Source organism: Anopheles nili, chromosome 2, assembly GCF_943737925.1.
Source record: "Anopheles nili chromosome 2, idAnoNiliSN_F5_01, whole genome shotgun sequence".
NCBI lineage: Eukaryota > Metazoa > Arthropoda > Insecta > Diptera > Culicidae > Anopheles > Anopheles nili.
In genome coordinates, this window is record NC_071291.1 from 18,524,796 (window position 1) to 18,593,323 (window position 68,528).

Below are 68,528 nucleotides of genomic sequence, written 5' to 3' on the forward strand. Positions count from 1 at the left end.
GCTGTTTTTCCTCCTACCATTACTTTAATTGGGTAATCCCCGATCAACTGCTTTTAAAGTTTCCCCGAAAGCTTATGAATCACTCATCGAGTAGTGAAAAGGGCTGACGACAAAACGCTGCTTTGCGATTTTCAAGCAACCCTCCTTGGACCGCACACATTTATGGGTTCCCTTCTGCGGAAGAGAACCACTACTCGCGCACCACCGTTTAGCTGGCAATTTTCGGTTTATTTAAATTAATCCCACGCGTACCGAGGGAAATTTATAAACCGAACCGTCCCGCCTAGCCCACGGCCACCCGTTTTATTGCCCCAACCAGCCGAAAAGAAAGGCACGGCAAGCCATCGTTGCATCGCTGCCCCAACCAAACCCGAACGAGCAGTCGCAGTTTGTTGTACTTTATTGCCGCGTTTTTTTGTTCTTTTTCTCATTCTTTCTTCCCGCTCATCATGGCCCCCGAAAGACACCATTCCTGCCTGCAGCCTTAACCCAGGTTTGTGTGTAAACAAAAGCCCGCCAGTTCCCAATCCGCCATGTTCACGCCGTGCAGCTCGCGAAAACTGTAACTTTATTTGTCATAAACACCCCGCCGATCCTTCGACGGCCCACGCGAACGTTGCAACCGCATCGATTCGAGTACCGAGGGTAGCCGGCGGGTTAGGGTGGTTGGTGGCCTTTACAGCCCCCCTCCCCCTCCCCCGCTGCCATCCACTTTCCTAGGTCATCGTGAATGAGCTCGGAGTAAATTAAAGTCGGATTACGCTGATAATGAGCGCTTGGGCGAGGTGACCGTGCAGCTTCACGAAAGGCTATCCGTCCGGCGTCTGGTGTGGTGGTTGTGTCGAGCAGTCACTTTGCCGTGCAACGGTGCAAACCACGCTGGAACCGTGCTTTAGGATGCAGCGAGAACTGCACCTGAGCAACTTTTCAGTCCAGCTTTCGGTGCTGTACATCATTTCGCTCTTTATTACCCTACCCGGCGCGCTCGGTGGTTGGTCTTGCGTGGCCTTTTAGGGACGATCGGTGCTGCAGCGTGGCTTGCGCAGCCAACAGAGGAGGAGAAAAATAAATAACAAGCGAAATAAAACTCAAATATAATCTTGGGGCGTTTTACAAACGTAATAAAACTGCTCCACCACTCGGACGGTGAATATTGATCCTGGAATTCGCGGCTTTCGTGGCCCGTTTAAGCTGTTGCTGTATGGCACCGGAAATGACTGTTTTAGTGTGCGGGAATTGGTATTTGGTAACCCCGACCGACGAACCGTTTTGGGCAGTTGTGATTTGAGCTTTGAATGCACTCCTTTAGCACCTAATATTAAATGCAGCAAAACGAGCAGTTGTTGAGCATTGCAATCGTCATTGCATACATTTGGGCGCATATTGTTTCGTGCCGGTCAGTGGTGTCAAACTGCTCACTTTAGCCTTGGTGATTATATTCCTTTTCTATTTCTTTCTGCATCTTCCAACGAAAAAGCAAAAAAACACCATTCAAATGATTTGTAAGCCATCTATTGTTAAAGCAAGGAAAACAGTACTACTCACTGATAATTCAGCGTGCTTAATTTTAACGCCATTATAAGCGCATTATCCATCAAATCGCGCCCAAAACTAAATGTAAGCCGCTTGATATTTCTGCACAATCCCACTTCACCGTCAGCTAGTTGGAGCGATGAAGCGTACCGGTGAATACATTTATTACTGTGGATTGGTGCTCGGCTGCCTGCTGCCTCTCGCAATCGTCCGTACAGTGCAAATCCTTAGCCTAGTTCGGGTGGTTTGAAGCGAAAACATTCCTCCTTCCGTTCATTGCAGGCTCAGTATGACGAGGAGCTTGTCTCGACAGACCCTACCACGGTTGGGCAGGAGCCCGAACCGGAGCTTGACAATAATATCCTTCCACCAGAAGATACCACCACGGAGATCGATGGGCTGCTGTTGGAAAACAGCACCGTCGTGCTGAATACAACCGATCTAAATTGGACCAATGAAACGAACGAAACTGTCACCACCGAAAGTAGCACCACCGAGCAGATCAACGTCGAAAACAGCACGGTTACGTCCAACAGTGAAGAAAGCACAACCACGGGAGCGTTCGAATATCCAGCGTATGATTTCGACTACCGCTTACCACCATCGTACGATTATTCCCACATCAATGACTCGTACGGCTCTGTTTCTTCAAGCCTGTCGTGTAAGTTGGAACTCACTCAATAACTGTTCGTGCACGATTCTACTGAATGGTGTGTTTCAGCTACCGGTGAAGGACCAACAAGCACGGTTTCCTCCATGAATAACAGCACCAATCAGTTTGATGAAACTTTTCGACTGCCGCACATCGTTCCCTACTCCCTAGGTCACGGCCTACCACCACGGTCGGAATACGCGTATCGTGCTCCCGGCGTAGAGTCCTCAAACAACACCAACTCCAGCCATCCAGTCCAGGCTACCTTGCTAGGTGGCTTGGCTTACGCGCCGATACCCCTGTCTGATCGTTCCAGCCAAGGCTTCGTTCCCTACTCGATGATGCGCAGTGGCCCGCCAGGATTTCCCGTGGCTATGCCGCTGTCGTTTTCCATTTCGAATCCTGCACCCAGCGCTGCCAGTAGCCAATCATCACCCTCTGAACCCGTCATGTCCCGGACCAAGCATCGCAGTGATGTCAACGAACCCGAGCGCATCGTAACATCGACGAAAAGATCCACCACCGCTGCTAAAACGCGCAAAAACTCGTCCTCCGTCCAGCAGAGGATGACAACAGCACGTGGCAAAGAGAAGAAACCAACGACTCCCTCAACAACAACAACCGAAGGCAAACGGTTCCGATCGATGGCAACTGCCGAAAGCAAACGGACCGAAACAACGCGCAATCGATTAGGAGCGCTAAGGACGACGAACAGGAAACTGCGCGCGATCATTACACCCTCTGGCCGCGGCAGACAGTTCCGTTTGTTGCACCGCACGCGCACATCCCGCACGCGAACAAGGACTTCCAGGCGGTACCGAAACCTGCGCCGGACACGAGCCACCAGAAAGCGAAGCCCACTCAGCAAGCCCCGGTTCCGCGTGATCGCGCAACGTCCTCGCGTCATCGACTACGACTTTCTCTACTTTTGAGCGAATAAACTAACCGTTGCTGACTCCCCCCACACACTAAGATGACGCGTTCCGTCCTAGCGACGAGAAGCCCACCCTTCTAGACACGTTGAGCGGGTAATCTCACAAACAGGTACCATCGCCGACCGGTGCTACTGTTTGCACGGTGCAAGGCCACACTCACCGGAACCGCACCTGTGTTGGGCTTGGGATCACCTCCGGAGGCTGGCTAAGTTGACGACAGCCCCCGTAGAAGGCGGCCCCGGGAAATTGATAAAAGCCTGATAAAGCTCGCTCGCGGCTTCACACGGTGTCACACGGTGCGATCGAGTGCAGGAGCGCAGGAAAACCGAACAACCCCCGAATGGCCACCGGAAGTGTAGTGCGTGTCCCACCCGAGGGTGGGTGGGGTTTGCTGGTGGGCGTCGGTATGGCCATGATGTTCGTCGTGACGCTTGGTTCGCTGCCCTCGTTTGGGTTGATGTTTGGTGATTTTCTGACCGAACTGGGTGAAGAAACCGGTGCCATTGCGCTCATCACGAGTTGCTTCTTTAGTGCGCTCAGCTTTGCCGGGCTGTTCACCAACACGCTCATGAAGAAGACATCCTGCCGGACGGTTGGGTTGATTGGGGCGGCTTTTTACATCGCCGGGAGTATGTTGACCGTGTTTGTGCGTTCTACCAACGAGCTGCTCATCTCGTTCGCACTCTTCCAAGGTACGTCCGTGCGGTAGTCCTGGCTAGTTGCTCGAGCAACACCGAGTTTGCAGTGCTTTAACGTAGATCGGTTTTGACTCACGCAGGTGCCGGCTTTGGGCTGATGATTCCCGTGTCCTACACGACGTTTAACGCGTACTTTGTGGAAAAACGCGTCGTGATGATGAGCGTTGCACAGACGCTGATCGGGCTCGGTACCATGTTCTATCCGATCTTCATCCAGCGGTCGATGGATGCGTTTGGATTTCGCGGATGTATGGCCGTGCTGGCGGCCGTTAACAGCCACACGCTTTTGGCAATGCTCGTGATGCATCCGGTCGAATGGCATATGCGGCTCGTTCCATCTAGCCCCCTGCCAGAGCTTGCCCCGATGGTGGATGGAAAAGTGGCGGAAAAAACGAGCTCCGAGGATGGAGATGGTTTCGAGGAGTTGCCGGCCAGAGCGCGAGCCCTCAGCCAGCGATCGGCGAAGCTGCGTGGCTCGAGACGAGCGTCATCGATACCGGGACTGGGTAATTGGTCCGGTCCGGTCGTCGTGAGTGACAGCACGGAACGTGACAGCAAACCCGCCACCAAGTGGCAGATTCTGGTGGATTTTCTCGACCTCACGCTGCTCAAGGATCCCGTCTACGTGAACATCGTGCTCGGCATCTCGTTCGCTCTCTACTCCGATCTGGCGTTTTTCACGCTGCAACCGATGTACCTTTTCATGCTGGCGTTCAGCAAGGTACGGATGGAAAGCCGCCCGGTTCCGGTGACCTGGGAATGCAATTTAAATTTCAAACCCCACGGCGCAGCTGGTGGTTGACGCATGGTCGTGAATACTAACGAGCAGGGCCACTGATTGTCCGCCTGTTTTTTTGTCTATCCCCTTCACATGGCCAGGCGGACGTTTCGCTAATCATCGCCATCGGTGCCGGAGCGGATCTAATATCGCGCATCTTTCTGGCCATCTCGAGCACATGCCTCAACATTAGAGCCCGTTACGTCTATCTGGCTGGGGCACTTTTTACCATTGTGGCACGTTTCGGTAATTATTTAAAACCACCGCCATCCTTATTTTCATCCAGGGGCGATCGCAAAACGCTGCACATTCATCACGCTGATGCGCTGATGTTCGATGAATCCTTTTTTTCTCTCTCTCTCCCCATTATCTTTCGCTCGCGGTTGCCAGGATTTTTGTGCGTGTTCGATTTCTACGGCATGGCCATCGTTACCGCCATCATGGGCTTCCTGCGTACCTGGATCCACGTGCCGCTCCCGTTGGTTTTCTCCGAGTACCTGCCACAGGATAGGTAGGTCTCCCCATTGCCTCCCACCACCACTTCCAGTCGCTGTTATCAGCACCCACTGGCGCTTCCGCCCGTCTATCCATTGCAGGTTTCCTTCCGGCTACGGATTGTTTATGTTCCTGCAGGGGAACATCACATTCGCGATCGGCCCGATAGTCGGGTACATCCGTGACGTCACCGGAAGCTACACAGTCTCGTTCCACTGTCTCACGCTCGTGATGGCGCTTTGTGTGGTGCCGTGGTTCTTCGAAATTTGCTACTACCGGCTGAAGCGGAAAGCCCGCGATGTGGAAGCCGCACACGGGCCAATACCGGTGATTTGCGAGACGAAGGAGTAGAGCTGCGTGCAAGCAGCCAGGTATGCGCAGGTAACGCTAGAAATAAACATTCGTGGGGGCGACCATCATGGGATCGCCTCGAAAAAACAGATTGTTACGAGGGCCTCTGATATTAGAATTCAATCCGAAATAAAAGTGTTATGCCGCATTCGATTCGGTAAATAATCAAATGTAAATGTTTGAAAAAAAAATATGTAAATTTCCTATATGCATATTCTTTCTTGTGGACCACAAGCTACAGTGGCGCCGAAATAAATGCAACTTGTGAAATATTTCAAACAAGAAAGTCCTTGCTCTAGCGATTTAAATGAAATATTTCCATTACATATTACGAGTGAAATATTTCATATAAATGCATTCACAACGGCTTGCACGCAAAGTTGAATGCATCAACTGCATTTCTACATCCCGAAGCTGTTCAATGCGATGGAAATTGCAGTAAAACACACATAATTAATGATAATTTGGTAGGTAATGATAGCTTAGTAAGGTATTAAAACGAAATAAATACCCAGCTGTGCATGAGTGACGGAATACTGTAGCACGTGTTCGTTCGAATTCATTAACCAACATCCAAAAATAACTCTCAATAAGTTATAAGGAATGCAGGGAAGGAAGAAAGGTACACGAAATAGGTCGCACGTCGGCCAGCATGCGGTTTCCATTGAAATTCTTCCAGAACCGTCGACGTTGTGGTTTATCTGATCGACAGGTTGCGACCGGGCTGCTCATGGTTCAAATTATAAACGGCCTTTTTCTTTTCTAAATGCATTATTTATGCCTTCATCATGACCGTTGTCAAATGTTTCAAAGCGAAAATTATCCTTCCGGATGTCCCTTTTTGTGGTGTTCAAATTTTTACCAGCCAACCTATCCCAGCCTCCGACAGGCTTCGGTAGCCGGCATATGCGTGCCCTAGAGTTGTGTGCGTGTTGCAGCTTCCAGGACAAGCTTGGAGTGGATTTTTCTTTCTCTTTAAAACTTAAGGACACATGCAAGCCCAAGTGGGAGAGAGAAAGAGAGGGAGAGAGAAAGTAAAAAGCCGGTTACGTTCCGATCGTTGGCATGATGCACCCACGCACGCACAAAACAACAAACAATGTAACACTCGAAAAGCTGCCGCTCTCGCACGCTGCCTCTCAGATGCATCGTTTCTCTGCAACTCTCGTAAATGGAGCCGTTGCTGCAGGGCTGTCTAATCATCGACCGTTGGAATATTTCACATTTTGCACAAAACCGATTACAATTTCACGTGAAGCGAATGCCCCCGCTCGCAATAACCAAGCCACAGAAATGCATCTCAAACGCCACATTCCTTGGGTTTTATTTTAAACACAACCAGTCACGTCAACCCGGTTGGCCAACCCTACGCTAGGGAGCACTTTCGCTTATGCTCGATCTCACTGGCGTTCTCTGCGCGCTCTCCGACTCTCGGCAACGCTCATGCGCCCTCTGGCACCGAGAGATGGCGACCAAACGCCGCGCTTTCTTCTGCCACCCCCAGGCACCACGGGGCATTTCACTCTACCCCCCATCCCTGGGGTTGAGGCAGATAGCCACCGGCAGGAACGGTGACACGCGAGAAGAAAACACAGTCCTTCGGAGCAGATCGAACGAAGCGGACGTAAGCGATCTCGCGGTCGCGCCACGGATTAAACCCCGTATCTGTTCCATTGTCCGTGCCGTGGTACTGCTGCCCTACCTAGGGGTGCGTGTCCCTGCGCACCCTTCCTGTGCCTGTGTGTGCGCGCGCGTGTGTGTGTGTGCATTTGATCGGTGGATTGATTACCGCCTCCTCTCGCCTGGGGGAGGACATCACGCGCGTGTGTGTGTGTGAGTTTGTGTACGTGTGTATAAAGATTTCTGCGTACCGTGACCGTGTAAGTAACTGGACACCCGTGGCAAGGTCCAAGAAGATGTGGCCGGGAAATTGGACACTCTTCGGTCGATTTCCCGGGTGGCCATATGCGTGTGTATGTGTGTGTGTGTGCGTGTGTGTATGTGGGTTTGTGTACGGGAATAACAAGGGCATCGAAGGGAAGGTGTCCCAATGCCAAACCATCGCGACGATGGCATTGCTAGCCATTGACCTTTATTTGACATTTAAACACGAGCAGCTCTCGTCGATGGTTCTTCAGCGGCCAAAATTCGACGTGTGTTCCGTCCTCGATCTCGGAGCCGTCAAGCACTCTCTCTCTCTCTCTGTCTCGCTCTCTCTCTCTCTTGTTATCTCTCATCAACTCACTTTCTAGCTCTCTCTCTCTCTCTCTCTCTCTCCCTCTCTTGTTCAGTGAGTCCGTTCTTTAAACCAGCTGTTCTTGCGTCTTTGATGTCTCTTTTCCACCCCCAATGCGAATCCGTCTGGCAATACAATGTTACGAATCGACGCCAAAGGACTCGCTGGGCGTCCTTCCAATCGTCCTCCTTCTCTCTACCTCTGTTGTTCTCTTTCTCACGCAACCCCAACCACGACAAGTTGATGACGTCGACCGATCCGAAACGGGAGTGCTGCCCCAGCCGGTAGGCGAAATCAACACCGCCGATAAGATACGTGCGAGTGTCTTATCATGGCTCTACAACTTTTTTTTGTTTGGTGAATTGCATTCATTCGCGTGGTTTTTCATAGTGCGCCATTCACATCCCATAACGGCATTCCCGAGGCAAGACGGAATGTCCGGCACGTGTCGGAAGTGAGAGTAACTGGTCCTTTTGGATGGCGCCAGCAACTCAACCGACTGTCGGAGCCTTGGCATGGCCACCATGGGAGAGTGGTACCTCCGGGGATGACCCAACAAACAAACCCTTAATGCGCCCTTGCTCCCGGCAATGATTGTTTTCCAACCCTTGCATTGTTGATGGGCTTAATGAGCCAAACAGGGGCGCGCAACAGGTCCTACGCGTGGTGCATTGATAGCGCACCCCCGGCAGCGTGTTTACATAACTAAATCGAGCGCTCCGATCGTCACCGGCGATGGCTGGCGCCGGATGTCGCACGAGGAAGCGCGAAATCCCTTGCCCTGTGCGATACCGCGATGCCGGTTCCAGTGTGACATTGGCCGGGTGTCAAGCGGCAGTGTCAAGGTCGTTTGATAACCTTGAGCCACGGGTGTGCCTTGCGAGCCGCTCAGTCGCGATTTGCACGCATTACCGACGCATCGCTTGGCTGGTTGCGCTGTTTTGTGCTGTCTCTCGCACTAAAGGAGACCACCGGGTGCTACACGTATCGAAAGGAAACGCTTTCCGGACGAAGATGTTCAGGTGAATTTTGTGACTGCTAGAGAACCGCGCGTGCCGTGTATAAATAGACGCCATTCCGCCATCATTTGTGTCATGTGGGAGGATCGAACGCTGCCTCGGTTGTTGATTTGGCTCAGTTGTTGACGTTGTTGTGGTGCTGATCGCGAACATTGTGTTTATTTAATTTTCCTTTTGCAGAGCTGACGCGATGAGCCGCCGATATTCGCGTGTCGAGTCCAGCTCGGACTTGATGCAGTTCCTGGATCGGGGCCACTCGGCCAACACCGAGAACCGGTGGACTTTCGAGATCGCCTGGGAGGTGGCGAATAAAGGTAAGGACCACATGTGTGACCACATACACCTCTAAGAGGGCTCGATCTCACTCTTTCGATATACCTGTTCCAGTGGGTGGCATCTACACAGTGATCCGATCGAAGGCATTCGTGTCGACGGAGGAGCTAGGTGATCAGTACTGCCTTATCGGACCGTACAAGGAGGCGTCCGCCCGAACTGAAGTGGAGGCGTGCGAGTTCCCGAGCAATGGACCATTCTACCGGGCAGTGACGGCAATGCGCAACCAAGGCTTCAAGGTGCACTGTGGTCGGTGGCTAGTCGATGGCAACCCGCAGATTATCCTGTTCGACATCGGCTCGGCGGCTTGGAAGATGGACGGCTACAAACAGGAGCTTTGGGATTCGACTAACATCGGCATTCCGCACCTGGACATCGAGTGCAACGACTCGATCATCCTTGGGTACTCGATCGCGACCTTTATCGATGAGGTATGGAAAGAAATCCTGTCCGGCATCTGCCTTTATTGGCTGGTTGTAATTCGTTTCTATCCTCTTGTTTTAAGTTCAAACGCTGCGCCGAGACATACTCGCACGAGAACGAGTACGGCCCACCGAAGATCGTGGCCCATTTCCACGAATGGCAAGCCGGCGTAGGATTGATCGCGCTGCGTACACGCTCAGTCGACGTGGCAACCGTTTTCACGACTCACGCCACCCTGCTGGGTCGGTACCTGTGCGCGGGCAACACCGATTTCTACAACAACCTCGACAAGTTCCCGGTGGACGAGGAAGCCGGCAAGCGCCAGATCTACCACCGGTACTGTCTCGAGCGGGCCGCAACGCACCTGTCGCATGTGTTCACGACCGTGTCCGAAATCACCGGGTATGAGGCGGAACACCTGCTGAAGCGCAAACCCGACATCATCACACCGAACGGCCTGAACGTGAAGAAGTTCGCCGCGATCCACGAGTTCCAGAACATGCACGCGATGGCGAAGGAGAAGATCCACGAGTTCACGCGTGGTCACTTCTACGGGCACTTTAACTTTAACATCGAGAAAACGCTGTACATGTTCATCGCGGGTCGGTACGAGTTCTCGAACAAGGGCGCTGACATCTTCATCGAAGCGCTTGCGCGCCTGAACCACCAGCTTAAGTCGAACAATTCGGACGTGACGGTGGTCGCATTTCTCATCTTTCCGGCCAAGACGAACAACTTTAATGTGGAGTCGTTGCGGGGTCACGCCGTCACGAAGCAACTGCGGGATACGATCAACAGCATCCAGCAGGACATCGGAAAGCGGATGTACGAGACGTGCCTCCAGGGACAGCTGCCTGAGGGTGCTGAGATCCTCACCAAGGAGGACATTGTCAAGATCAAGCGATGCCTGTACGCGCTGCAGCGCGATGGCAATCCACCCGTCACGACGCACAACGTCGTGGATGACTGGAATGATCCGGTGTTGGACTCGATCAGACGCTGTCACCTGTTCAACACCAAGTACGATCGTGTCAAGGTGGTGTTTCATCCGGAGTTCCTGAACTCGACCAACCCACTGTTTGGGCTCGATTATGAGGAATTTGTGCGTGGCTGCCACCTGGGTGTGTTCCCGTCGTACTATGAACCGTGGGGTTATACACCGGCCGAGTGCACCGTCATGGGGATTCCGAGCATCACGACCAACCTGTCTGGGTTCGGGTGCTTCATGCATGAACACGTGGCTGATCCCAAGTCGTACGGTATATACATCGTCGATCGACGCCACGTTGGGCTTGAGGAGAGCGTTCAGCAGCTGTCGAAGTTCATGTACGAGTTCTCGAAGCTTAATCGCCGCCAGCGCATCATTCAGCGCAATCGCACGGAACGGTTGAGCGATCTGCTCGACTGGCGGAATCTTGGCATCGTAAGTACATCCTTGGGCATTGGGTGATTGTTTTTTTTTTGTTTCTCACATTTTTCCAACCGTTTGTTTCCTCCTTCAGTACTATCGTCAGGCGCGCGTGAAAGCCTTGCAGCGTGTCTATCCGGACTACGTGGACGAATCGACGGAGTACTTGAAGCGCACGACTGACTTCACGTATCCGCGACCGATCAGTGCACCACCCAGCCCGAGCTCGTCCCGTAAGTGTCTTCGCACGCGCGATCGCCAATGCTATTTTCCACTAACTTTCTTTCTCACATACACACACACACACACACACACACACACACACACACACACCAACAGGACACACAACGCCGGCACCATCGCTGCACGGCTCGGATGACGAGCAGGACTCCGTCGATTCGGAGGAGGAACTGCAGGAGCTGAAATTGAACTCGCACCAATAAGCGGCTGGTGCGGCCAGCCACGTAACCAGCCACATAATGCCAGTGCCCCGTGCACGTGTATGGGGGGTGGTCCGAGAAACGCGACAGGATCAAAACGCGCCGGCTCCCAATGATATTTTAGCCCGATGCTGTTCGTCCTTTGCCAGTCGTCCTTGTTTTAACGCAAACGTGACCACGGTCGCGACACTGTTGTGTTCACAGTTACATACGTCCTATCGCTAGCTAGCTGTACTTGAGGAGACACCGTGGGAATGTGTGTTTCAAATTGTTACTCTTTTAGAAATAAACCAATCCTTCCCCACCAACTGAGGAAAGCTTTTCACTTACGCGCTGAAACGAAACGTTGCGCTGAAGCAGCGAGAACCGAGCCGTCTTTACAGTGTTTTGTTTTTATTAGTAAAGATCCAATTAAGAGACAACCAAGGGCATTTTAGTGTTTGGGTAGTGTTTTATTATGCATTACAGGGCGATACTTCCTTAAAACATGGCTAACGATTAATGCAACTCGAGGGCCCACAAACACCGATCTAAGATGTTTTTCGTTCCCTCAGTGTCGGGCATCGATCCTAGAATCTAATCGGCAAAACTTACCGGTTCGATTTTAGAGTATTATAGCCATATGCGTTGTTAGTAGATCTAGGCAATATAGGATTGTGGGATAAGTTTAAATTTTTATTTTGCTTGCTCCACTTGAGCACCCAATACGGGTCCTTAACGTGTCCTTCACAAGAAAACATTTAGTGCTCGTACGGCGAAGCTATCTTCAAGTAAGCACACAACTGCGGCAATTCGTTGAAGGTATCACAGAAACGGCTCAACGTCTCATACGAGCAGCTGCTGCACTCGCTGTACGTGTAGCACGCCCTCATGCAGGAGTCACCATGGATCGCACACTCGCTACAGTCCAGACCCGCTTCGTCGTCCTCATCATCGTCGTACTCATCGTTCGCCATTTCAGTCGATCGCGCCATCACGATCGTCGTTTCGTTGACGGAAATGTGCCGATCAAGCGTCAGCTGGATCACGGTGCTCTCGCTGGTACAGAAGCTCGACGCCACGTTGCTGTACGATTGCTGCGTGCACGTCCATTCCGAAAAGTCACCATCCATGGTGCACGTGCGTGGTCCAATGATGGTGCAGCGCTTTTCCCGTGACGCGCTGTCGGATGCTGAGGTGGTCTTGCTTGCGCTGCCATACGACCCACTTGTGTACGAGTAGTCAGCACTTGCGGATGGGTAGTCGCTACCGTACGAGCCGGCGGTGTACCGGTAATCGGTACTGCCGGAAGAGGAGCTTCCGGAGTAGTAGTCGGAGCTGCTGGAGGTTGAGTAGTCATCGCTGGTGGCAGTGTGTTCGACGCTCGCGTGTGAGTAGTCAGTGCTAGAGGTGTCTAGCTCGCTGAAGAACGTGCTGAAGTCAGGCTCGGTCTTTGAAGTGACGAGCGTAGACGCGTACTGCGTGTCGACCGTCGAGATGACGGGAGCTTCAGCTCCGGTCACGTACCGATTCTCGGTGTACACCGACGGAACCGGTTGGATCGTTTGGATCGCTTGAATCGGTTGAATCGGTTGAATCGGTTGAACCGCTTGGCTCATCGACACACCAGTCGAAACGGTCGACGCTGAGGATGTGGTCGTGCAGTGGGCCAGTGAGTAGACGGTACGCACGCACTGTGAGTTCTCCAGCGTGTATCCTTGCTGACAGTAGAGCCGGGAGGATGTGACACGCGTGACACACATGCCGTTTTGGAGCCGAGCCGACCCGGCACAGGTGGCCGCCTGTTTGCGGATCATCGTACAGTAACCGCCCGAGTATTGGTACGAATCCCGGCAGACAGGCTGCCCGATCACGCACATGTTATCCTGCAACGTGGCACCATTCGTGCACGACAGCTCGCTAGTTTCACGGCGCACGCACGTACCCCGGCGTAACTCGAAATCGGGCGGACAGTTGGGTCCCGGGGCGACACAAACGCCATCCTGCATGGTACCGCGTTCGCACGATAGCTTCACGATGCGTTGCTTCACGCACACGCCACCCAGCAGCATGTACTCGGGCGGACAGATGGCGTTGCGTACGCACCGACCATCCCTCAGTATCGTACCGGGTGGGCAATCGAGCGAGTGATAATCGACCTTCACGCACTCACCCCGCACAAGCTGGTAATCGTACTCGCAGGATGGACTATCGACGATGCAGAGGTTGCCAATCATGCGGCTGCCTGGAGGACACGTGAGCACGTGGCGCACCTCACGCACGCACTCACCACCGGCGTGCTCGAAACCGGGCGGACAGTTGAGCCGGCGCGATACGCATCGATCACCACTGACGGTGAATCCGTGTGGGCACTGAAGCGGTCGCTTCTCGATCCGTACACACTGGCCGGCCATGTACTGGAAGCCAGGCTCACACTGGGGCGGCCGAATCGACACGCAGATGGAACCGCTGATGCGCGACCCAGGCGGACAGATTGGTCGCCGGCGTTCGGTTTTCACGCAGCGATCCCCGACGTTGTTAAAGCCATGCTCACAAACCGGCTCTCCCACGACGCACAGGTCGCGCACCAGCCGGCTCGGTGGTGGACACGTGACGGATCGTTGCTCCTGGCGCACGCACAGCTCACCATCGAGACGGAAACCACGTGGGCAGGTCGGTGACGCGACACACTCACCGTCCATGTGCAGGTACCCGGGCGGACAGTGGATGGTGCTTTTGACCTCGCGATGGCAAACACCCCGCGCCAGATAGTACCCGGTTGGGCAGGTGAGCTTGGCCGAACAGTAACCGTTCACCTTCGCGATGCCGGGCGGGCACGTGGCCGGTTGTTCGCTGACGGCCACACACGCCCGACCCCTGCTGCGGAATCCGGGCGGACATTTGAAGCGCGTGTGTTCGCACCGATCCCCGACAAGCTGGAAACCCTCGCGGCAGGCAGCCACCCGGGCACGGAACTGTACGCACCGGTCACCCTCGAGGACGCCACCGTTCGCGCACACCATCGTGTGGTACATCACGCACTGGCCCGAGTCCTGCATGTACCCGTACGGACACTCGGCCGCGATGGTGGCACGGCGTACGCACGCACCCTGCTGTAAGGAGAAACCCTCCGGGCAGGCGGCAGCCTGCGTGGAGGCGATCGTTTGCACCTGCGTTTGTGTGACGGCGGCCGCGCAAGGCGTCGCACAGGACGTCTGGCAGAGGCCATTCACGCACGGGTTGTTCGCAATGCACGGGTTGGTGGCTGCGTACTGGCACGGTTGCTGGACGGATGTGCGGGGTACCGCGATCGCACCGTGACACTGCCCACCGGAGTACGTGTACCCGGCCGGGCAGCTGGGAATGGCCGTTTCGTGCACCTCGCACGATCCACCCATAGCGATGCTGCCGGCACGACACTGTGCAGCCGTGCGCGATTGACAGCGACCGTCGATGAGCGTGGAACCGGGCGGGCAGCTTGGTGCGGACACGATCCGTGACACGCACTGACCACCCTGTGCCGTGGTGCCCTCGAGACAGATCATTTCCCGTGTGACGCACCGATCACCTTCGAGTGCGGTGCCAGTCGGGCAGATCATGGCCGTGGTCATGCTGCGCCGGCAAACGGACGCCGCAGCGTTGTACGTGAACCCGTAATCACAGCGTGGCTCGGCGAGACAATAGTCACGCACCAGCCGGAACCCATCCGGGCACGAAGGCACCATCTTGTCCTCCATGATGCACTGCTCGTCACGTCGCACCGCTCCCGGTGGGCATTCGCTCAAGCGAAGCGTACATCTGCCCGCCCGGAACAGCGCACCAGGTGGGCACTGTGGTGGTTCGCGAGACACCTGCACGCAAATGCCATCGCGCAGCTCGAATCCATTGGTGCAACGTGGCGCACCCATGACGCAGAGCTCGTTGCGAAGCTCACTTCCGGGTGGGCACGTGCGAGGAGCTTCCCGGTCGCGCACACACTCGCCATCCCGCAGCTCGAAGCCCACCTCGCAGGACACGTCGGACGAGATGCATTCACCATCGACCAGCTCTTGGCCGGGTGGGCACCGAGCCGGGCCCTGGCTGTACCGGACGCACTCGGTTAGCACGTACTTGAAGTCGTTCGGGCACACCGGCTCGTCGGCCACACACTTGTCACCCTCGTGCGTGGTGCCAGGTGGGCAGAACACCGGTTGGCGCTCGGTGCGCACACACGAACCGGAATCGCGCTGGGTGAACTCGGGCGGACACTGCACTTCCTGTACGATGCAGCGGCCATCGCGCTCCTGCGAACCGGGTGGACACTGTGGTACCGTGCGACGTTCCCGCAGGCACTGCGTACCGGACAGCCGGTATTCGGGTGGACAGCGGGGCTCCAACACCACACAAAACCCACCGACAAGCTCACCCTCGGTGCACTCGAGCGGCTGGTCGGAGCGCTGCACGCACACGCTACCTTCCGGTCGGAAGCCAGGCTCACAGCGGGGTGTTGCGTACACGCACGAGCCGGATGGACTCATGCGCGAATCCCGCGGACAGGTTGCTCGCGCGCTTGTGTTGCGTACACACTGGCCAAGCTCATCGAGCGCGTACGGATGGTGACAGATCGCTTGCGTTACGCAAACGTCGTCCTGGCGCGTGCCACGCACGCAGTGTGCTTCCTCGCGCCGGTGTTGCAAACATTCCTCGTAGTTCATCTCGTACCCAGCCGGGCAGGTGGGTGCCTCCAGTTGGCCCGTTTCGTGCGTACGCGTCTCGGCTTGGCGTGATTCACGCTTCATGCACTGGTTGCCGACCAGCGTTGCACCGGTTTCGCACGTGCACGTCGTGACCGGGGGTGGGGGTGGGGGTGCTAGTGGTGCTACCGGTTGCATTACAACCGTCGGGGCCTGCGTTTGGACTCCGGCACCGCACGTTTGGGTAGCACAGGGTGCCTGAAGCATGCAGTTGCCTCCAACTAGGTTGTATCCTTGCTGACAAACCGCTTGTCCGACGCACGTGTCTCCGACCAGGTTGTAGCCTGCACCGCAAGCATACGCACGCTGGACGCACTGACCGTTCTGGAGCATGGCTCCGGCTGGGCAGGTGATTGCTCCACCGGTGATACCCGCGTTGTAGGTGATTCCTGCAGACTGACCAGCGAAACCGGTAGTCACCGTGGTGGGCAGGATGCTTGTACCGACTGTAGAACCCATTGGCAGGATGCTTGTACCGACTGTAGAACCCATTGGCAGGATGTTCGTAGTCGTCTGCCTGTAGATCGAACTCGTCGGGCTGTATGATGTAGCCCAGACCACATTGCGCGCTTGCCGTGTCCTGTTGGTGCTAGTGACGTTCTCCTCGACGAAGTTTGCATTGCCGCTAGCCTCGACGACGGTAGCATTTCCGTTGGTCCCAAGCGGAGTCAGCTCTACGGTGGTACCATTGACGCGAGGATGCAAGGATGCAATCGTGACATTTTGTGCCGTACCAGCGACGATCGCGGCACCCACCAGCCACGTCAGCTGAGTGCCAATCAGTAATGCCTGCGAAAGAAACTACGCAACAGGTCTATGTTATCTACCGTAATGGTTTCGACAATAGCCTCCAAGTGAGACAGTGCCCGCTTAATTTCACTAGTCAGGATCATTTTTTACTGCGTGAGATAACGGTAGCCCTGACTTACGCTTATGTCGACCGATTATCAAAAAAAACCCATGAACCAAATGGGCTTTTTACTGCTGTCATATCAACCAAACCATTCGCCACAAGCTCGATCACGGCATAACCTTAGAAAATGGTGATGATGAAAAGCTTATCGACAAATATCGTGTGAGAGGTAACAGTAACACGATTGCACGCTCTAGTTAGCACAAACTGCGGGATAAACTTTGTCTTCACTTCTTCGTTGACCGCTATGTTGCTAGTGCAATTCTATCCCTCGTTATTCCACCACAGCATCATTGACGGATCCATAACTGCAATTACCATCCGGCACCATTTTGTGAACCATTAAACCCGCAAATGAAACTATAGGATAGGTTCGTTACACACACGCGATGCACATATCACTGACGTTCCTTGGACAAGCTCCCAACTCATCTACCCAATCAAGCACGTTCTTTACCTTTGTTCTTTCAGCAACTACCATTGTGCATCTCGATTTGCACTTCCGCACTCTCGTGGAATATTGTGTCGATGCTAAGATGAATATTAATCTTCAACGTGGACGTGAATCGCATTTAAATACTTCCCAAATCTCTCGAATATGGCTTATCAACCGTGTAAAAAATGAAAAAAAATCGGCGGTAACCAATGGCAAGCGAGAATTAGGTGATGTTTCCTTCGTTTATGCAATCGAGTATTCTTCACGATTGGCTTCTGGGAATTTCCTAAAATTGTTAGTATAAACTGAAGATTAAAAAATAGCACGAGTTAGAAAATGAACGTATTCTTATCGCAAAGATGGTACTACAAAAAACTCAAAACTGTCAAAAAAAACAAAACTCTTCTACGCAGATCAAGTTCATCCTGATAGCGGTCTTCCGAGTGGACTAGCTGAGCAGCTCCCAATGCTGGCAGTTACTAGCGAGCACAGAAGAAGATCTGACGTCCGAAGATGTACCGCAAAGATCACCAGCTTGTGCGTCGGCTCACGATCTACTTGGTGGGCATGGTCTTGAGTTTTCAACTGTGTAATGCAACGAAGATAACTAGTAAAAGTGTACCAGCGGTGTGCTTGAACGGCAAGTACGATAGAACCGGCAAGTGTGTCTGCAATCCCGGGTACAGTGAGTACCAGGGGAACTGCTTTCTAACATCGCCTATCTCGAGCTGCCCCCCGGGGTCGATTATGTTCGGCGGGATCTGCCGGGAGGCTGTACCGGCCACGGAAACTTTCATTGTAGTGCCTCCATTGCGTGTCACACTGATAACCCCGGAATTGCCGGATCCGCTCGATCCCATCTACGCCGATAACGACGATCGCGACGAGGACGATGATAATGATGAGATCAATTCCTCACCCATTAAAAATAAGCACTTGAATATAAGCTACGAAAAAATCGTCCAAAATGACAATGTAATCAACAACGAGACTACGCACAACACGGAAAACATTAACAATATTGTTGTACACATTACGCGCAAGATGGTCAATGGAGCCGTGAAGAGCATCGTGATTAAAAACAACGAAACGACCGTACACGAGGAGAAGATCGAAAGCGATCAAGACGCTCTCGACAGCAATTGCACGCTGGAAGCCGTCACAACAGAAGCACCTGCTAAGGATCTGCCCTGTTGCACGATCGTGTCCCCGAGACTGTGTCGCAGGCAGCAGGAGAAAGAGAACGACCCGCGGTGGGTATGTTTCCACCGGAAGCAGTACGTCTGCGACAAGGTTTGCACAGCTAAAGTGATGTATCTACGACCCCGACATCCAAGCTTCCGCCATCCCTGGCTGGTGATGCCACCGATGGTCAACTCGCAGTTTTATCGGCGGAAACAGTACCTGAGAACAGGTAAGATAGATACCAGCCAGAAGGCGCATCTTCCCACACTCAAAACGGCTGTGATTGCAGATTGCTCCGGATGTCTGCGTGGCCAGAACCGATGCCATCCGAATTGTTACACGTACGACTGTATGCATAATAACAGCTGCAGCTTCGTACAGCAGGAGACGTTCTGCAAGGACAAGCACGACTACGTGTGCATCCTGATGGAGGAGAAGCCATCCAATACTACGCGCGTTTGAAGGGTTTGCCTAGTTTCCAGTAGGGCGAATGAGTATCTTTACGCTAACGTTTCTAACAAAGCTGTACGGATGTCTTCAAAGTTCAACATTACTAACTCATCAGCAATATACAACTTTATTGCGCTTTAATAAAAGGTCTTCTCTAAACCAACGGCGTCTGAGTAGGCGATCAAGACCCCCCATCGTTAGCTGCTAAAAGCTTAGTCCTCGTCGTCACTGTACTCCTCGAAAGCGACCGTGTCATTGTTCAACAAATCATCACCGGAAAAGTATTCCGTTTCCTCGGCATCTTCCCCTTTTGTGTTTTGTGTTGCAGACTGCTGCATCGTATACGGCACGGGCACCGACACCGCCATGTACGGATTGCCGATGCTATCGGTGCAGTTCCTCAAGGTGACGGTTTTTCCGTCCTTAACTTCGGCACACTTGACCACCGGGACGCCCCAGTCAGATGTCTCGTTAGTCGGCGCCCTCACATCATCCGGGTTGTAGAAGATCGTGTTGGACGCATCGAGCACGGGATCGAACGGATCACTGTCCGGCATGCCCCAGACGGGATCGATCTGATCGTGCCCGTAGCATCCGTACCCGCAGTCCTCGTATCTCTCGGGACAGCTTCGCGTCAGGAAGCACGGTGGTTGATGATAGTAAAACGGTCGCAGAACGGGACCACGCCGGTACAGCGGACCGACATCGAACGCGTCGTCGTAGCAACCGCGGCAATGGTCCGCGATCTGACCATGCCCATGGAACGCCTCATATCCTTCACCGTAGTGGTCGTAGCAACCCGCGCAAATAACGCTCATGTTGGCGACCTTCCCGCATGCGACATATGGCCAGTCGTCGATGTACACGCAGGTCTGCATGCTCGGTTGTGGCACATAAGCGTTCTTCTCTTGGCAGCCGCCTGTCTCGCGGTTGCATCGCTTACGCTGCTGCACGTGCACGACCGGAGCGGTACACTGCGGTCCACAGGTGTGGTACTTCTGGTGCGAACAGCGAACACCGTCCGTCGATGGGCTACAGTTTTTGGCCCGAACTGCCGTACAACACGTCTCGGAGCCGCTTTCATTTGCGGCGGTTTCGGTGAGGTTGGCGTACACGTGGATGTTGTTAACGTTGGTGTTGTTGAGTGTGGTTGGCATGTGGATGAGGTTGGTGTTGTTGACAACGTTCGTCAGGCGGATCACGGTCGTCACGTTGAGTGGTACTCGGTACTGCACGCTGTTCTCGCTACTGTCGGCACCGTCAGCTCCCGGTTGCACGATCACGGTGCGATCCAAGCTCTTCAGCAAGGGGTGGTTGGGTAATGGCTCGGGCTTTACGGCCACTGATAGGGGCTCCACTGGGATTAGGATCTCGTAAGGCGCTACCGTATGTATTACCGGCTCGACGATCATCGACGGACATAGGACGGCTTGCCGTTTCGCTCGGGATGTCCTGTGCTCTTCGATGCAGGTGCGGTATTCTTCGTATTCGGTGGTTTCGCAATCACTGATGTCGTCAATTTGTAGATCTTTGCAATTTGCCGGAAACGCGCTGCACACACTGACCAAACACAGCCCCACGAGCGATAATCCTATCAGGTTCATCTGCAATTCGGCGGTACCGTACACGAAAAAGAAAATGAAATTAACGCTCGCTTTACCGGCCGCTTGCGTTTACACCTCACACACGGGTCACTTTTTCCCCCATGAATCATTTAGCCGGACGTTTCATTCTTGACAAATCACCCTCTTTTGGCGCTCATTCAAAACCGTTAACTCAGGCGTCTATATGCCGGTAACAAATGTCCACGCTATTGATACGACGATAAAAAAATTATTAGTAATTACCTCAATCAGCGAACATTTAGAAACCAGATATTCATCACTTTGTAAGCTAAGCCTAGTATAGCAATTAGTATTAGTACTATTAGATAAATATTAGCGGTAGTGATAAAAGATTAGTGTATGAATAGGAATTGGTATTAGTGATAAGAGATTAGTATAAATAAAGAGCGCGGCGTACCGACGGGCTCTTTTCTATCCAGCCGACGCCGAAACGGAGCAGGGAACTCCAGAACCATAAATACACCACGAGGTACATTGATCCATAAAAGAAATATACTAGAACTTGTACACCACCTTTTGCTTCGTATCTCCCGGCAAGTCAAGCTATCGATGCCCTTTCAAGCGGGTAGTCTACAACCAAAATGTTAATGCCATGCAACTGCTTTTGCCTCAACGGTGTGGATGCCTTGTTCCCCAGCAAACCGACGTATAATTCAGACATTGCCAAACGAAATACTACACATGATACATGAAACTTACTGTGACTATATAGGAACCGAAGATTATTCTATACAATTGAAGTCACAATACAATTGAACTACACCTACTATACTACTATACTATACAACTGAGCCTTTGAAGACACTTTAGGAAGATAATTTCAAAACATCAAAGCTGCATGTGAGATCACATTCTTCCCTCATATATACCCTTTATCGAGCTCTTTCTGCTAAAGATCTAGTGTCTTAGTCATAGATAGTTATATATAGCCAACCATTACAAATGGCCGACGACTAACTACATCAAGCCGCACTTAATGTTGTGTTGTCAAACGTTTCAAATACATGAAATATAAATTATGAAACTCGCGACATACATCAATAAGCTGTTTATTTCAAGACGATGACTAATATAGTGGAATCCAATAAATTAACCCTCAACAACACTCCTCCCTGACTACTAAAATCTCCTACGGACCGACGCTTCAATCGCAACATTCGTCAGTCCGCCGTATCGTCGACGAGTAGTCATGTTGATTTTCACTTTTCTTTTTTTTTTAGCACTTTTCTGGCGGAACTAACCTTTGGCACTTTTTTTTCACCACCTTGCCGCTAGCACGCACGCTATTCTGGCGCTAAGAGATGTTTAACTTCTGAGCATAGACTGAAATGTTTCCTCAGACACGGCCGGACTGCTTTTCGATGGGCAGCCTTTATCGAGCGTTGGAAAGTTGATAATGTTATCATTTTTTTATCTTGTAAGCCCAGGAGCACGCAAAAAGGGTAAAAATTTTCTGTCACCTTTCTGAAAACCGAGGTCAATCAAAATCTAAAAAGCACACAGTTGAGTATGTGCTTTCCTCGAATGTGTAGCTGCAGCTTAGTGCTAAATTTATTTATGTCCAATGTGTACTCTGCTCACCATTATTTGGGCGTGTGTTTATATGTATAATGATCGTGGAGGATCAGGGAACGTAACTTTTAATTCTCTTCCAAACTAGACTAGTTGTGAGCAGATGATGAACATGAAAAAAATAATGCTGAGGCTTTAGACTATGCTTCTTTTAGCCGCTGGGTATCTGATATCGATACAGGGTGATAACAAGTGAACATGATGTTACGAGGAAACAAGACTTATTGATTTTATCAATTGTTTGTCATGCGTATCATGAGCAGGAATTAATCATGTCTATGTATGCAACATGCACATAACTAGTCGCTTTAACGTGAATGCGTACAGCAAACTTTTGAAGTTTTCGTGAATCGCTTTTTGTCTGTCGAAAAAACTGCTCTAATGTCGGCATATGAACTAGCCGACAGCTTACAGAGAACTTTCAAACATACTAGAAGTAGGCCTCGTTAGGACTTGTAAGTATTCTTATTTTAAGGCTATACTCCACATTGAAAAAGAAAAATAAAAAAAAGAAAACAATTGCATCAATTTTTGAATAGTAAATTTATGTTTTTTTTTTTCGTTTGCTGTCGTTTCCAATGTACCCAAACGTCCATTTAAGACGAATTAGCAGTTGTAGCACACCTCCGGGAATGGCATTTCGTCGATAACCGCCTTAAGCAAGTTCTGAAAGTTCCAATTTCTAAATGATGCAATCATGTTATCGCGAAAATCGAAATTAGTCATTATCTGAAAAGCACGGAAATGTTACTCCACGATGTCATTCAGATAAGGTTTATACGGGACGTTCTTACGGCTCGAGAAATCATTTGCACGTGCTTGTCATTAGGATGTCCCACCGTTACGATTTTGTTCGAATTATCGATGGACATGAACATCAGCGATCCGGTCGGTTCCGTTGCGTTAAAGTATTTGGTAATCTCTAAGGGCAAATCGAATTGATTGTATGTTACGTATAGTGTTCCCGTTCCTTTATAGTCCTCCAGCTCGGCCTCAAAATCCAAGACCACTCCGATTCCATGCCATTTCAAGGCTCCTTTTACGCTGATGTATGCGTCCTGTAAAGTTTCTGAATAGCGCTGAGAATCAAATTCGATCGAATCAATTTTTGTCACAAAAGCAGAATGAAACGACACGTTTCCTTTAATTGAAATACCACGTTCGGTGAGTCTGAAAAGATATTAAATTGATGTCATCGATTAATTTTTATTTAAACTTAAACAAAACTACCACCATTATCTTATCAATGAATAAAAAGCCATTTTAAACCAGATAAATTTTAAACCAGATAAACAATTCCGAGAACTTATCCAACTCGTAGTTCTCGTATTTCAATATTAATAAACAGTACATGATCAAAAACGAAATTTACTAAACCAACATTAACATCTCGTAGTTCAACTGATCACAAATAGCTATCATGCTGGTACTTACTGTATGGGAGCAATATAATCTGCAATTGGAAGCGAATTGCCAGAAATATATCTAGTTTCTAATATGGCCACTACCCGTTTTGCAACTCCCTCCAGATACGAACGCGCACCAATTACTGTTACAAAAAATGAGTTCACGCCAAAATAATTATCTTTACAACAATTCGATAGTATGCCGCTTGCTTTACTTACCAGTAACAGCACCCTGAACGTCGGTGGGCCAAACTGCAGTCCCTACCAGCATGAGACATGCTGTATATCCCACAAATGTCTCGTATAATATGGCCATCGATACCGTCTTGTAAAAGTGCAATAGATCGTTGCCTTAAGCGAATTTCGGACTTAAGCTAAAACGCACATATTCCAATGATAGCTTAAGTGCAAGATTCGGTTATCTTATCGAAAGGCGATTTTGTCGAAGCCTATCGTTAATACAAATACATGAGCAACACGGTCATTGCTATTGAGGTTAAAAAAAATTGGCAAATCGCATATGTTTGGAAGATTACAACCGATATTTACTCGGTGACGTCGTGGACGCACTACGAAAAGAACTCGCAAATCGGCAGCACGAGCTTGCTGAGCTTTATGATTGTTAGAAATAGGGCAAGTAATTCAACTGGGAATATTAAACGAAAAAAATAGGATACTTAACGAATGAATTGGATACTTAACAAATGAATTAACCTATGAATAATAATGAACTAAAATGAATTAGTGAATTTTAAATGTACCAAATACGATCAGGAATAAACAGTAGCATCTGAACATTCGTATTGAACGTATTATTAAAAATGGGGACAATCCGACCATCAGTTTTACAAATCCACAACTTAATTAATGATGGATTCCCTTGACAAGATCGTATTCCACTGCGATCGGCACGAGCACAAGGAACACAGATCGGAGATCGCATGTTTACGTCGATGGAAAGCTGCAGCTAGGAACCAAGTAACCTGGCCTTGCTACCAAACCGTATTTAGTCAACAAGAGAGAGAGAGAGAAGGAAAGAGAGAAAGAAAGAGAAAGCAACTTGAAAAACGCACATTGCTCGCAAAAGGTCAACGTAATATGTTTGTCAAATTCTACAACGAACATAGTAGACAGTGTTAGATTGAAATAGTTTCTTGTGCAAAATGGAAGGTAAAAACTCACTTTTCCCAAATCGGGAACATCACGTAAGTTGTCGTTTAAAGAATTACCGTGCAGCTCCATCGAAACTTGGCATTGAACCGAAGAGCGATGGCTTTTCGTTTTCTAGTAGCCTTGAGCAACCGTTGCAAGAACATAACAGCTGGAAACTATACTTTCCGCTCAAAGGTAATTGCCGTACTTCACTGAATTGCACCGTTCTGCTTGATTACGACCTTTTTTCGTAGATTATTGTTCATCTCGTGATACGCTGATACACGTTCGCGCCATCGAAAGACACTACACGGATTATTGGCAAGAATATTCACCCGCAGAAGCCGAACGAAAAAGAAGCTTCGAGTTTAAGCTTCACCTCGCCAAGCAGGACATAAATATACGAGACGGCTGGTCGACATTTGAGGCCGATCTACGAGCATTTCCGGAGTATGCGATATCCTGCCTAGGGTTTGCGATGCACCGCACAATAATGGCGCATCGTAACACTAATGGAATGCCGTTCAGGCGAGTTGAATCCATGATCCATCCCTTATTGAAACCCATCGGCCCGAAGCTACCAATACAGGCAATCGGAAAAGCTCACCTAGGAAAACTAGTGACGTTAAGGGGATTGATAATTAGCATCTCTGAGCCGTTTGTGTCCAATGCCTGGAGTGCATACAGATGCAAACTGTGCAACAATCGCACAATCGTACCTCACCCGAACGAAAACGAGAAAGAATGTTTCGTGACAGGACCATGCACATGCTGTGGCAGTTGTTATCAGATGGAACATTACCGAGAATCCGTCTTTCGTGGGGCTGAGAATCTTCAAAAATTTACGATTCAAAGCTCTATGCAACCAACTCGCTTACCAAAGATCGCAGCTTATGCACCTGAGCCTATTTCCAATTCGTTGCTTCCAGGAGATGACGTCTCTTTGGCGTGTATTGCAGAAGTCTGGATGGATGAAGGTATAGGTGTTTCGGTGCCTACAATCATTTTGCGAGTACTCTCTGCACAAAGTTGTAAAAATGAGTCCCGTGCAAGGCAGTTGGAGCAATTTAGTGCCGCCGACATAGAAACCTTAAGAGAAATTCGATCCGATCCGAGCCTTTTTAAGATTCTGGTGCATTCCCTGTGTCCACAGGTGGTAGGATTGGAATCCATCAAAGCCGGTCTGCTGTTGGCGTTATTCAGTAATAGCTGGGATACGCACGTAATTATAGCTGGAGGTGAAAAAACTACTGCTCAACAACTACTGCGCAGCTGCGCCAATCTCTCACCAAGAGGCATTCTAGTGACAGAGCAATGTTCCAAGCTTGGTTTATCGTTTGAGCGGATGAGCGATGGGATGAAATATTTAGAAGCGGGCTCCGTTGTCCTTGCGGATATGGGAGTTTTCTGTATAGACGCCATTGACAAACACATCGATATAGAAGCTTTGGCAAAAATATTATCCGATGAAAAGGCCAACGTAATGGAAAGCAAAACTCAAGTGTCTTCTGGAACGGCTTGTGTTCCAGTCCGTACCACTTTGCTGGCATCAGTCCAACCGATAGGAGGTGCATTTGACGAAAGCAAACCGTTTTTCGAAAATTTTTCAGTGCCCCGAGAATTTTTCGAGAGTCTAGCGCTGGTCTTTTTACTGGCTGATACCGTCGATGCGAACGACGAACTTGTGTGTCCAAGAGGTGTACGGTTGAATCCAGAAAACGTATCAAGCAATAAATGCAGCGTGGAAATTCCGTTGGTACGACAGTTAAAGCTACACGCAGAGGACAATTTAGACTTGCTACCCACTGAATTGTTCCGCAAATACATCGGTAAGATTTTTTTGGTATCTGAAGATATATGAAAATACAATTATTCTCACATTTCTGGCTTGTAGAATACGCTCGACTACAGTGCCAACCAGAGTTCACAGAGGCATCATCTACACTTCTGGAAAATTTCTTCTCTCAAATGTATTCCATGCCGCAATGCTTGCACATGGTGCATAGTTCAAAAATTTCACAAATCCAAAACATGGTACGCTCAAGAGCAAGGATAGGTCTCTGTTCTGAAATCTCTTGCGAACACGTTATGGACACTATCAGAATTATAAGCCGTAGCTGGTACGATAAATACGACACGGACGATCGTCCTGCTACGGTAAAAGTATCGGTTAAAAAAGGAGCAGCTAAGGCGTCTGACATTCGGAAATATTTAGACGCGCTACGCAGCAAATCTCTCACGCTGAATACGAAAGAATTTTCAACTACTGATTTAAACAGCATAGTGAATGAGTTGGGTCTACCCGGCGTTGCAGACGAAGTCATTGAAAAATTGAACATGCAAGGATATTTGCTTAAAAAAAATGCCAGATGTTATAAATTGCTCGCCTAATAAAACAGTAATGTATCATGCTGCCAAACTTTTCAGTTTAACTAAATTACGATCTAAGCATTTTGTACTATAATAAATACGAGAAAAATTTACTATCTATATCTATACGATCTGATCGAATTGTATTTTGTTTCGGCGAGTATTTTTAAATATAACTTCAATTAAGGTACACAACTGTCGCTCTACTCAGCTATTTGACAACTGAGCAGTACTGTCAAATCGATTGGCAAATGTTTGGGTAAATGCTCGCGCCAAGTTTAAAACGGATAATAAAACATTTGCACGCTGTATGACTCGCAATAATCAAATATCTTGAGTTAAACAGCAATTGAAAACAGACATCTGCATTAAAACTATTTGAGGAAATATTTGAAGTATTATAATCGTTTAAACCTTACCATTTGCTTCATCAAGGTATGCAAGGGTGCTGTTTGGGTTGGTATGTTTATAGACGTTTGTTTATAGTGTTATTAACCAATTTATTTCCATTTACAGATGTTCTGAAAAACAAGATTCTAGTTATTTTTCCTGCTCAAACGCATAAAGATAAAAGAAACGTGTATTGTATGATCGAAACCGTTTGATATACTAGTTCGTATGGCTGAGAATCCAAATGCGAGCAATACTCCATTACAAAACAAAACTAATGGTGGTGTTGGATCATCCAGCCGGCGCGGGAACCCTTCTCGTGGCCGTGCTGGCTATTGGCGAGGGAATTTTAGAGGTTTTCGACATCAAGCCAGTTTGCCACGTGAAAAACCGGTTGGATTCGCACTGCTCCCGGGATTAACAAAAGATACACTTGGATCAACGAGCGGTTCACAAATTACTAGCTATTCAACTAATTTACGAAGTGCCTCGTGTGAGTACGCCGGATGGAAGTTGTATTTCCCAAAGGAAGGTAAGTGTTGTTACTTGGCGAGATATGGTTGAAATTAATGTTTCTTTTTCATCACTATCATATGACAGAATATTCGGCAGGCTCCAAAACAGTTCATCGTGTGAAAGCAATGCAAAAACATTATGGTAACTGTGCAGATCATTATGATCCCATGCAGGTGAAGAGCAGCTGCTGGTTTGAGCTAAAACTGGACGTTTGTGAGGGCGACAGCCAGCTACGCACGCAATGGTGTTCATTCCGGCAAGATTTAACAGACAATCCTGAGCATTCGTTAGCGTGCATTGGACTAGCGATGCACCACCTGCTAATGTGCCAACAACCAGCTGGTGGCAGCACACCGCCCGATGCTAAGTTCTGCCTACAGGTTATAAGGCCTCGAATAGTGGGTTTCGGGCCAGAGGTTTCCATCGCTTCCATCAAAGTCAGCAGTTTCGGAAAGCTGGTTTCCATTCGTGGCACGATCATTCGAGCCGGAGCCTCCCAGATAATGAATACCTGGTGCGCGTTTCGTTGCGCACAGTGTGGAAATGAGCAGGCAGTCTACCAGAAAGATGGCATATACACCACACCGACGTCGTGTCATAGCGGGTGTAAGGCACGCAGTCATTTCGTGCTCTTGCAACAGTCTATTTTCACTCGCATGGAAGCGTATCAAACCATTCGGTTGCAGGAAACGACTCAAGGATCTCGGACGATTTCAGGAAACGTGGCTAAGAACATCGAAATAGAGCTCACACACGAGCTGGTGGATAGCGTGTGCCCGGGAGATGACGTTACCGTGACGGGTATCTTGAAAGCCCGTTCGCAAGATCCGGATGGCACAGCGAAAGCCAGCCTGTACAAGGCATACATGGAGGCTGTTTACGTGCGAAGCAATAAGAACGTGCTGGCCAACTGGAACCGGTTGGCGGAGTTTACCGAGCTGGACATGCAGGCTATACAGGCGATAAAATCGGAACCGTCACCGTTTCGGCTGCTGGTACAATCACTCTGCCCCACCATCTTTGGTCATGAGATCGTAAAAGCTGGTCTTTTGCTGGGTCTCTTGGGCGGGGAAGTTACTTCCAGTCGAACTAGAGCCGAAATTCATGTACTTGTCGTTGGCGATCCGGGCATAGGTAAAAGTCAAATTTTGCAAAGGTGCGCTAACGTTTCTCCCCGGGGCATCTTCGTGTGCGGAACCAATTCCTCTAACGTGGGGCTTACGGTGACGGTACGGACGGAGAAGGGAGTTGGTGCATCACTGGAAGCGGGTGCACTCGTGCTGGCCGATCAAGGCGTTTGCTGTATCGATGAGTTTGATAAGATGTCCAACCACCACGGGCTGCTGGAGGTCATGGAACAACGGTCGGTTAGTGTCGCGAAAGCGGGCGTAATCTGCACGGTACCTGCCCGTACAAGCGTCCTAGCCGCCGCTAACCCTGTCGATGGCCACTACAACAAAGCAAAAACGGTGTCCGAAAACCTGAAACTCCATCCCGCTTTGCTGTCTCGTTTCGATTTGGTTTTTATTCTGCTCGATCGTTCAAACGAACGGACGGACAATCTGCTCACGGCTCACATACAAAAAGTGCACGGTCTTTCAAGATCTACTTCCTCGCAAGCGCAATGGTTTTTCGACGCCACTGGAAGCACCCCGATGGAGGACGATAGAGAATCTCCCCTGGAGGAACGACTCAAACTGCTGCCTGGAGAGAAATTAGATATCCTTCCAGCGGAACTCTTACAGAAGTATATAGGTCCGCAAGTCGAACATCACCCAACTTCTGCTGCAAATTTTCAAATTGTGCTCTCTTTCCAGGATACGCACGAAAAAACATCCACCCAAAGCTAACGGCGAAGGCCGCTGAAGAGTTGCGAGATTTTTTCGTTGAATTACGCCGGACACATCATCAAACGGACATGATTCCCGTTACCACCCGCCAGCTAGAGGGACTGATTCGATTAACCCAGGCGCGGGCCAAAATCGATCTGTCATCGGAAGCGACGGTCAGCCACGTGCGCGACGTGCTGGCCATCTTGCGACAGAGTATGTTGGACGTGTTTAGCACTGATGAGGGCGATCTGCAGTTCTCGCGGCTATCAAACGGCAGTGGCACCAGCAAGTCATCGATGGTGAGGAAGTTCGTGCGTGTGCTAACGTCACGATCCGCAGTAAAGGGCTCCACGCTTTATTCGATGGCTGATTTACGCGAAGCAATGGTAGCTGGTGGTATAAGCGCTAATTGCAGCGAACTGATCGACACCATGAACGTGCAGGGTTTTTTGCTCAAGAAAGGACGCGATTGCTACAAGTTCGTAGCAGATTGATGATCGAAAACGTATCTCGTTAAAGAGCGTGTGCGTAACACTTATGATCGGAGTTAAAACTGAAGTAAACTTTATTTATGTACATAACCTCTACAGAAGTTGGCCCTATGAATGCAGTTACTCTAACCTACTCGCTCAAATTATACTCTTCCTTTTTACTGCCCTGGTTCGGGAGTTTCAATGCCAACTCAAGAACTGCGCAGCTCCACGAGAGACGTTAGCTAATCGATCTATTTGCTACTGATTGTATGTACATGTTGCATTTTTAGCAATGTTTGCTCACCGTCCGCTCCAACTGATCCAGACTGCTCGTCGGCGTATCTACACATCAGAGTTATGGCTACATAAAAAAAAGGAAAACGCCTTGGGATCTCGTACATTCTACCGGCCTAGCTTATAGGAGGCTAATATGCCATTGGGCGATCACTCCAATCTTCCCTTCTCCCTAACGGACGGATTATCGTTCTACTATGTACACCGGAAGATCGCAAACCCTGAACGTGATCATTGTAGCACGTCGGCGGACTCATAAATAAATATAAAAAAAACACTTCACTAGCTGCCACTACATGTGACCCAGGCGGCATCCCAATGCGCCACACTCGTCACAGCAAGCATCATGTCCAACATGCTCACATCATAGATCTGGAAAAAATAGAAATTCCACGTGTTTAGCCCATACGCTATCGCTTCCCACCTCGCACTAGCACTTACTCATGGTTTCCTGTTGAATTTCGACTTTGTAGCTAGGATTGTCGTACGCCGCGTCGTTCTTTCGGGGCGGCGTTATGGTAGCACTCTGCACACGTCGCCTCGTTAAAATGAGCAGCAGTATTAGCGTAGACATCACGGCCAATGCTGCAATGACGGCGACCACCACCAGTGGGCCGTAGTAGTCTCCATTCACGGCACCGGCTGCACCCGCGGCAGCAAGTTTATCTAGCGAGACGGATGCATCAGGCATTAGGATTTAAACCTGGTAACCACTGCGGCGGCAACTAACCTGTCTTTCCTGGCACAGACGGACCACCGGGCTTGGTGATGAAGTTGACTACGTTGCTCTTCTTAATGCTACCGTTGGTGAGGTACATCTCAAGCCACAACCTGTACCGAGTTCCGGGCTTTAGGTCGGCTATAAGCGTACCCGTCGTGGAGTCATGTTTAGCCACCTTGAACACACTATCGGGAGGAAAAGCAACAATCAAGCATTAGCGTGTGGGGAAATTCTAGTTTAGCATGCTTCTTCCTCGTACCTTGAATCTTCCTTCCCGCTATCGCTCTGGTAGATCGCTCGGTAAATGTTGATGTACTTGTCCTCAGGGTAGGGCACACCCAACCAGCTCACCTCGACGCTGGTGGCTTTGATCTTGCTGGCGTTCACCACCACTTCGAATCCGTACACGTCGATCCGCTCGGCGGTGGTGATCGGTAGCATGTCACCAGCCCGCACCTCTTCACCGTGACCCGGAAACGGTATGAAGAAAATGCCCACCTCGTAACGCGTTTGTGGCTGCAAACCCTCCACGGTGTATTCACTCAACGCCCGGTGGATGAGTGGGGTCGCATGGTACACGACACTGTCGATCTCACGGTACCGTAGCTGTATACCGTCCACGTAATCGAGCTCCTCATCATCCAGCTTGCGCCATGCGATCTTCGCCCAAGTCGCGTTCACCTCGGCAGCTCGCAGCTCCGGATCCTGGATGATCTCCTTGAGAAAGTTCGTTGGGTGGCTCATGTGCGGGAAGTGTCCGGAACCGATCACGGGTGGTGGCGTGATCACGCGATCCGAGGGCGTACGGACGGTGTAGATCTGACTAGACGGTTGCGAGTTGACGTCTCGCAGGATAAGCGTGATCTTCACGCGATACTCCGTGTTGGCGTTCAGTCCTGGCAGCTCGAACTCGAGCTGTGGTGTCGCGATCAGATCGTCCGGTGGTGCGAACACCTGCGATTGCCATGTGGCGGTGTCGTTGTTGCGAGTGCGCGTGTATCGCAGTTCAACGCGACCATGCAGTCCCACGTACACCTGCGGCACGAGGAAAATGACACGCACAGTGTTCGCATCGATCGCGTCCAGGGCGAGCACTTTCAGGTCGACTTGCAGTCCGGAGAACGCTAGCCCACCAGCGGGTGTGCCGGCACCTGTCGAAAGAGGGCAGATATTGTCGTTAGTGTTGAATGGGTCCGGTGTTGTTTTTTATTTTTTTTTTGACCCAAAGCCGCAAAGGATGCGTCTCCAAACATAGGCATGCGGATTAGTCACTTAAGCGGAAGCATCAGATCGGACGGGATATTATGGCATGGAAAAGCGTGAAGGAAAAATGCTCTAAGCGAAGCGAGGTGTGTGAGTGAAATGGGTGCGTATCGTAAAAATGGCTAGTGAACCTGCTGGTGCCGACGGTGGTGGATGATGTGGATCGTGCGGTGCCACGCCAATGTCTACGTGCGATGGGTCATGCGAATCCGTACCGTACTGGTTGTAGTTGATGCCGTTGCCCGTCGATGGTTGCGATCCAACCGGCCCAAAGGGCGGCCCATTCGGGAGGCTCTGGCCATGCAACAATGGAGGTCCTTGCGGTGGCAGATTCGGATCTTGCCCGTGGATGTGCTGCAGCAGCTGCTCGATGCGGATGTTGGGCGGTAAACTACCCGGTCCGTTTGGTCCCAGCACGTTCAACAGCTGCTTATCGAGCGCACTCGCCTGATGCTGGCCAGGATGTAGTCCCGGCTGACCGGGTGCCGTCGGAACGGGTTGTCCGGCCGGTTGGACGCCTGCCGAAGCCGGGTGCAGATACGGGTGAAAATCAGCACCGTAGTGGGGCTTGATTTCCGGCCCATAGTACCCGGGCGGACCGGGACGTTGCACACCGAGCGTGGCCGGTTTCATCGCGTCCTCGTAGCTGCCGTAATCGTACTTGCCATCGTCCAGCTCGGGCTCCTCAGGTTGGGCGCCACCGAAGATGTTGTTGAAGTGATCCTTCTTACCGGCGTCCTCCTTGGTGTACTTTTTGTGGGGTTTGTCCTGCGGTACCTTCGGTGGTTTTCCGTCCACCGTCGGGTAGAAGGGCGTCGGTTCCTTCCCGGGCGCGTCCGGTGGGGGTTTCGCGTCCGTGCGAGGCGGTTTCGTTGGCAGGAATTGCCCGATCGTGCCCGGCATAAGCAGCGGCTTCAACACGTCGTTGCCTGTCGAAGGACGAACCGTACCGGGTGACAATGGGGACAAAAGGACAAAAATGGGAACGCGTGCAGGCAGATTCGGTGCGAATGATCACAATCACGAGTGAGGTAGGAGTGTGGAATGAATGACATGGGTGAGTGAATAACAGAACAAACGATCAACACAGACAACACATACGCATACGCCGAGCTAAGGCAAAATGGACAGATCGGAACCGCAACGCGGAACCGGTGACACTTACCGCTGGCCAGACCGTTATCGGTGTTGACACTGCAAGTCCAGTGCTGGCAGCATTCTTCACCCGGAATCGGCATCAACCGGGCGTTCCGTGGGCTACACGGTAGATGAGAAGGTGGCGTCGCTGGCACGGCAGGACACGCCGGTCGACATTCGACGATGCCGGTATCACAGTAACAGTGCTGCTCGCAACCCGTCAAATTGCTCGGTATATCCGACCAGTTATCGAAGAACTGACCCTTATACTCGCACGTCCCATTGTCGATGCAACGCATCCGCTCCGGGCAACAGCGGGGTGCGATCGCACGGAATGTGGCCGGATCCGGACCCCACTTGAGGCAGTGCGGATCCAGCACGTCCAACCCAAACTCAGACGGGCACTCGATCTTCGCACAGTGCACACCAGCCTCCGTACACAGACACAGCGCGTTGCACTCGTCGTGGAACTGATCATTCAGCTGGTACGTGCGGCCTTTGAACTCACATCCGGTGGACCGGTGGTCAGCTTCCGGTCCGGGTGTTTTTCCATCCCGTTCCGGCACCACCGTCGTCGAAGGTGACGATGAAGATGAAGCCGGTGCCATCATCATCATCACACCGCTGCTCTGCTCGTGGTCGTCCAGCGTGACATCGCAGAACTCGCGCTTACAGCAAGGATCGTGTGGGTCAGGCAGGACGACGCACTGTTCTGGGCGGGTCGAGTTAAGTGGAGCACAGCGTGGAGCACACTCCATCTCACCATCGCTGTTGCAGGTACAGATCTGCTCGCAACCGATCTCCATCCGTTCGTTGATGTCGTACGAGCGGTTCTTGTAGATGCAGCTCGTCACGATCGCCTTGGCCGTGGTCGGTTCCTCCGAGACGGGCGTCGGTTCTGTGGGGGAAAATGGCAGGAAAATGGTCGTCACTTTCAAGCCCGTGCAAGTGCAGGTCCGTATGCAAAGCACACTCGTGCGATCGAGCGAACATTCGTAACCGGGCAGGATGATGTAAGCTTGCAAAGCTTGCACGTATTTCGCGTTCACGCAACCGATGGCGGACGCGATCGATGCTGGGGCGGGGGTCGTCTTATTTCCGCGTTATCTTTCTCTCTTTCTCGTGTTTTTCGGCATTCAACCTGGCGGATGAAGTGCTCCGGTTCGATTGCTGCACCACCCGATTCGGGCGATTGGTCGTTGGATAAGACCGCGGAAAGGCACACTTACCGACACGTCCATCGGTGAACCGCTCTGAAGGGCAGATTAGCGTGGCACAGCACTCGTCCGTTTTGGAGGGATTCTCGTAGCAACCGGCTGCCAGGGCCGTTTTGCCGCGTTTTACGAATGGCCGGCCGCAACGGGCCTCGCAGCGCCATTTGCCGTCCTCCTCGCAGTGGCACCGTTCGTCGCAACCCTTGTCCACGGTGGCGTTGGTCTGCAAGAGGAGAAGAGTAATGAAACAACCGTGTGAGGGTGCTTGCCGCCCGTTAAGTAAAGCTCCCGAATGCAACGCGCGTGGAAAATGGGCCTCGCTTTTCCCGCCACGAAACACGAATCGCGATCGCGCCTGCTGCAGAAAGTGATAGTTGTTTTGAAGTGCCCGAATTCGGTGCCTTCTCCGGTGATGTTGTTCTGGTGTTGCGATCGCAACGTGACGCGTGCTCTCCCTTTCTTTCTCTCTCTCTCTGTCTGCACCTAGTTGATCTCTGGAAGGCTTTTGGAGGCTCAAGATGGCGTGAAGAAGTCGAACCGAGATGGGATTCGGGTGCATAAATAAACGCCGCCAAACATCCCACGCGACCGGTTTGAATGTGGTTCGATTGTTGACAGAAAAGATCGCGCGGCACAAAACGATCGAGCCGCGGGCAACAACGAACAAGCAAAAAAAAATGGCTCCACGTTGAATGTAGGTTAAGTGCTTCTTCATGCTTCGTCGTGCTTCGGCGTGCAGGTGAGCGTGTCGAACGGTTCTTTGGTGCGCGTTTTCCCAACTCCGGACCAGGCAAGTGAACGATCTTACATGTAGAACATCTCAAATTTAAGCGCGATGGGGCTGATCGGAGTGGGGCAAAAGCGTTGAATATTCGCTCCCCATCGAGTTCCCATCAAGACAAGACGCTTTTCAAACAAAACGAACTAAGCGATGCCATTACACGACGCTCGCCAATCGACATGGGAACTTTGGGTAAGGTACTCCTCTAATGAAGTCCCCGAATGGTAACGATGAATAATCGATCGTTCTGCCTCTGAACTATGGATGATTCTCACGATATTGGAGCACTCATGATGGCGGCATTGGGTCTTCTCAAATCTCACGATTGGCTCGGATCTTGTTGCGATCGTCCCGGATGCTTTTGCTTGCCATTCTCGCAACAGCTATTGATGAGGTTTCTTCAGTTAGATAATTCGTCAACTAACCAATGCAGAGTTCATAGCCGTTACATAGTGTTAAGGATGAAAAAAGAAACTCCTAACTCTACCCTGCCAGATGGCTACTTTGTGTCAACTAAATCATTCACGCGTTTCAAATGAGAAGACTATTTCCGCTTGTGGTTGTGCGTTAGATAAAAAAATGAGGCTTAGGCTTTCGTTTTTTTTCTGATTAAAACACATAAACGGGTAACGCCAAAAATGAGCAGCTCCGTTCTATGCTGTGAGCTCATGGTGGAATAGCCACGGTGGTGATTGTTCGTATCCACCGTTCCATGACAAATGGTGGTGAAATGGAAAATAAAAGAAAAAACGCTACTATCAAACTGGTTGCCTAATCGCTGTTAACCCACAAAAATACCGGTGCGTACCTTCGCCGCAGAATGAGCTATTCCTCAGCTGTTTCCCTTCGGAAGCACCACGTTCTTGGATTCGATCTTCCCCGACGCCTTGGTTTAAGGTGTGGTTCTCATGGCTATTCGGCGGTTCACTAGCGTGCGAAACTGATACGCCAGCTTGTAGGGCTTCCCCTAGGTCCTAAGGTTTGCTAAACAGCGAAGCACATGAAAAAAAACCACCATGGCTTCGCCCTACAGCGAGTTCAAGGACAGCGAGTACCTGCACCGGCTCGGTACCTCTTGGGGCGCGATTAAACCGCCCGTTCCGATTTTACGAGTGCGCGGTTGCATGCGTGCGCAACAATCTCGGCACGCAAGGGCACGCAGATTAGCTCGGTGCCTTTTGTGCCCTTCCTAATGTGACCCAGTTTTTTGCGCGGCAATTGACGTCCCCTTTCGCGCGTTGCCACGATCGAACACCGCGCGTTGCGTTCCATTTGTTCGCGCAGCATTTTGCACGCGGATGCGCACCGGTGAGGGCACGTTGCGTAAGGAGGCTGCCACCCCGAGTGTGACGGAATGCTGGAAGGGCTCTTACACCGCGTACGATCGGTCGGGGTTGTTTAGAGCACCGCCAACGATGGCGTGTGACTCTTTCGGAACGTGTCACTGCGAGTGGTTTGGAGCGATTTCGGACGGCCCAGAATGTTCGTTGCAGTTTTGCTATGGTGAAAGGTGAATTTAACACCACAAAGCACGCCACGGATGATGTGCTGCGATTCACACACCCCCACATCCCTCACAAACACACACACACACAAGAGCAGCATAAACGTGACGACCTAATTAGAATGGGAAACGCGCGCCATCATGCGCGTGCATTCTAACGAGTTGCGCCATCGGTGAAAAACGGCGTCCGCTAATAGCACACACGCCACACTGACAAGCTCGTAAAACGGTGGCTCATTTCGTGCGGAAGCTTTCGTAACTTCCGGTGGGCCACTTTCATCGCTCGGTTAAGCAGCCTGGGTTCTAGTGCGCTAAAAACTCCCCCCTTAAGGCTTACCTTATACTCGACACCGTTGAAAATGCACTCGCCGGGGGTTGGCATTTCCATCGATTTTCCCTCAGTCGAGGTGTCCTGGCCCGACATCTTAGCCCCCTCCGCCTCGTCCGTCGATTCCATGCTGACGTCACTGAGGTCATCGAACGCACCCGGTGGTTTTGTGGGCTTTTCCGCCGAGGGTTCACCCATCGAGGGCCCAACCGTGGTGACGAGGTTAGGCGCCGTGACGAAGTTGATCGGTTCGTTCGGTCCAAAACTGATCGCTCGGCCGCGCACTTCCGCCGACGCACGCACGTCGCTCATCTTGAGCAGCTCCTCGGACGAGCTTTCGCCGCTTGGCAGGAAGTGGTTCAGGATCGAGGGCGGATTCTCGCCCGCTCGATCGTTCGCTTCCTCTGCGGGTGATTTGACGTGCAGAATAACCGGTTTGGCGTCGTGGGCCACATTCGGCGAAACGGTGGACTCCAACTCCGGGACCTTCGTTGTGACCGGGTGCTGTTGGCTTTCCACGGGTGTGCTGACGTTTGATGGCACCGTGGGACGTGCCGAATCACCAGTGACGAGCTCAGACGGTGGGTTGAATTCCAGTGCAGGGTCAGCGGTCGATGAATCCACCGCCACTCGTGAGTCAACAGCAACCGCAACCTCATGGTGGACCTTCAACGGTGGTTCGGGAGTTGCGCTTTCGTCACCTTTCGCGACCAGGGGTAACACTTCGAGCGACTGGGGCGCGATTGACGTCGTCGTCGACTCTGAGGGCTCTATCGACGATCCGCTTTTGCTGCTGGCGGCATCACCGACCGTCGTGGGATCGGTGTTGGGTTGGCTCGTTGTTGGCACTGGGAAAAGAGAGAGAGAGAGAGAGATAGAGAGAGAGAGAGAGAGAGAGAGAAAAGCGAGATGTTAGCACCGTGAGATGTGATGGCCTACATTCACCGTCTTTGCTATGAACGCACACACGGCGATCGTAGCAGAGTTGCTTCGATCGTACGCTTTCCTCGAGCCGGCATCGACACCAGCGTGGTATCGATAGCATTCACCTAATCTGTCACTCTAGGGGTTCATCATTCGACGCAAGCACCGGGCCCAATTGCACCCGGTGCAAATTAACTTGTTCCCATCCGGGGGCACCTGCCTGGTCGTCCCGGGCTCTAATGGGAAAGTTGCCTTGTTTTCGCCCGGTTTTAGTCAACAAATGGCGGTACGCCACCATCCGTACCGGTTCTTACTCGATGGTGGACTTTCCCTTCGCAACCACGCGAAAGGTGCTACCGGGAGTTTTCTACCCGCGGACAGACGAAACCAGACCAACGCTGACCGTCAATGAGGCCTCGTTTGGTACGTGATTGCTTCATTAACGGATGGCGCGATTGGTAAACCTGACGAACGGTACGGTCATCAACAGTTCAGTCTACCTATCAAGGTTGCATTCGGTTGTTTACCGACGCGTGTTCTAGGTCCAACCCGGAAATCGCGTGTCGCCACGGGTTTGGGAAGTCGATCAACCTCCAATAGTACGTATAAGTAAAGCATAACATATTTATATGGAGCTAGTTAAAGAAAATTCCAATCAACCGTTCTCGGTGGTTCGGGACGTTTCCCTACTCATCGTGATGCCACCGTAATTAGGTTCGTGTATACTCTTTTTTTCCCTCTCTTTCTCGCGTGCGTTTTGTTTTCATTCGATTCGAGGGCACACGAGCCAAGAAAGGGTTTCCCAGGGCTACCATTGCGCGTGTGCCTCGCAAACTCACGGCCATTGGCTTGATTTGGATCGCCGACAGACCGAACCTGTGTTACGACGTGTGCTCGTAATGATGTTTGGGGCTTTTTGGGCCATCGCTCTGTCATGCTGTGGTGATGGGTACAGGATGAGAGCCAGAAAACACTGATGGGAGTTGTAATTTGATTTGATCGATCATTAGATTGGAGCGGCTCGATCGCGCCACCCGGTCACCGGATTTTGTAACGTTCGTTTCGTTTTGTTCTCGCTTCGTGACGGTATGGAAGTTTCGTGATGTTTTCCTGAGGCTAGTATCTTTTGGCTGTGTCTATGCCAAACCTTTCACACAGGTTTGGTTACAAGAAAGCTAGCAAGCCTATCTTGCGTTTGATTCATGTTAAAACACACCCTACCCAATTGTTAAGGGGTGTTTGTTTTCCAATCCTTAACGTATTTTAATGTGTGCAAAGTGTTATCAACCTACCTACTGTATCCTGTGCCAGTGCGGACCAGCTCAGCACGCACAATCCTATTAGCAGCACTAGACGGCCTTTGAACGGACGGCCCATGTGGGCCATTTGTTTACGCATCATCTCGCACGATCACTCGGGGCAGTTTAGCGGAGAATTACAATTAACACTCGCCACAATTCGCAAGAGCCACTAGCTCCACAGCACTGCACTTGCTACGGCTGGAATCGGTTCAATGATCATTAAAATTGATTGGTTTTCCGTTTATTTTTTCCTTCACTCCAACCTTCCACAGGTTCACTCCCGTCGCTGTAATTCGATCATCATCGGCTTATAGCCGCACTGACCGATGGAACACACTCGGTGAAGAGAAACACTTTCCGCGAAACTAACGATCGATCGAGCGATATATATATTTTTTTTATTCAATTTACCACTTGGTCTGCCTACTGGCGCGTAGATTTTCGCTTTCTCACGCACTTCTGTTTTTCTCATACGGAGTAAAAAAATCACACACACACACACCACAGCACGCACGTAATTTTCACAGCCTACTGTTGCACGATTGTCATTTCTTCCATTGTGGTCAAGCGCTTCGAGGCCGCACTTGGATGGAGTTTTCCTTCGGTGCTTTCAATTCGGTGACCGCCACCATTCAGCCGTTGTTGGGATGATTTTTTGGCCTTCCTGTGTGTGGTACGGAGAGTGAGAAGAAGAGAGAGAGAGAGAGGGGGGGGGGAGAGAAAAGCGTTGTTAAAAAACTGTACAAGAAGTGTGATTTTCACGCGAGATGAAGCTTAAATTAATGAAAGAAGCAAAAAAAAAAGAAATGATGAAAAGCACCGGGTGGGAAATAAACGAAACCGAAAGCCACGGTGCTAAGTTATTAGCATTCTTCGTTGGTGTTTTTTGTTTTCCTCTCTTCCCCACAATTGCCTCACATTTCCACAAAAGCCCATTCCCGGACACCACCCGGGCGCACACGATTGTGTGCTCTGGTCGCTTTGGGAGCCAATTTAAATTTCAATCGTAATTATTTCAAAGGCACTGCATCTTTTTGGGGTTTTATTCGTCGCCGAGAGCTTTCCCGCAAAACCGGAAGAATTGTTTGCTTCCACCGCCGGTTTCGCTTTCTTCGGCTATGCCCCAGGGAGCGTTCCATCGGGTCCAATAATCCGCAACATCCCGTGAAACTGCGTGCCCGCGAGCCGGTAAAGTTTCACTTTCACGCTCAAGGCGATGATTTTGCACGATTCGGGTGTAATAAAAATATCCACCGTCAACTACAGCTAACGGGTTTCGCGTGTCCGCGAGTGAAGCAAAGCACAAAAACAAAAATCCACCCTACCACGGCTGAGGGGTTGCGATCCGTCTCGACGACACGGCATGACTGACCGGATGGACGTGGTTGGGTCATCAAAACGAAATCATAGCCAGCACGAGCTAGCTGCAACAGGATAGACACGGTGATGCGTCATCACCGACGAGCTGAGATGGCCTCCCGTGTCGCGGGCGGTCATTTTTTTTTGCCTCTGTTTGCCTGATCAAGGAGATCGGAGAAACCCCACCAATTCCGCCATTGCCGTGGTCGCGGAAATAAAGCACGTAATTCGAGCTTTTCAGATCGGACCCGATGAGGCAACCGCCTAACTGCGCTCCCTGTGCGCAATTTATGAGCGTTCGATGAGTAATGCAATCATTCTAAGCTACCGGTGACGGTGGGCCTGTTGCGTTGCGTAATCGGATCGATTGCAATTATTTGCATTCCGCACGCGTGGTACGCTACCGCGGCACGATGGCGTTTAGTGGCCTGCTCGGCGAACCATCGCCCACGCAACACGGCGCAAACAATGTATTCAGGTCAGCGGAGATGAGCTGAGCAAAACGCCACACCGAGCGCCGAGCTTGGTGTGGTGAAAAACAAAAGAAAAAGCCCCGTGCCTCGGCGGGGCCCATCTCAGAGACTTCTTTCTCTGATTGAGCGTCATTGATTTATTACTCATTTGCACATAATGGCCACCCCGAGGGAAGAGGTGGGTATGAACGAAGAAGAGGAAGATGATGAAGAAGCAAAAAAAAACATGAAGAACTCAGCCAGCGAACGTTAGAAAGATGTTCGAGTCTCACTGGGAAGCGCCTTTTACCGTGACGCCAAGCCTTTCGTTCGGGGGGTTCGTTGCGTCCGGCGGCATTGATGTCTATTGTTCCGTCAAGGCCGGTACCGCGTGGTGAGTAAACGACAATTGATTCCTGCTCGTTGCGTCTTCGTGTTGTCATTGCACGGAGTGTGAGTTTGTACTTTTTTTTTAGAAATCGTTTAATTTCGTCCCGATTTCATCACCTTCATCCCACACTCGGCGTTGCGATTGATTACAGCAATATGGACAGCAAAATTAGCGCTCTACTTCAGACGATATACATGCTGCGCTGGATTTTAGCATAAAACTTGTCGGGTTGACAATGACCCAATTTAACCATTCACAGCAGCTAAACGTGCAGCAGCTTGGTGCAACGATGCCATCGCGAGAACGAGTAATTCTATTCGATTTCCAGCATAAAGGCGCACAGACCGCAAAGTGCAGCAGTTGCGCTGGCACGTTTGCCAACCGCGGGGTTTGACATTTAGCGGGGCTGAAAATGTCGACGGGTGCTCATCGCCGCCGTGGCTATGTACCAGTTTCAACCACGATCGATTGCCGGCCGGGATGAGCATGCTGGACAGGGAAATTAGCGGCGACGACGATTTACGTCGTGGACGAACCAAACGGGTTTTGTGCCTCAAACCACCGAACACCGTCTGGTGATCATCGCCGAAGGTCTCTCCTTCGCTCAGAATCATAAATTGTCGATGCTCGCCCCGTGCCTTACTGTCCGTTGTAGCCCCCAAGGCGTAACGTAGGCTTGAATCGCTTGGTGGGAAAAACTCTCGATCGTACGATCTAGCGCTTCCCAGCGATCCCCAGCGCAAGCAAACGAAACAAAGCAACGATCTGCGTTCGACGCGCCACAGTTTTCCTTTCGGGCATTATTGTTTTTTGGGAAAGAAAATTGGACGGATCAACTGAAAGCCTTCCGCCATAATTACGGATTTTCAACCGGAACGTTCCAGCAGGCGCGGGAAAGCGACGGCGATCGTTAGGGAAATATGATCCCCCGGTGCGACCGGTGGGAAATGTTGCGAGATAGCGGAAAACGCAGTGAAACAAACCGTCAATCTCGATCATCAGATCCTCCACCTCTCTCACTCTCTCCCTTTCTCTTCCTCAACACTACAGACCGGGAAATTGATCGCAATAGTAATAATATAAAACACGATCTACCGGCTGGCCAGTTTGACCCGCGCGGATAAGGTATCCTCGTTTTGCGTGTTGATCGAACCCTCGGGCTACTGCTGTTCGGCGTCGGTGCAGGGAAACTCAATCAACCCACCGGTCGCAGACACCGGGCGCAAAGAAAGGTGAAATATTACCGCAGCCCAATAAAAGTCCGAACACAAACGGGTTTGCGTTACGAAAGCGACCGCCCGGAATCGGAGCCCACGCCGCCAGAGAAAGGGCGCATGGAAAAGTGAAACGACCGGGCATTGCGTGCCGTTCGTTCGACACCGTTTCGCAAAAGCGGGCTCCTTATGAAGGTGGTGGCCTTTCGCTCGTTCTACGCTGCCGGTGCAGGGTTGAAATGTTTTTCGCAAAACCCACACCCGGAATCATCCCATCGGTCGGTCGCCGACACGTCGTTATCTAACGACTGCAATCCAGGTGCACCTAGGTGCATAGGTGGAGCCATTCGGCGGGAAACGCACGTAAACCGAACTGCCATCGAAGGTGTCCGCTTTTGCGAAGGACCTGTCACGCTGCCGACTGGGTGGCGTAATGGAAGAACGAACGATTTCTTTCACTCTCTTGTACGGGTGTGACTGTCAATCATCTCTTAGCATTCGCTTGATCCTCAGAAAGAGATGCATAATTGATTTATTAACCCGCGTATCCGGGCTGGCTCGAGCGGAACCTTCGGCAATTCCCAGTGAATCATCGCGCCACAGCTCGCCGTATTCGGTCCGTCGTCCTCGAAACCGGGCCCTGATCCGACATCCGTATTTGTGCACCCAAATTGCGGTCGAACTTGGATGGGGGTTAAATCACGCCCGCGAGCTGCGGTAGCCTTGAGGATTATGGATATGGGGTGCATACGCAAATTGGCAATCACCACCTTCGCAATGCCACGGTGGAACAGTCTCGTCGATGACCGTTGGTCAAATATTGTACGATAGTTTTCACAGGGAGAGAGAGAGAGAGAGATAAAAAAAAGTGACACCGGAAAGAGAAAGTGTCCACCTCAGCCCTGTGGACGGATGTTGGTTTTGCTCTCGGTTTCCGATTTCTCCGTCACTTTCGCGTTACCAGCCCATGTCCATCGGTGGCCACACCCGGTCCCGGTTGGCTTAACCGAATGGCATTATCGGTCATCCGATCGGAGCCGGTTTGATGCACGGGTGTTGTTTGATTTATGGTCCCGCGTGCCCAGCAAGGGCAAGGTGCAAATTTCATTAAAATGCCCCATCGCATTCCAGCCGGAGCAAAAGCAAGCAAACGAACGCAAAGCAAAAAAAAAACCACCGATCAACAACCAAACCAAGCAGCTCCGGACGCCGGAAAGTGACATCACGGTGGCATTCCCCCCTAGGGGCCACATCTCAGCGTCACATTCGACCGTGGCATTCCCTGCCTTCGATGAGATAATGCATAATGCAACGGCCTCGCGAGCAAGTCATCGGTTGCAGGGAAAATTCCGTCCTCATCTCGGCGACCGACGGTTAAAAATTCATCGTTCGCACTACAGCTCCGGCTGCAGCGAGGCGAGAAACACACGAAAAAAAAACCGAACGCTTTCGGTCAAGGAACGAGAACGAGAAAGCGAATCTCACCTCTGGCCAGGACAGAAACGTTGGTATGGAAAGAGTCAACAGTGAGTTGAAGCACCGGAACCACGCGAACAGAATGAATACAAAAAAAAAACCTCCCGACAAAACCGCGCCAGAATCAGGCACCGAACGCGCGATGGCAAACAACAACCGCACAAAGCGCTGGAAATTAAAACGAAATGCCGCACCATCCGAGTCCGGGGGTCCTCCCTTGGGGCACGAAATCCCGAAAACCGGTTCCGCAGGCATCTGCCCGGCGGAGAAGCAGCGTTTTATGACCGTCCAAGGGTGGCGTGGGTCTCAGCGAAGGAGACGACGACTCTGCGTGCCGTGTGTCTTCATTTTTTTCGTCTTCCTCTGACCGGTTGGTTGTGCGGAAAAAATTCGGTCAAAAAAGGTTCCAACGCCCGGATTCACCCCGGAGTCAGGTTGTTTGGTGTGGTGTGGTCATCGCGTCGTTTTTCGACCAGTGGAAGCCTCCATCGGGAGGTTTTCCTGCGTCTGGGTGCCGTCATCGTTTCTCTCACCTTTGCGCAGGAATACACCGATTCCTAGAAGGCAGCTCGGATGGGTCTATTTGGAGTGTAGATTTTTGTTTTTACTGCCGTGTGATCTGCTCCGTTACAACGATTTAGTGAAGGGAGGTTGAAGGGAACGACAGAAAAGCAGAACAAAAAGGGACGTACAAATCGACAAGCGATCTTGTGATCATTTCAAAACGATCCTCATCTAGATGATGTTCGAGTGGCTTCATTTGTTTTTCTCATTTTTATTATAGAACCGGGCTAACGACTGCTCACCAAAGCACTCACATGACCGAAAACATGCTCAAATGAAAAACCCCCCTTCGATGAAAGCGGAACCATACGGAGCGTGAATCAGTGCCTGACCTCGAGACAGGATTCAACTGCCATCGAGAACTTTGCACTCGTCATTCGCGAGTCCCGGAAATCGCGCAAAATCGCATGCGGGCGAAACAACAACCGGCGAGCAATGGTTTAACCATCATTTTCCTCCCCACAATTTCCGGTCGCGTCGTACGAAAGCCGCATTAATTAGTTAATTTAGGCAATTGTTTATCGTTCATCATCCGCGCGGTTGGCCCATAGAATGCACTTACAGAGAGAAGAAAACAAAAACCCCCAACACCGGGACAGGAACCATCCGCCGGCGCATTGTTGTGGCCGCAGTGTGTCTTGAATAATTTTATTCAATTTCGACCCCACCGGGGAGTGGCCGTTGCCAACTCGTACCTAACTCGGCGCTGACGACAACGACAACGATGCCGCTGGCAGAACGGCGTCCACAAAAACGCTATTGACCGCTTCCGGCGTTGATTTGTACGCTTTGTTTTTTATTATCGCACCCGCCGCGGCTCAGACCATGGAACCAGTGGGTCTGAATCACGGCCCGACGTGGCGGAGATGCGCGAGCAGACGCTCGTGTCTTAACAAGTGTCTCACCAAGGGCCCGGTCAGTGGTTGGAAGGTTCATTTTGAACCCGAACCAAGGCTTCGGTTTACGCTCGATGATGGAAAAATGGATTGAACGAATTGATTTGCACCATTTCACCCACGGGGGCGGTGAACTTTCGCCATGGGGTGGGGTTTTCCTTGATTTTCCATCAAGAAATGACCGTCTGCGCCCTGTTGCCGGCACGTCTACGGTCGTGCGCCGACACCGCTGGGGCCGTGTTTCTAGAAATCAATTACCGAACGCAACAAAAACCGAAACACCACCGCAACATAACGCGTTCATAAAATCCGCAAAGCGTGTGTGCGAAAATAAATGTATAAAAGAGTAAAAAAAAATCCTACACCCAACCTCATGTAACATGCACTGGGAAACCGACTCGGCGGCCGGCTGACCATTACATGAACTTCGGCGGGCCGTATTCATTAGCCGGTTAAATTACGCCCCGGTTTTAATGCCTGGGCCCGCGTCCAATTAGCTTTAAGCGTTCGCGCGTGGACTTAAACGTCGTTAGATAAGCACACCGGGTTGAAGCTGTCCTGGCTCCTGTGGGTGTCCAGCGAACAATTGTCCCCTGCGTATCGTTCTCTTTACGTACCATTAGTCTTGTTATGTTTTAAAGCGAAAATGAGTAAATGGTGCTCAAACACCTCCCGATACACGACTCATCGCCTGAACGAGCATGCGGTACTGATCGATGACGATCGCGGCCGTGTCAGGCGTGAGCCGAGGGAAAACGTTTTTCCTCGCCATCGCCACGCCTGCGTTCCTGTGCGGAATTTCACCCATGTGTGTGGCCCACGGAAAACCGGACCGGATGGTCGTGATAAGGAGAAAACCTACCAACCGCAAAGTGAAACGCCGGACCATCACGGGCAGCATCACGGTTGGAAAAGTAATGTTGAGAGAGTGAGAGAGAAACGGCACAACCAAAACAGGCCATCGAATGGTGGGCTGAGCCGCTTTTCGATCTGTTGCCGATGGAAAGTGAATTGGTTTTACCCAGCCGCCTTTTTCCGACGACACTTTGGCCACCCTCTGGGAAAGCTCAGGAAAGGGCGTGCGACAAGATGCACCCAATGTGATCTCAGGGTTCAAAGTCGTTTAACCAAACGCTCAATGTCGAGTCCCATGATTTAGTGTCGAATCTTTTACACACACACTCAGCTTCGAGAACAACAGGTGGGAAAAGCTCGCCCGTCCATGGTGCCAGTCGCTTCCCGGTTCACGTTGACGAATCCCGGGAAATGAAAGCTCACCCATGGTGCGGCCACGGATGCTGTCGAGCGAACGGGCCGCAGGTTTCTTACCTTTTGGCGACGCGATGCTGTGGAATGTTCCGTGCGCGGTCTCTCGAACCAGTGCTGCACGCGCAACACGAACGCCGGATTTGGTTGTGGTCGTGCGCGCTTTCGCCCTCCACCGGTTCTGGCGCTTTCTTTCGTTTTCTCTTTCTTTCGAGGCCCAAACGGCCACACGGTGCACTGATTGCACCGTCACACTGCGACCGAGTGCAGTCGCACCGTCCACTACCGCGGATTACACACGTGGCCGATAGCCAGCTCCTGTGCTACTTCGGGAAGCTCCTGCCCAAGGACGATCGCGCACCAACACCAGTACACGAGCACACGCGAGGGATGATGATCACGGATGGAATCGAATCGGAACACTCAGCGCCTCAGGGCTTTTTGAAACGTGCACACGCGACGGACGAACGCGCACAACCGACGCGAACGACGAACAAATCTCATCTCACTGGCTCTATGCTCGCTGGCAAGCGCTTTACTCGCGTCGTTCGGGCGCGCTGGTGGGAGGATCCGTGGGCGTCGGGAGGGTGGTAGCACACGTTGTTGGGTGGGTGCAGGGTGATGAGGTGGCTCGTGCCGGAACCGGTTTTGATTCATTAGCGCAGCGCGAACGAGACGATCGCGCACGTCGGAACACGTGGTAGACAGGGACGGTTGGTCGGCGAGCGACAGAGAGAAGAGAAATTCCCGCCGAAGCTTGATCCGGTGGAGAAAATGTGGAAAATGAGAGAGAGAGAAAGAGAGAGAGAGAGAGAGCGAGGGAGATAAAGAGCATAAACATGTTGCGCCGTCACAGCATGAAATCTGTAGGCTTTGGGCTGAAGCCAATGCGATGTGCGTGTGTGTGAACAGCATGCGCAAGTAAAAAGCCCAAATAAACGCCGGACGATGTAAACAAAGAGGACAATAATCAAATGTATTATTGTTTTGTGAAAAGATGCATATTAGCGTGACGCAAGTGTCAGTGAATGATGTATGCACAATATATCAAACCTCACGAACGGTTTCTAAATACATCGTGTAAAAACAGATTTTTCATCTTCAATTGTAAGAATATTGTTTGACCATATAAAGGTATGAGTTACTTGAAACTGTACGAATGTATTGCATTAAATTTTTCTCTAAACTATGTTGGTCATGTTAACCATCACTAACATATTTTATGCTTCTGACGCATGACGTCACAGTAGCGCAACTGATCCTTGTACATGGTATGCTAAAGCAACATATCCCAGCGCGAAAGAGAGCTTTTAACGAAGTTTTCTTTTTTCGCCATTTTATGCTGCACAGTTGACGTATAGATGGCGCCACTGTGAAAAATGTTCTCTTGTCCCGTTAGTTATGCTTCGGCAAGTATGCTGCACATTTGTTGGCGCTGTTCGCTCTATGCTACACAAATTCAGATTCGCAAAGCTATTTGAGGGTGCTAAAAAAAAAGTCAACTGCACTGGCATGTTACAAAATACCCATTCAAGGTGAGTTTCTGGAAGCAAAAAACTTTTTCTGTTCGATTGTTTGGCTGTTGTTGTTATCCCCTTTCGCGATGTGGCAGCTAATTTGTTACCGTCGTAACTTCCGCGTGCCTTTCCGAAACAAATTAACTCTCCACCACGCCGGAGCCGTGTGCGGTTTATGGTACCGATCAGCAGTTGGGCTGCCCGGGAGAGTGGGTTCGCCTGTCGGGCGGCGCTTTAACCGCTGCCGGCCGTTGTTTTCCCTTGGCCGTCGAGTCGAGGGCAACATGTCGAGCCGGAAGGAGGGGATAAAATTTGCGCTTTTCCCAAAGTTTCCCAGCCGTAACGGGAGAAGTATACCCTGATGCATTGTGCAACGGTGCTCAAAGTTTTGAGAAGAAATATTACCCCACCGGCCATGCCGTTCGACGCGGTGGGCCTTCTCATAGACGGCTGCCTGGCAAACCGCACACGTCGCGCAATTTCATATCCTTTCCAGCCCGGCACGCCACAGCAAACCGCATCCAGCTCGATGAAAGGTGTTTGCGGGCAAATGCCGGTGGAAAAACGAACACCCAACAAAGGAAAAGTAAAGCAACGTGGGCCTCCCGGTAGCTGCTTACAAAGACGCTCCCGATCGCCTAGCGCCCGTGCAATGAAAAAGAGAAACCACTTAAGATTTAATAAATTGCATTTTCCTTTTTCTACCACCGGCTGCCCGCAGCTGATGGGCAACAGTTTCCCGACCAACCAGCGGGAGCCCACACGGGACGGTGACGATGTATCAAAGGCAAGGACGTGCTCGAGGCTCACACGTTGGCCACTCGAGGACTCTGTTGCTTTAGCTGCATGGGGCGTGTGTTTGGGGTGGGCAAGAACAACATCGACGTGTCGGAGCGTCATTAGTCGGCTAATAAGTGTAACATAATAACCCTTTTGTCAGCACCCGTGGCGCATGACGGAGCACATGGCCGGTGAAATCCGGCTACTGACTGTCGTGGCGCGTTACTGAGCGAAAGATAACGTCAGATAGACAGATGTAGCATTCGAATGGACGTGAAAATGAGAAGCGGGTGCTTTTAACATATGGCATATTACAGCAGTACGAGTCGCTCGGTCGACGATGAACACTTCGATTCAAATTAATTTCCCAACTCAAGCGAACAGAGTCGAATCCGTCGAGCCAGTTTGTTGAAGCGGCAATTGATTTCGTGCCCTAGACTCGCCTCCACGCTCATGATTATTGAACAATAGCTCGGTAGCTGAAAATGGGGCTTAATTCTTCCCCGAAATCGCCACATTACCAATGCATAATTGATTTCCCGTGCGGTATTTTCGCTCGGGAAAATTCGCACTGATTGTGCCGCATGTTTATGCGATGCTGTAAGCCGTTTGGCATGTAACATTTACTGTTCAAACACCCACTGTTTCCGTGTGGAATGCATCCGTGTGTGCGACGGGTACAAAGGCCACAACCGGTGGGTTGCCGCTTTTATTTTGCTCTATTTCAACTCACCCATCAATGTGGGGAATGCTTTATTGCCGGAAGCGTCCGTCCGTTGCACTACCCGTTTGTGCAGAATCCCGGGGTATTGTTGCAATCCGATCCGTATCCGGACGATGAAGCCGATGCGCCTGACAGCTCGTGTGTCCTTCGCTGCGGGGTTCCGCCTGCGACTGCAAACAAAACACTCGCCATACCGTGGCAAACAAAGGCGAAAAATCACCCACTCGATCTTGTAAACGTGCCCTTTTGCCTGCTGTTGGGTGGAGCAATGGCGCATTTGCAGCTCGCCAATGATCGCTTTCAACGCCCGGAAGCGGAAACATTCGCCGTACGACGCCGACAAATGTGTCCCATGGTGCGCCTGTGGGAGGGAAGTCAAAAATTAATGTGAAAGCTAGTTCGACCCCCGGGAGGCTAATGCAGCAAGCTGTCTGACGAGAATGCCGGCTGGCTCGGGATGCGGATGTAGCTGGAAATGTGAATGGTTTATCGTGAACCTGTTGGGTGTTAGATTTTCAGAAATTGCCAGGCACCGGGAATGGTAACTGAGGTCAGTTTTCTCGAAAAAGCTCGCTACGACTTGAATGGGAATGGGAACCGAAAGCCTCGCAGACCGTCGTCGTCGTCGTCATCGTCGCCGTCGGGCTGGAATGATGCCACTTCCACGTAACGCTTCCCGCTGGTCACGTTTCGAGGACTGGCTGAAACTTTTCCAATAAACCGACTAGCCTGCCTGCGCTTGTGGGGTGAAAGCAAGCAAATACAAACAAGCACGAGAGCGATCCGACTTCAACTGCACGCCCTGCCTCAGCTGGCCGAACGCTGCGAGAACGAAAAGTAACATTACACACAATTCGAGAAGGCATTTCGAAAAAATGGCTCCACCGTGCAAATACGGATTATGTCATGATGCGTGGTCGGTCTTAAGCTTACGACCCCTCCGATTCATCTCCATTGTCGTGCGGACCGGGTTTCAGCGTAATCATTTTTGTTCCTCGCTTTCTCGCCAGCTGGCAGCCATTTTGTGACGACGAGCGACGTGCACGACGGGTAATTCAACACCTGATTGACAGAGCACTTTTTTTTGCTGTGGTGCCTGGGATGCGTTCTCGTTGCTCGTTCACTTACGCGTAATCCCATCGGTGAAAAGGATGCGGGTGGGTTTTTCCAACGAAAGCAAAAAAAAAAGGGGAGCCCATTCGAATGGGTTGAGTGTGTTCGCGTTGGTGTCGGGCGTAGGGTGGAACGAAAAAACAATGCATGGAAATCGGCTCACTAGCTAGTGCCTGGCCGTCTTGGCAGGTTTCACGGTGTGTCGATTTCCATTTCGCGCCCTTTCACCGACCGCATCGAGGTCCTGACAGGTCGGCTTTCCATGACAGGGCGGCAAAAAAACGCGCCATTTTCACCGGAACCGCTCCGAGGGCGCGCTCTCGTGCGGTGGCAGCTTTTGCGGTTTTTTTGGGCACTCCACGCGAACCACCGAAGTCGAAAAACGACGTGCGATCGTGTTTAATCTCACCTTGGCATCCGTAGGGACGCCTTCCCTGGTACCTTTCTTTTCCCGAGCGCTTTCTTTTCCGCCTTGCATGCGCGCACCAAACACCACAAAGCACGGAGCCGTTAAGAGTATTTACTCTACGGGGACAAAAAAGCTTCCGGGGGTTGTAGGCTTTTTTCGTGCTGTGCAGGCATTCGAGGGGCTCGTATCGTGGCATCTCGCTCCATCCAGCGCGGCCCAGCGCGTCTCGCAGCAACCTGTTGAGCCGGCTTACGAAGAAGAAAGGTCCTGCCGACGGAAAACGAACCACCCGCACGGGAGGGTGAGAGCAAAAACGAACGCATGCCGCGTGTCTCGCGGGGGAAACAAAAACACCGATGAGTCCTTGCGCGGCTTCCGACAAAGCGGGTTAAACGTAGCAAAACGGATGACAAATTGCTCGAGCATCCTGCGGCGTGGAAGGATGGGTGAAAAATAAATCCCACGCGCGCTGTCATAATTGATAGGTCGCTGGCATGTGGGCAACTTCCGGTCGGAACGTGCGCCGAGCAGGCGTTTGATTGCAAATTGCGCCAGTTGCGCAGAAAAGCTCCACGAAATGTCACCGTTTATTTTATCGCAACAGCGCTTCGCTTCGGAGACATTTGATTGGTAACGCCAAGGTTGCGCATACATAAAGCCTACCTACACTGGCGTGTGTGTCCTGAAAATTAAAGCCTCAGCTCAGCAGCTCGCCCTTGCGCCTGTATATACGACGTGTTTTCCCTCGTTTTTCGTCCCTTTTTCGTCAATGGTTGTTGTAACGAATCTCGCGTTAACCCCACTCTATTAGCCGTAGTAAAGCTCCTGCGAAACCAGTCAATTTAATTTTCCAAACATGCCATCTTCCACCGCCAGCTTCCGCCGGTCGGTGGGGAATTTGTAGCTATTTTTAGCTTTCATCTCCCGGCTACAACGGCACGGCGCGACCACCGGGACGGCTGGGTTCGGCCGGGCCAGAAGCAATCTAATACATGTCCCTGTTGCGTCGTCCTTGTCGGGCGTGCAAATAGCACACCATACGCCTCGCTCTCTCGGCCCTCCTGCGATGGTGCGCCCTGCCGAGCTGGGGGGCTCGTTGCAATATTAAATCCCTACGCACAATCCCCTCCTATCTGGTGGGGTCCTTTTTTCCCGCCACCCCAAACGAAGCGCTCACCGAAGGCTCACCGAAGCTTGCTCTCGTCGAGCGACCTCCATTTTGGAGCGCCCGCGTGGTTTCCATGGTGCGCGCCTACTTTGACGGGTTCGAGCTTTTACGTACGTTCTCACTCTCTCTCGCGAGCGCGAGCGCGCGCGCTCTCCCTCTCTCTCAAACAGTGTGCAACAGGCTTCCATGGTGGGCTTTTGGATGGAACGGAAACCGAATGCGAAAGCTCCGATGCGCTTATCACTCGCTCGGAATCGACCGCGCGTTTGGCGACCCGAGCAGACGGACAATGTTCCCCAGCGTGTGCCAGTTTTCCACCCACCGTGGCAGCCGCCGCACGCGCGTGTTCGAGTGGTTCCTGTGTTTTCCAAGTTTTCCTTCGCGAGCCCCCACGAAGCGCTCGTGCGCTCGGGTTTCGCAGGCGCGCAAACGGCTACCCGAGGGTTCCGAGACAGGCCGAGTTTGCCGCGACGGCTCGGCAACGGTGCACGCCGGGAATGCACATCCGGTGCACGCCAGTTGATGTGCGGATGCGCGCGCGAAACCATCGATCACATCGCCGCCGGACGGGTTTGCGTCGGTTGGTCGGTCGGGCGGAGACGGGGCTGAATGGGCCAGAAATAGTTTGCTAGAACGGAACCGGACCGGGGACGGAGAAGAAGAAAAAAAATCCACTCTCACACACACACACACACACACCGAGTCGGCAGCCCCCAACGGTTGCCCTGCGAGACGCCGTGGCTGTCGAAGGTCGCAGGACTCGCCTGTCGTCCCGTGGAGGGCGCACGTTTTCGAGTGGCGTTTTCAATCACGAAACTAACCCCGGGGAGCCTACCGTGCAGCAGTTTGATTTGAGTGATTACTCGCAAAGTCGAACGAACCCGAGGAAACCGAGGACTTCCGTGTCCTTCGAGCTGGGTGGTGTTTGCGTCGTCGTCCCCACCGACAGGAGCCCAGATTAGACCGAAGCGGAGCATCAAGGTGTGCTCGTCGTGCTGTCGATTTGCTTGTAAGTGTGTGCCTGCGTGTGTGCTGTGCAGTGTTCTACGTCGCCTCAATGTGATAAGCCGCCAGTGAATGTGTATATGTGTGTGTGTGTATGTGTACGAGGTTTTAAAGGCCTCCTTAATCGGTCCCAGGCATACATCGGCGGACATCACTGTGGTCTGTGATATCGTGTTTATTGGTTTCGCGTGTAAAATAGATCCCAGCACTGGCAAATTGTTCGCACCTACTCTTCGACGCCTCCGATCGTGCTTGTGTGTGTGTGTGTTTGTGTGTCTGTAGGCTAAGGGTGTAATTTTCTGTGTCTTTTCTACGCAACGTACAACATCACCTACCAGCCTGGAGTTTTCCTGTTGCATGCTGCCGTACGAGGCCACGCGCGTTCGACCAACGGCGAACGGAACTCGCTTCCAAGCTGCTCCCTAATCCGGTGGACGTGCCTGGACGTGCGGTGATACATCCGGGAGCGTGCCGAGCCTGTTCCGGGAAAGCGGAGCATTTTCGCATTCTGAAGAAAAAAAAACGAGAAAAAAAACCCACCGCTTGACCGGACCGGAGGCACCGTGAAATCGAACCCTGCGTACGAAAACGAACGGACAAAAAGGGTCCGGGTCCGGGACCGGGATTGACAAATTCGAGCCGAACAGCAAGGTCGGCTGTAGGCACGATAATTTACATTCCTTCCTTCCTTGTACTCCGTCCTGCGGACAAGGATTCCGCGAGTATTCTTGGATCCGATCCGTCTTGGATGCGCCGATCGGACCGAATCGCAATTACGGATGCAAGCCACCGAGCCTAAACATTATCCTAGACGTGATTTATTCTACGAATGTGTGTGTGTATGGGTTCGCGTTTGTGAACGAGAAAGGACATTGGAGTAGTTTTTCTTGCGTTCTGTGCTTCCACTCGCCTAACAACGCTAATGGCACCGGCCTGAAGTGAGCAGGACCGCGAAGCAACGAAGCCCGAAACGAACCGGTAGACGTGAGCGTGATCGATTGTGAAGGACAGCAGAAAAGGTTCTCGGTGCGCTTGGTGCTAGAAGAAACCCCGCTATTCCTTGGACGGCCCTAAAAGGTGCGAAGAAGCACCGTTGGTAGGTAAAAGGATCCACCCGAAGCGGGAGAAAGGATTCGCAAAGCAACGTCCTTAAGAACGCACGGGGTCCAGCTTTTCGAGCGCACGCACGTACGGACACAAACCCGGAACATTCCCGGGGGGAAAGGTTGCTGGCTGGTCGGATCGGGAAGATGGCGCCAGGTACGCAGATGGAGCACTAACGGGTAGGTACAATTCCCACCACGGGATTGCGAAATTATTAATACACCCTCGAGGGGGCCGTACGTCGCGGAATGCGCATGAAATATTTGCGTAAACTTATTTTACATCATTCGAGAGGCTTCACCGTGATTGATGGCAATCAATCATCGGCTTCCGGTTTGAAGCTTCTCAGCAGCACCACTCAGCCACGCTGAGTGTTGGTACATTCGATTTCCGGCAAAACCGCACCGGAACTGAGCTGAAAACCGATGCACAGTTCCGCTGCCTTATGAGATTAGCTTTTAGATAATGAATTTGTTTGCCCTTTCATCTTCAATCAATGCGCCAGCGACAATGGACGCGAAAGGCACCTTCTCAAGCCGTGGGATCTTTTCGGGAAACGCGCTTTTTTTTGCTCCTTGCGAAGAAACGAGCAAGCCCCGCGAATCCGTTTTCTTATCGTTGTAAGGCGTTGGTGGAAGCGAACCACGCACCTGCGTGATACAAATCGGGCACAATGTGATACAAAACTCCCAAAACTGACGAACGCGGGGTGCCTTTTCCTTTTGGCGATGTCGCGCATAACGGCGCGTCGCGATGGAAACGGTGGGTTTATGGGCGGGAAAATGGAAAAGTGCCGCTTTTAGGACCCGCGCGCGGTGTAGCTAACGAGAACGTGGCGGAAGAAAGCGGCGAGTGACGCGCTTGAGCGATGGGAGGGTTAGCTAGGTTACGCGACCGAACGGGTTACCGTTCGTTTTTTTTTTCGGGAAGCAAGCAAATAGACCTCCCGGTGACGCGGGATAGCGGGAATCGTTTTCCCGTTTCCGTGCCGGCTCAATTATAATGGATACCGATGAAATTGCAATTGATGGAAAGGGCTGCGGAACCAGGTGGGCGATGTGGGTGGTAGGACGCATAATGGAGCTTCCCTTTTAATTGTGCCTTGTTTTTTGGTATTTGAAGTGGTTCTGAATTTAAGGAAACGCCATTAACCGTTCTGCGATGTGGATCTGCGTCACTCGAAGCTACAGCTAGGAGGTTTCTTTTTTTTTTCTGTTGCAAATTTTCCCATAAAAAGCAACCAGCAACGAAAGCAGATACGAAAGGCTGAACGCAACCGGTGATCGTTTTTTTTTCTCCCCCAAGCGATGTACAGCTTTGGGTGAACAAAACGGTGCGCTTTGTTGTTGTCGTTGTTGCTGCTTCCGTGGAACGTGCAACACTCGTTCAAGGAATGAATACGGCAAAGGAGAGGATATTAAGTTTTCACTGATCCGGAAACAGGCCGACTATGGCTGCGTCAGAAGGATGCCCTTCATCGGGCTGCCCATGCCTGACCGTGCGTCATCTCGGACGTTGATGCACCATCACCAGGACGTACACAATGGATCGTAAAGCATAGATTTTCTTCGCTCACGGTACCCTTTGTAAGAAAGGCAAGTACCGTTATCGATCGCGAATGGTGGCGTGTATTATTAAACGCAGTCCGCTCGCCAACCGAAGACGATGCGCAAGATCACGCGCGCGACAAGTTGCGTGGAAAATCGGTTGCGATTATGGAAATCCATCGAAAACGCCACGGTCGGGCCGGCATTATCCCGGATGAGAAGGTTAAAAGAATAAAGTCGCATCGCTTGCTACCCATCCACGAGACGCTCATCGTTCATTTGTCGGACTCGCGTCAGAAAGCCATGGGCGAGCCATCGTTCGTGGTGCCCAGAGCAAACAGAATCTAATGGCCACAGAATGTGCTCCCCGGTCGCTGTGAGTGTTTGTACATACTTTTTCCCGTTCTCCCGGTCGGGTGCTTAACTATTCATCGGATGCATTCAGCGTGAATTGCCTGCGACGCACGGTACCGTGTGGGTAACCGAAGAATGCGAGACGGAGATACCCGGCCGGTACTGGGGCTTTCTCACCCGTGCAATTGCCTCGAGCACCGGAAACGGAAAAGAATCCCAAGACCGGTTGCCGATGCTCCGGATGTGTCGCTTTGGGCTCTGCGTTGTGGCTGCGATGCGTCTGATGTCTGATGGCACTTACAACGGGTTCCGTTGCTGGGGTTTTCCAGTTCCACTTCAGGCTCGTTTGGAGCGAGTGGATGCGCAAACGGAATCAAGAGCATGAAGCATTTTCTTTCGGGAGTCGGGATCGCTTCTCAGTAACACGCCGGTGCCCGAAGCATGCCTGGTCGAGTTATGAACGCGTAATGAGTGTAAAAAGTACGCCGAAGGATCCCGTGCGGTCACCCAAGGACCAAGGACGACCAAGGATATAATTAAATTTCTTCCTAACAAAACCGACGCATCTTTTCGAAGAGGTGGTTCCATTCGTTCCGGATGTGTTCGTGCGGGCAAATAACACATATCTGCACCCGTGAGGTTCCGTTTGTTAGCGATCGCCGTTTGCTGGATGTGAAAAAATGAACGCGGTGGAAAACGGGCGCCCCAGTCGCTTTGATGCAGCGTGAACGGCAAACAGAGCTCGGATGGTAAATAACCGGATGCTGATTGGATTCGCCGACGTACGGTTGCACCCGATGCATCAGGATCAGGTTACGTTCGCCTTCGGATGCAATCCGATCACGCTGGAGGATGCGCCGTCACTAAGAGCAGCAAATGAAACGCTCGGATTCGTGATCATTTGTCTTATCTATGAAGTTATTGCTCCCCAGCTCCGAGAGCCGTGGCTCTCGATAGGGGATGCGTTTTTGTTCCCTTTCATTACCCAGTGAGGAGATGGTTTCTTTTTTCCTTATCGCAAATTGCATGCACCTGCACGAGCCGATACAAAAAAGAGACGATTTTTTTTTGTTGCTCCGTCACATCTCCAACTGCAGTATGCAGCACGTTCGTTTTCCAGGAAAGGGTTGCCGAGTGGCGAAGTGGGTGAGTTTTAAGCAAACAACACGGTGCAACACGGTCAATAGAAAGTTTCGCATGCATTTTAGCAGGGCAGAAAAACCGGACGGCCATGGTTGGCAGCAGACGGATTTAATTCCCTCTTTACCGTGGGACGACAAATTGCACAAAGTTTTGGCAGCATTTCGGGAATTTGTTTGTCACGTAACAGCAAAAACCGCACTTTGTGCAAGTGGTTGGTAAAAACTGTAGCGCAATGTACATAAAGGCGGCATGCCAGTTGTTATTACACGTCGCTGCACTTTTCGAGAAATATTTGCCTTGCACGGGGATGTGGGATAAAAGTGTTTTTATTTCTACTCTGTGGGTTAGATTTTTTGTTGCTTTACGTAGAAAAAAATGTGAACAGGGATACATTCCCTGAATTTCTAACAGGAATACAAGAGCGTCAAGTAAATCCTGTGAAAGACCTTCCATCTAGGTCTAGCTCTAGCTGCATGGCATGCGTTTGGTATGGTGTTGAACGGCAAGAGAATAGACAATTAGAAAAAAAAGTAAGCCCGTACGTTAAAGTACAGCACCTTATAAGCACATGTCACGCATCCATCACCGTGCACATATTTCATTATCAGAACACGCGTGCTAGTAATCGATCGATGGTGATAACGGGCTGTCGATGCACACCGGCTGATTCATTACAACGGTGACGCTACGGTTCCTATTCAAAGCGTTTACATTTGCATTAGCCACAGTCCGATCGCGTTCCGGCGTGCGTACACAATCTGGCCCTCTTGGTGAGCATTTGAGGCCGCAATTCCAAACACAGAACGAATCCGAAAGCGATCGATCACACACGTCTGCCCATCGATTCCGATCCAATAATGATTGGAGGAGATTAACGTAAAAAGTTGCGCACCGGGTAGCCCCGACGGTGGATCAAAAAACCTGGCCCGACAACGGCTTTGAACTTTTCATTACATCCTCCAAAGGCTACAGCGGGGCAGTGGAGTGGCTTTTCCCGGATTTTCCGCTCGGTTCAATTAAGCATGGAATTCATGGGTCGTAATTCCGGATGCTTTCGACATGTTGTGACCGGCCTATTGCGTTTGCCCGTTGCCGTTGCGAAGCAACATCGTTGGGCGCAGTAGGCTTGAAATCGGTGTTGTGTTTTTTTTTTGTATGTGAGGTTAAACAATCCGGCTTTATGTCCCGGCGAGATTTTACGCTTTTAATCGGTAACCGAACCGAAGATTCTACCACAGATAGCATTCGACCGGTGTTTGACGCGATTTCAATGTAATTTCTAGCAGAATGTGCCTGTACACGCTGGAGAGTGCTTATCTCTCGTGGATTAATGACTTTGATGGCTGGAAATACGGTTTCGGTGCTTCGGTGTTTCGAGGATTTGTTCGGTACTGTTTCCTACCCCAATTTACGGTACCTTCCCCTCGATAAGCTCATTCAACAGCACCGTGCGATTTTTCATCTCCTGACATTGCTTTCATCTCCCGGTTGAGGATGTCTTCGGTCAAACGAATCGATCCTTTCCTAGAAGTGGGGAAGTAATTAAATTTATTGCTGCACCTCGCAAAAGCTCGGATCGTAGTTTGCACAACCATAATCCTGCCTAACGAAGCGCATGCCATTTCACGATACGGTCACTGTCGTGCATTACAGGTTGAATTTCCACGGCACCAATCCGCACAACCTGTCGGGAAAACGACCATTGATTTGTCTATTCAACCATAAAAGTAATGTTTTAATGGAATATCTGCTGCATTGATATTTCGAAATCGAAATCGTAAAACAGACATCCTTCAAATCGTAAAGCACTAACACAAACTATTTGCAGAAATTCTTGTTTAAAGTGCATTCCTGCTTTATAGTATGATTGATGTTTTCAAGCGTACAAGATTTGATTTTAGGAAAATCTCTCTCTTCTACACTACTCCATTTTTACACGAAAATAGCTTCATGTAACATGCTTCACATGAATGTTATGCGATTGTTCCTGGAAGGCCTAAAGGAGTTTACAATTTTATGCGATATTGGCATTTATGCAGCCCTTCGCAACCGCTCGTGTGTGGAAAAACTGCAGGCCTAAAAATAAAGAAGCAATGGAAGCATATGGAACGCGTGAAAGGAAAACATCTGCTACACCGTTAACAAGATCAAACTTTAGGCTACTTTTCCTCCTCCGAGGAATGTATAAGAATCCCCGAGATTTCCTTCAGGTTGCAACAATATTTCTTTTCCGTACCTAGAGCCATATGAAGCGCCTTCGATTTAGCGTAGCAAAAATAAACCGAAAATGTTTGCTTCCGTTTCATGTTCCAGCGGATTGTTTCACTATGGCCGGTCAAGCTGTGCGTCTCCATGAATCGAATCCAAAAGCCCACACCAATCATGTCGGTGAGAGAGCGATCGGCAATCAAAATGGTACTCCCAGCGGTGAAATGAACTTGTACCGATGATATCATTTATTTTGGTAAATTGATCTGAATCCATCAGGGAACCACCAAGAACTTTCAACGGCAAGCTCGGTTGGTTCGCAATACGACTCGTTTAACGTGGAATATCATTCCTGTTAGACATTCGATGGATAAGTTGGTTTAATGTTGATATTGATTTGTAATGTTTGAAAGCGTTTTGAAAGCGAGTGGGGAAAAGAACTTGAAAAAAAAACTCGTGAGTGTTCCATAAAAATAATTTTAGCGCAAAATTCGCAAGAAGCACTTAATAGTGATAAAATTACGATAAACATTATGCCACAAGCCATCGTTAATGCACGCTCGAACAATGGCTACCGCATGGCCAAGCAATATCGATGGTTTTCCGGTAATAGGCATACTAATTGGCTGTATTTTTCATTCACCAATTGACATGGGCGTTCGATTGCATCAGATTGTACTGCCATGTGCTTGACTGGGAGCGCACTTTAACAGAAGTTTTCGCAATTTTCCCTCAAAACACAGCACACTCACATGTACAAAAGCGCGGTCTGATCGAAAACCGTTACATTAGGCAGGCGGAAGTGGTCGCAATTAGTTGTCTGCCGTTACCGGGTCAGACAAGGCGTGAAAGGTGGCTTCAATTATCTGCCGCAAAGGTGCAGCAGCCTCCAGCGGCCCTTGTCGAAAGGCTCCACAAGGCGTTTTGCCGTGCTGGAGGGGCATAAATTACTGTCGTAAATTTAGCTGAGCCACCGTGGCGAACGTGTGGTCGATTAAGGCAAGGAATTACAATCAATTTATCCTGTCCATCTATCGGAGTTGGTGTTGGTCTCGGAAGAGCCGCGTGCTGCCACCGTGGTGCTTCGCTGAGGACCTTTTTTTTCTCTCATTCGTTTTCTCGTTCTTTTGCCGATGTCCTTCCGTTGAAGTGGCCATCGATGTTCATGTCAGAGCTAAAGTGCTTCCTGACTCGCGTGCATTGGAGTAACATAAACGCGCCAAACGATGCTCCGTCACGATAGAAATGGCTACGCCATTCACTTCTTCAAGCCCTTGAAAGACGTTTTGTTCGGAGCAATTTCCATAGAAACCATTTTCAACGCCATCTCGATCTCGTCGCTAAAGGGGTAACGAATTGGTAGTCCTGTTGCCTTCCAATCGGCGTGGCACTCAAACCAGTGGCCAAAACCCACGTTCGGAATATTATTCTTTCCTTTCGATTATCGAAACACAAGGCTCGAGTGGCATCACCGGAAGTTGTGCCATTAGCATAATAGGAGTGCTCGGTGTTTTGCTTCAAATCGCAAACTTTTCCTCCCACCACGCGAATGCGTAATGAGATTTAAAATTTGCAATCCCTCACCCTCACGCTGGGGCGGTTGAGGATGAGCCTGCCGATGACACCATCCCGATCCATCGATGTTGGGAGCAGCCTGCTTCCGGTGGGATACTTCCAAACATCTGACCAATTGCTTTCTCGAGCCGCACGCGATGGGCTTTAATTTATTCCGGCATATTTTGCATACCGCGCGTGGAGGTTGTCAGCGTTTTTGACAAACAGTCTGCTACCCATTTCCGGTCACTGCACGGCTTTTCAATCATCCCCGTTTTGGCGGGTGTTTGTCGAAATCGAAAGCTTAACAAGTCGCACACCGCAAGATGGCGATGGGAGGTTTTCCAAGGGTAGCAAAAAAAACACAAACCTGTGCTGAGCCTCGAAAATGGGATTCACCATCCTGTTCGCGGCTCGTTACGTCCGCGGGAAGGCTCAAGCGATGATGAAAATAATCTTTTTAGCGGCGCCATTCGGAACCATGACAGCAGTTCCGGCCCCCAGAATCCACCATCGACGTAATCCGGCCGAATAACGATGGATGAGATGGATGCGTAAATCGGCTCTTTAACGGGCGCATTTTCTCGCCGGGACCCTGCAAAAACAATCCTCGGATTTTATCGCTGGGCTGACCCGAAAGCTGGCAGTTTGAAGGCTCCACACGCTAGGTGGAACCTGAGTAAATTTGCATTTTCAACGTGGCGTGGCTTTATGGTGAGTTCCATAGCTCTAGCAGGTCACTTGGGGACTTTCACCGGTGGCTAGTACCGAGACTATCTCGGTGGGCGGACGTGGCTTAAAGCCATCGGACCGGAAACCGTTTGCGGCCGGCGTGCTTTCGGGTGCTTCGGGCGTTCAACGGCTGGACACGCGAAATCCCTGTCACCATGTCATGATTTTCCGTGTCGCTTCAGTTGCTTCCAGCACCCGTTTGTGTTCGTCACTTCACGCTCGCGGGTGGTGGTAAAAAAATCCCCCACTTCGAATGGGCTTCCGCTTTTCCTGCGGTCCAACGCGTCCACCGGATGGCGCGTTGGAATGATCTCGTCCTCGAGCCCGCGGTTACGAAGCGTAGTGTTTAGCGCGTGCAGTGGGCTGGCTTCGGCCATCACAAGGACCCAACGGTCCAATCCGGGATGACAATCACATTCCAGCAGACCGTCACCATCTAATGGGCCACCCGGGAGCCCGGGTGGTCGTTTTCGGGGTTGTACGAGGTGTTGGCTACATTTGTTGACATGCGACAAGTGACTATCGCCCATCGAGTGTATGACGATAATGAAGCCGAAGCTGTTGCTGCTTCCGCCTCCGGCAGTTTCCATTGCGGCACGTCCTAAAACCAGGATGCTGACGCGAAATGCGCCATCTTGCTGACGCCGGTGATGCCACACTGCTGGAGGGCTTAGAATGCAATCGATTGGCGTGAACGGACGAGCCACAGTTGGGTTGCAGCAGGAGGAATGAATAAATGATTCAAGCTGGTTGACATGGATGATTCTGGTTCGTGAATCGTGAAAGACTCCGGACATTACTCTTCCCGTTTGCCATCGGGCTCAACCGATGAGTGGTGAATTATTGCCCTCAAGTCGTGATTAGCGACAGTCATTAGCTAATTCGTTGTTGTATGATTTATGAATTATGTCGAAATTCAGCAGAACCCTCTGAGCAAAGGTAACTGGCTTATGCTGGGAGATTCAAACACTATCCTGTGGGTTTTTATCTCCGTTTAGCGTTATTCACTAAGTTCATCAAACGATACATATTTCACACTTAATGTGAATGTGATATTTTAAAGTATTACTATGAGCTTTTACCTGACGATTCAGTGCAAATAGTTATATTGAAACGAATGTTGAATGATTCATACCGTACAATCCATAAAACCTTATAACAAATGAAAGGATCGCATGCGTTTGCTCTCGGAATGCCTTTCATTTACTGTGTTCCACAATCTCAAAGACCCACATTCCTAAGCTGAATGCAATTCTGCAACGCTTGAAGACGAGAAAACCCCGGTCCAAGCTTTGTGCGGGTATGTAAACTTTGCGAGCTACGAGTGAGGTTCATGACTTGGCTCAATTATTAATTAGCTCCCGGTGGAGGTCCCCGTAGTTTTAGCTCACCACTGGCAAATGGCTCCCCGTGGAGCGAGAGTCTGAGTAATAGAGGCTGTGAACGGAAAGCCACGAAAGGAATTTCAATTCCAGCGCTTGAACGATGCAGATTGGCATGCAGCTAATGAAGCTATCAGGCGACGTGTGTTCGTTGAGCTTAGTTGGCGTTTTATGCGGGATAGGCGCCACTTGGCGCATGCCGTTGGATAGAGCCTACATGCACCAATTAGAGGTACGATTCAGTTCCCTCGGAAACAAAATGCTTTGCAAACACATTAACCCTCAATTCTGCTTATAGCGCTGATAAGTCAGCAGCATTTTGAGTTAAACAATTTTGAATTTCGGTTACGATTGCAGAAAACCAGTCAAACGGTTCGGTGATTTGTTTCCACACGCAACAAAGTAAACCCGGTTAATAGTTATCGTTTTCCCCGTGGGCCTATTAGAAGTGAATTCCAGCTTCACACACAGCGTCACAATCGGGTTATGATCGCGATCCAGCAAACCCCCACGTGAGCCGCTGTTGTTTGTCATCGAATGTCCCAAGCGACACGCACGACTCAAGAGCGGTTCAGAGCGCTCGAACATCACAGTTGAAGTGGTTTTGCTTTCACAAAAGGATTACACGCCGTTTGTTTCCATTCCCATTCAGCCGCCATCGGAAGCGGCCCAGCTACTGGATGGAGGATTAGGTGACGCTGTTTGCTCTCGCGTGACGCCGACGTTACCATGGCGACGGTGTTTGCGTTTGACGCAAGCAACTCTATCCGTTCCGATGGTACCTCGGGTTGACGTCTGAGCTAATCCGGTCCGGTTGAGGAGTGGAGCTGAGCGTTAATATCTGAAGAATCGAATTCACCGGAAGGCCAGGTGGCACGGAAAAGGTCTTCGAGGGTCGCTCTCAAAATGTCTTTCCTTGAGGACGCCGAAAGTGGTTCATAGAGTGAGTCCTTTAAAGATCTAAGTTTCCGTTTAGTTTCCGAGAAAACGGTACTGAATCAGCAACAGTGCAGGGTCCAGCAAACGATGGTCACTTGTTGAGCAACTCCGGGATGGCATCGTTCGGATGCACCCAGGGTAGAGGTCACAAGTGTTGGCTAATAAATGGAATCGGAAAATGTAATAAAACTGTAATTAAGCAAATCCCCAAGTCGGCATCGTTGTGCCACCGTTCCGGTGGGGTTTTCTGGCGCACGAACCGAGCAACGGCGTACCTCGCTCGAAGGGAACGGGCAGGTCTGCTGACCCTGCTGACGTTGGCGTCGTGTTTATGAAATGAGAAAAGTTTATCCGGGTTTTAATTCCCTTTCGCGACCCATTCCGACTCGACTGCAGAGTGGTGCTAATGACGGAGTAAACCCAATTTACGCATAACAGCGTGCTCTATTTCAGCAAATCCGTAGATGGAGGCGCCTGGTGGCGCAGCCTTAGTAGGTGGGTAATTTGTAACGCGGAGCGATGAATCAAATTGACGCTCGTTGAATTCATGGCACACCGTTCATCTTGCTTTAAATGCATTAATGCTAGTGGACGGGGTGCATCATGTATGCTAAAAACGCTCCCGCCAAAAATAATAGCATCCTTCTGGACGAGCTGGCTCTGCTCTGCGGGAAAGCTAATAATTGCGAATGCTTAATTGATGGCACTGATTGGGTCGGAAGCGGTCGCGCATCCTGCGGTTGGTGCATCATCATTTCTGCCATCAATCAAAACCAACAGGTACGGCGCTGCCGAGCTGACTACCGTGGTGTCTGTGTGCGAGTGGGACGGAGACAGCAAAAAGATTGATCACTGTCATCAGCGAGGTGTGGCCGGTGCTCGGTGGTGAAAGGTTCCAAACCCGGGTTCCAAATCCACTTACGGGTGGGCAGAAAATAAGCGGAAAATAGCATCCCGCAACCGCGAACGGGTTGCACCGTGGTGACGCTTGGGCATCCTTGATGAGGTCCTGGAAGCAGGAGCGCAGCCACCGCAAGAGGCAAGCTGCAAACGCACAAAAAATACATACACACTACAAGGAACGCTGTGGACCACCAGGATCAGGAACAGAGCGACCAAACGCCATCCATCCAATTTGATGTTATTAAATAAGTTGGAAATTCAATTTAATGTTGTCTCTTCCGGGCGGCGCCTTTTGTTTTGGTGCTGTTGGTATGTGGGTGTGTGTGGGAGCGTGCGCGTACGATCGCAAACAATGGCCGTTGCACGAAGGACCCCCGTAGCAGTAGCAGCCGGCATTATGTTCGGCGTTCGATCGATTACACACCCGTGGCTATTTCGGGGCGGAAGTGACCGTTCGCTGCAGCAGCTAAACAAATGGCGCCTCTGAGTGGGACAATCCTGGGACCCGGATGAAGGGCAGTGTAGAGTGACGCGTTAATTTCATCCCTCACACTAACATACACACATACAGACTTACGCACAGATCATACGGAAGGTTTCACTCGTGAGGGCGGCAAAAAAGGAGAAAAATAAAATATACGACTAAAAATCGTTCGAACCGACCGCGAGGCGATTTGTTTGATATTCCCTTGGCCGGGTGGAGCGCCATCGCCGATAATTGAATTACTTTTCTATTATTTTGATTTCCATTTCATTCCGTCGATGCACTGCGGTTTGTTTTTGAGCTTCATGGTTTTTTTTCCTCTTTTTTGAAGCCCTTTTCACCCTCGTTCTTGCTTTCCATGAACGATGATACCGCGATGGGTGGTGAGGTGAAATCGGGCTTTTTTTTTCAAACAAATATTTCAAAACGCTTTATCGCGATTGAGTAAGTTTTCCAATTCCATTACGTTGAAAACAAAGTGCCGGTGGCTGGGACAGACAGAAGGACAGTGTGTTGGAGAACTATCCCTTTTGCAAACAACCGGTCTATTTTAAATCGAATAAATTAAATAAGAGGAGTAATAATACGTAAAACATTCCAACAGTTGTAAAAAATAAATCAAATTTTCTAATGCATAAAACTGTGAACCATACGTGAACATTAGCTTACTTGTGTCTTATCGCTAGTCTCCGCAAACAGACTTTTAAACGTAATAGGAAGATCATTATAATCTTTGGTTTGCTTGTTTGGTTTCCATTTCGTTTGCACAAATATGGGTTCGATTCATTTTCCTTCATTTTGTTGGCCATACCTATCGGTATAAGAGGCCAGTAGCCTCGTCGATTGGTTGATGGCCTGAGAAACGTTTTACAAAACGAGATGATAATTAATCCTAGTCTTGTGTCCACTAAAATATCCAACAACAAAAGAAACCCTATCGTATGCATATACGGGTACAATTTTACCAACGATAATTTCACATCTAATCGAATGGGATCCTGTCCTTGCATGATGACCGACACTGACTTCAGCAAGGTACACAGTCTTATGGCATGAAATATGTAATGGCACCGATTCCGGTTACAATACCATGCCACTGGGTAGAGCACGACGCGCTCTGAAATATGTGCCACCGTCACGAGCAATCTCGATTAACTTTTCACCAGCCGCGATAAGCGATGCTAAGTGATTGCATGCAGCATCGAGGTTAAATAATTCCCTGCTTATTCGCACGTGACGACCCCCGGGTTGCAGATATATCAACCGGGCCACTGCATTTGTTCTCGTTTCACTCCTTCTTGGTAGCGGTTTTAACCGCATGACACATTTCTTTCCCAGCAACTGGTGCTGCTAACTTATCTTGATAACCTTCCGTGCGGTGATTTGTGGTATAACAAAAAGGTGAACAAAAATAAAACTACGGGTACGTTCCCCGAGCTAATCCACACTCTGGACCTCAGGCTTGCTTTTGCCGTGAACCGCGTAATTAAACTATCGTTATCGTTATCGTCACTGCCACGCGGTGTTGCGCATCTGTCAAGCTAGCCTTCAGATGTTAAGCCGGACGTCGATGGCGATTGGCGCTCACGGCAGGCAAATGAAAAATCGATAATTTTAATAATCTACCCACTCAGCGGTGGAAACACTTGGTATGGAGTTCACGCAAAAGACCTGCCCTAGGACCACCGGTGAACTCGAAAGTCAACAAATTAAGGAAAACTTTCGCAGGACGAGATTGACGGTAAAAACTTTCGCGACTTTCGGCCGCGGTGTCAGCGCTTAACCGGTTGAATGATTTGCTGAAGGATAGCATCCCTTTCGGTGGTTTGGAGGTTAATTTATCACGAGAGATCATCGGGTGGGAACGTTCGTTTCAGGGTCGGTTGATAAATGCGGCGCTTTCGGTGGGTGCCACAGCAGAAGCCACCACAGAACACGAAACTCACATTTAGGTCAATAATGCGACACTGGATGGCTTTATGATAACTCCCACTCTCAAACCTGCCAGCTGTCTGTCCCACCCGGGTGATTGGGAGTTTTTTGG

General features: G+C 50.7%; 9 protein-coding genes across 9 annotated transcripts; 5 read left to right on the top strand and 4 right to left on the bottom strand.

Moving 5' to 3' along the window:
• The first annotated feature begins 3,460 nt into the window (after window positions 1–3,460).
• LOC128731112 (monocarboxylate transporter 7) lies at window positions 3,461–5,496 on the top strand. Its single transcript, XM_053824213.1, has 5 exons — window positions 3,461–3,812; window positions 3,899–4,539; window positions 4,698–4,842; window positions 4,987–5,107; window positions 5,193–5,496. The coding sequence occupies exons 1-5, from the start codon at window positions 3,461–3,463 to the stop codon at window positions 5,440–5,442; spliced, it is 1,509 nt and encodes a 502-aa protein (XP_053680188.1). The 3' UTR covers window positions 5,443–5,496.
• Window positions 5,497–8,887: 3,391 nt separating this feature from the next.
• Window positions 8,888–11,610, top strand: LOC128720010 (glycogen [starch] synthase). The gene is made up of 5 exons (XM_053813655.1): window positions 8,888–9,011; window positions 9,085–9,461; window positions 9,536–10,876; window positions 10,956–11,094; window positions 11,201–11,610. The coding sequence occupies exons 1-5, from the start codon at window positions 8,888–8,890 to the stop codon at window positions 11,302–11,304; spliced, it is 2,085 nt and encodes a 694-aa protein (XP_053669630.1). The 3' UTR covers window positions 11,305–11,610.
• Window positions 11,611–12,021: 411 nt separating this feature from the next.
• Window positions 12,022–17,257, bottom strand: LOC128731123 (neurogenic locus notch homolog protein 2-like). Its single transcript, XM_053824224.1, has 3 exons — window positions 17,245–17,257; window positions 16,484–16,687; window positions 12,022–16,369 (listed from the first exon to the last, which is right to left on the bottom strand). Exons 1-3 carry the CDS (start codon window positions 17,255–17,257, stop codon window positions 12,042–12,044), a joined length of 4,545 nt encoding a protein of 1,514 aa, XP_053680199.1. The 3' UTR covers window positions 12,022–12,041.
• A 618-nt stretch (window positions 17,258–17,875) lies between these two features.
• LOC128731134 (uncharacterized) lies at window positions 17,876–19,009 on the top strand. Its single transcript, XM_053824235.1, has one exon. It carries the CDS (start codon window positions 17,876–17,878, stop codon window positions 19,007–19,009), a length of 1,134 nt encoding a protein of 377 aa, XP_053680210.1.
• Window positions 19,010–19,209: 200 nt separating this feature from the next.
• LOC128731144 (uncharacterized) lies at window positions 19,210–20,601 on the bottom strand. Its single transcript, XM_053824246.1, has one exon. It carries the CDS (start codon window positions 20,599–20,601, stop codon window positions 19,210–19,212), a length of 1,392 nt encoding a protein of 463 aa, XP_053680221.1.
• Window positions 20,602–22,800: 2,199 nt separating this feature from the next.
• On the bottom strand, window positions 22,801–23,871 carry LOC128731156 (uncharacterized). Its single transcript, XM_053824257.1, has 4 exons — window positions 23,820–23,871; window positions 23,629–23,743; window positions 22,989–23,364; window positions 22,801–22,923 (listed from the first exon to the last, which is right to left on the bottom strand). Exons 1-4 carry the CDS (start codon window positions 23,869–23,871, stop codon window positions 22,801–22,803), a joined length of 666 nt encoding a protein of 221 aa, XP_053680232.1.
• An 892-nt stretch (window positions 23,872–24,763) lies between these two features.
• Window positions 24,764–27,143, top strand: LOC128731165 (DNA helicase MCM8-like). Its single transcript, XM_053824269.1, has 5 exons — window positions 24,764–24,770; window positions 24,837–24,947; window positions 25,007–25,467; window positions 25,810–26,581; window positions 26,647–27,143. The coding sequence occupies exons 1-5, from the start codon at window positions 24,764–24,766 to the stop codon at window positions 27,141–27,143; spliced, it is 1,848 nt and encodes a 615-aa protein (XP_053680244.1).
• Window positions 27,144–27,740: 597 nt separating this feature from the next.
• On the top strand, window positions 27,741–30,363 carry LOC128730937 (DNA helicase MCM8). Its single transcript, XM_053824029.1, has 3 exons — window positions 27,741–28,044; window positions 28,113–29,783; window positions 29,846–30,363. The coding sequence occupies exons 1-3, from the start codon at window positions 27,741–27,743 to the stop codon at window positions 30,352–30,354; spliced, it is 2,484 nt and encodes an 827-aa protein (XP_053680004.1). The 3' UTR covers window positions 30,355–30,363.
• Window positions 30,364–30,499: 136 nt separating this feature from the next.
• On the bottom strand, window positions 30,500–39,900 carry LOC128731175 (putative epidermal cell surface receptor). The gene is made up of 9 exons (XM_053824280.1): window positions 39,792–39,900; window positions 37,585–38,423; window positions 34,978–35,185; window positions 33,777–34,646; window positions 32,743–33,540; window positions 31,608–32,499; window positions 31,358–31,533; window positions 31,069–31,293; window positions 30,500–30,999 (listed from the first exon to the last, which is right to left on the bottom strand). Exons 1-9 carry the CDS (start codon window positions 39,898–39,900, stop codon window positions 30,992–30,994), a joined length of 4,125 nt encoding a protein of 1,374 aa, XP_053680255.1. The 3' UTR covers window positions 30,500–30,991.
• Window positions 39,901–68,528: the final 28,628 nt, after the last annotated feature.

What these genes read in the sequence shown, in the direction of transcription:
- LOC128731134 (XM_053824235.1), top strand. Translation starts at nt 17,876, where the DNA reads ATGTACCGCAAAGATCACCAGCTTGTGCGTCGGCTCACGATCTACTTG.
- LOC128731165 (XM_053824269.1), top strand. An exon ending in TGTGCAACAATCGCACAATC is followed by an intron (nt 25,468 to 25,809) that starts GTACCTCACCCG and finishes CGTGCAAGGCAG; the next exon opens with TTGGAGCAATTTAGTGCCGC. An exon ending in ATTGTTCCGCAAATACATCG is followed by an intron (nt 26,582 to 26,646) that starts GTAAGATTTTTT and finishes TCTGGCTTGTAG; the next exon opens with AATACGCTCGACTACAGTGC.
- LOC128731156 (XM_053824257.1), bottom strand. Translation starts at nt 23,871, where the DNA reads ATGCTGGTAGGGACTGCAGTTTGGCCCACCGACGTTCAGGGTGCTGTT. An exon ending in GATTATATTGCTCCCATACA is followed by an intron (nt 23,365 to 23,628) that starts GTAAGTACCAGC and finishes ATATCTTTTCAG; the next exon opens with ACTCACCGAACGTGGTATTT. An exon ending in TGCAAATGATTTCTCGAGCC is followed by an intron (nt 22,924 to 22,988) that starts GTAAGAACGTCC and finishes CGTGCTTTTCAG; the next exon opens with ATAATGACTAATTTCGATTT.
- LOC128730937 (XM_053824029.1), top strand. Translation starts at nt 27,741, where the DNA reads ATGGCTGAGAATCCAAATGCGAGCAATACTCCATTACAAAACAAAACT. An exon ending in GTTGTATTTCCCAAAGGAAG is followed by an intron (nt 28,045 to 28,112) that starts GTAAGTGTTGTT and finishes ATCATATGACAG; the next exon opens with AATATTCGGCAGGCTCCAAA. An exon ending in ACTCTTACAGAAGTATATAG is followed by an intron (nt 29,784 to 29,845) that starts GTCCGCAAGTCG and finishes CTCTCTTTCCAG; the next exon opens with GATACGCACGAAAAAACATC.
- LOC128731175 (XM_053824280.1), bottom strand. Translation starts at nt 39,900, where the DNA reads ATGATGCGTAAACAAATGGCCCACATGGGCCGTCCGTTCAAAGGCCGT. An exon ending in CGATAACGGTCTGGCCAGCG is followed by an intron (nt 33,541 to 33,776) that starts GTAAGTGTCACC and finishes GTCCTTCGACAG; the next exon opens with GCAACGACGTGTTGAAGCCG. An exon ending in GTCTGTGCCAGGAAAGACAG is followed by an intron (nt 31,294 to 31,357) that starts GTTAGTTGCCGC and finishes CCGTCTCGCTAG; the next exon opens with ATAAACTTGCTGCCGCGGGT.
- LOC128731144 (XM_053824246.1), bottom strand. Translation starts at nt 20,601, where the DNA reads ATGAACCTGATAGGATTATCGCTCGTGGGGCTGTGTTTGGTCAGTGTG.
- LOC128731123 (XM_053824224.1), bottom strand. An exon ending in GGGTTCTACAGTCGGTACAA is followed by an intron (nt 16,370 to 16,483) that starts GCATCCTGCCAA and finishes TCACCGGTGGAG; the next exon opens with CAATCACCTGCCCAGCCGGA.
- LOC128731112 (XM_053824213.1), top strand. Translation starts at nt 3,461, where the DNA reads ATGGCCACCGGAAGTGTAGTGCGTGTCCCACCCGAGGGTGGGTGGGGT. An exon ending in TCATGCTGGCGTTCAGCAAG is followed by an intron (nt 4,540 to 4,697) that starts GTACGGATGGAA and finishes TCACATGGCCAG; the next exon opens with GCGGACGTTTCGCTAATCAT. An exon ending in GAGTACCTGCCACAGGATAG is followed by an intron (nt 5,108 to 5,192) that starts GTAGGTCTCCCC and finishes TATCCATTGCAG; the next exon opens with GTTTCCTTCCGGCTACGGAT.
- LOC128720010 (XM_053813655.1), top strand. Translation starts at nt 8,888, where the DNA reads ATGAGCCGCCGATATTCGCGTGTCGAGTCCAGCTCGGACTTGATGCAG. An exon ending in TCGCGACCTTTATCGATGAG is followed by an intron (nt 9,462 to 9,535) that starts GTATGGAAAGAA and finishes TCTTGTTTTAAG; the next exon opens with TTCAAACGCTGCGCCGAGAC. An exon ending in ACTGGCGGAATCTTGGCATC is followed by an intron (nt 10,877 to 10,955) that starts GTAAGTACATCC and finishes TTCCTCCTTCAG; the next exon opens with TACTATCGTCAGGCGCGCGT.